The 72,089-nt window shown below is 42.4% G+C and overlaps 2 protein-coding genes across 7 annotated transcripts; one reads left to right on the top strand and one right to left on the bottom strand.

Moving 5' to 3' along the window:
- Positions 1 to 15,287: 15,287 nt before the first annotated feature.
- Positions 15,288 to 28,925, top strand: LOC134013059 (polycomb protein suz12-B-like). Of its 6 annotated transcripts, none has more exons than XM_062452842.1 (18): positions 15,288 to 15,361; positions 15,933 to 16,107; positions 16,756 to 16,802; positions 16,912 to 16,976; positions 17,337 to 17,405; positions 17,925 to 17,974; positions 18,072 to 18,157; positions 20,794 to 21,031; positions 21,145 to 21,280; positions 21,364 to 21,469; positions 21,995 to 22,181; positions 22,309 to 22,397; positions 23,080 to 23,223; positions 23,559 to 23,716; positions 23,862 to 24,060; positions 24,196 to 24,275; positions 26,051 to 28,098; positions 28,184 to 28,925. In XM_062452842.1, the coding sequence occupies exons 2-17, from the start codon at positions 16,035 to 16,037 to the stop codon at positions 26,502 to 26,504; spliced, it is 2,181 nt and encodes a 726-aa protein (XP_062308826.1). In that variant the 5' UTR covers positions 15,288 to 15,361; positions 15,933 to 16,034; the 3' UTR covers positions 26,505 to 28,098; positions 28,184 to 28,925. The 6 variants fall into 6 exon arrangements, with proteins under 6 accessions (XP_062308826.1, XP_062308809.1, XP_062308817.1 ...); XM_062452825.1 differs by having other exon boundaries at positions 15,299 to 15,439; XM_062452833.1 differs by lacking the exon at positions 15,288 to 15,361 and having other exon boundaries at positions 15,696 to 16,107; positions 21,145 to 21,247.
- Positions 28,926 to 30,565: 1,640 nt separating this feature from the next.
- On the bottom strand, positions 30,566 to 68,442 carry crlf3 (cytokine receptor-like factor 3). Its single transcript, XM_062452935.1, has 9 exons — positions 68,218 to 68,442; positions 60,033 to 60,160; positions 58,457 to 58,664; positions 57,294 to 57,381; positions 54,022 to 54,199; positions 34,868 to 35,090; positions 32,485 to 32,623; positions 32,075 to 32,187; positions 30,566 to 31,988 (listed from the first exon to the last, which is right to left on the bottom strand). Exons 2-9 carry the CDS (start codon positions 60,147 to 60,149, stop codon positions 31,723 to 31,725), a joined length of 1,332 nt encoding a protein of 443 aa, XP_062308919.1. The 5' UTR covers positions 60,150 to 60,160; positions 68,218 to 68,442; the 3' UTR covers positions 30,566 to 31,722.
- Between the last annotated feature and the right edge of the window lie 3,647 nt (positions 68,443 to 72,089).

The following is a 72,089-nucleotide window of genomic DNA, read 5'->3' as shown; positions in this document are numbered from 1 at the left end:
TATTGCATTTATTTGTGATTTTCTTTATATGTATTGCATTTAAACAACAGAGCTTGTTTATTGGAAAGTATGTTGTATTAGCTTACTCATATGTACTACTACTCACAGTGACAAAGAATAGTTCTAAACGATTGTTACTCTCCATTGGTAAACCATTTGATTACATTTGTCTGTAGAGACTTGTCTAGGTTAAGCGTCTTTCTGATGGTTAGGTTGGCAGACATCATAAGCAATCTTTTCTTTACCCCTGCCTACTACTGTTCTCCCCCCTAACTTACACCTCGGAAAATATAATGCGTCTCTGCCATTTGGGAGAGCTGCCATCCTTATCGTTGTCATCCGCTGTCTGGCTGGTCCTGTCCTCCTGGGCTCCTGACCTCTCCTAAACTCCCTAAGTCTTTATGAAAAAGAATCATTACATAAACGCTAAAATCAAACTCACTAAAATGAGCAAATCTGAAAATAAAGACCATTCAACCTGTGTCCATTTTTCACATGGTGCCAGACAGATGATTTTCATGGAACGTTCTGGTTGGCATGTTGGAAGACAAGCAACCATTGTCTATGCACTAAACTACCTTCCTCAATCCTATGTTTGCCTCTCACAACACCAGATACAATTGAATGTGTAATTTGGCTTGTGCTTAGCTTGATAACGACCCATTCATTTCAACTAAGGGGCCTGTTCCACAAAACTTGCTATGTGGAAGAGGGGTCAGGTGTTTTGGAAGAGGTACATCTAAAACACATACACTACTACGACCCACAATACCACGACTGACCTTCAAAGCCTTAGGCTATCAATGAACGCTAAAATGACCCATGTCCCATGCTTATTAGATTTCTTATTCCGAAGGCTGTAAATGTCCAACATTCAAACAGGTTGTTAGGATAATTTCTTTATCAAGTAATGCACAGAGTCGTTGGATTCAAACAATAGTTTAATGCTTTCCAGCAAGGAGACAAAGTCTGATCGCAATACAAAGTTTGTCTGGTTTACAAGTCTTCAGGTAAGACCATTTATTGGTGAGAAGCATCCTCCCCTGCATATCAGCTGTCAATATGATCGATCCCAGAGACAGAGTGCGCGTGCACGTGGAAACTTAGAGTTCTCCGACCCTAGGCTTGACCATATGATTCACTCAACACAGATAAGGTTTATTGCACCTCTAGTATGATAATGGTCATCCTAGGTCAGTTTGTTTACGTAAGCCTAGTGTCATCTATAGGTCATGTGGGGAGAGGGTTCTCTGCTGGCAAGGAATGCTAGCACCAGTATTTTCAGAATATAATGTTCCATTCTAAATTTCTCTGACACAGGTTGGCTAGTGATTACAACAAAAGTGGGATACAATGAGGATGGGGTACATATAAAGTTAGTTTTAGATATAGGCCTACAGTATGCCGACTATCGAGATGTAACATTACACTTTGTGGCGGGAATTTACCCAATTCGTGGTTCTATTGAAGGAAATATTGCACTAACCTGTCTACCAGTGTCGCAGAACTTGCAGGATTGTCACTGGCTTCTTCAGTTTGTCCAGAGTTATAACGACTAACAATGTTTGTAAATCAGTTTGCCAAAGCTTGTAGCCTTTGCTGTCGGTCCATTTTAAAAACGGTAGCCAAAACATGCTGGAGACGATGTGGTGATGTGTCACCAAATCATACACATATTTTTTGGAGCTGCAAGAAAATAGAACCTTTTTGGAGAGAGGTACATGAAGTTGTATGCCAGACCCTGGGATATCCAATTCCGTTTACATGTACAGTCTTATACCTAGGAAATTTAACAGAGTGTGTAGCTAGAGATGACCTATATCTGGTGAAAATTCTCCTTACAGCGAGCAGGAAGACAATCACAAAAAATTGGCTGAAAGCAGACATGCCACACTGTAAGCAATGGCTATCTATTGAAGGATTCAAAATCTTTGTGTCTATTCCAATATGTAATGATGGTATTCAATGACACAAATCTGTGTTCTAGAAAGAGTGGTTTGGAGTCGCAGGGGTCTGATAATATCAGCTTTAATGCAGCAGTTGGAAATCAACAAGTACAGAGCTCTGGGGTTGTCTGTTTCCCTACCCGCAACAGAGTTTGGGCTGGTTCACAAAGTCCAACTGGCTATCTTTCCCTGCCCCAGCATATCATATACAATGCAATTGAAACACAAGTATCAAAAAAGGGTTCAGCTTGTTCTCTTGTGCATCAGGGAGTTGTTCTTGCCTACGCGTCCCACCTGCTCGGGTGCCATCTCCACCCAGTTTCAAGGTTGTTTCTGAAAATGAGGAGATGGAGACACAAAGAACAGCCTGCTTCCCACACCCTGTGTGAGACACCACGTTTAAGCCTGAGCACACTTCTCAGATCATAAGACAGAACTTTAATAAGCACAATGCATAACTTTACTAAGCACAATATATTCTTGAATCCCTCTTTTGATCTCTGAAAACACCAGAGATCAATCAACATAGCCTGGACCAACCACCGCCTCCTCGTCCTGGTCAGCAAGCCCCAGCAACGGCATTTGTAACCCCGTCTTTGGGTTCTCCACAGCCGAGACAATGATCCGGTTGCACAGGGACCTGATACACGGGATACAGCAACAATCATGTTGATATTGATATAGCACACTCTTAAGTAAAATAGCGGAAACCTTCTTAGTCCAGTACAATTCTAGTGTGGTCAAGCAGTATCACTCTTGACCTAGTCGTAACCCTCTTTTCCGGACTCTCACATTCTTAGCAATAGAAAACGGTTCACTGGCCCTCCTGGCCCTTCTCCACCAACTCCTGCAACGTATGACTGGATTCTGGAGCAGCACAACACATGCTCCAGTGGTACCACGTACTTCCTTTCCCCAGCACCCTTAGGGCGTGCGAGGTTCTCTTACCTTGAATGGTCCTATCCTGGGGCAGGGTCTCCAAGGGGAGGGGGGGGGGGCAGACCACTCATAGGTCTGATGAGGCATAGGGGCAGATGGGGTAGGGTCTCCAAGGGGAAGGGGTAGATCATCCAGTGAGAAAGGGGGGGGACAGGGTCTCCAGGGGAATGGGGCCTTAGAACGGGTTGTATATCCAAAGGTAGTCAGACCCGCCGGTCTGACTCGTCCTGAAGCAGAAAAGAGTTACAGTCCCAGCATCACCTTATCTCCCATGATCAAGCAGTAACTGAGTCAAATGAGATGCGAAAAGTCGTACACCGATGATTAAACACAGATATTGAAATCAAGAACCCATTTGAGGATTTAAAGTGGATATTTTTAAAGTTCAAATAAATCCCTCCTTTCACACCCTTATAGGGTGACAACAAACACAAATTAAAAAATATATCCCATTACCGATTACACAATGTTGACATACAAATCAACAATAATGATGAGACTATGCAGCGTTATGGCCAAGTGGTGTGGACACACTGGACACAGTGGGAAAACCCTAATGATGTTATAGGGGAAAACCCACCGTCACTCCACAGAGTGGACATTCGACATCCATGTATCCACGGCAGACCTGGACATGCTCACAGGCCCCCTTCACCACATACATACAACTTCAGCCAAGCTTTTAGAATTGTAATAAAATAAACTAAATTCGAAACAAATAGAAAAACCAGAAATTAGACAGGATATTTTAAAGTTCTCATAAGATCCCTCCTTTCATTGATAACTTTAATCAATACCCAATCTCCTCGTTTGACTCCTCCACTATTTGGTTTACTGCTTGACCTGGAACAGAATTTAGCAGAAGACATCTCTTTTCTCGTGAGCATTAGGTTTAAGTTGTGGAATTATGATCTTCCATAATTCAATTCAATGTTGTTAATGCATCTGGTACAGGACTGGGAAATACTTCAATCCACTGTAAACATATCTATAATTACCAGGCAGTATTGACCCTTCAGTTTTCTTATTGTTGAGCAAACACATGTAACAGCATCTAATAAGACAATACATCATCATTTGATATTCAACTCCTATTAGTCATGCCTAGAAATGACAATCAGTTTCTTTGTTCCCTTCTTTAGAAAATCAACTGTTAGTCTAATTTCTTTCACTCCAAAAAACCTTTTCTGTCTTTTAAAACAGTTAAGTTTAAGACCAATATTGTTTTAGATTCTCTATTTTACCAAATCACACCTCTTTTTATCAAAGATATGATAAAAGCAATTTTCATTATGCCAAACCAGAATCCGTATGCTTCTTAAATGAAATAGAGACCAAATAATGTTCTTAATGTAGCTATTAACCAAACATTTTTCCCAACTATATTTTCTATAAAGGTCAGATAGGTAGAACTTCATAACCCGTTTTGCTGCAGTTCAAAACGAGCCAATTAGCTCAAACCATCATAACTACAATTTATCAGACTTGATGAGTCTTCCCAAATTATTTTCAGAACTGAATGTTATAATAACCCTCTTCATGCACTAATACCATTTATTAATACAACATTATCACAGCCTAACTGTTTATCCCAAACAGTATGCCAGGCTCTGATAAAACTCTCAAATAAAACTTAAAACCAAATTACAATTAAACTCCAAATAAATTTAGTTTTTTCTCTTGCTCATTTTTAACCAAATTACATCTAATACCTCTGGGATAACCTTTGTAAGATCTCAAGTAACGGGACTCTTTTAGCCCCCACCTTTCTCCAACTCTCCTCGGGATTTCTGTAACTTCTTGGTCAAAGAAAAGAAAACACACCACACTCCTCTCTATTTTTATTCAACACAAAACAAGTTCAGGGACTCTAACCCTTTTAGGACTTTAGAGGACACTTAACCTCAGGGACTCTAACCCTTTTTAGGACTTTAGAGGACACTTAACCTCAGGGACTCTAACCCTTTACACAAAACAAGTTCAGGGACTCTAACCCTTGGAGTGGATTTTACCCTCTCCTTTTTTATAAACACAAAACACAGGCCTACAGGGACTCTCACCCTTTTTGAAGAGGAATCTAACCTCTCCTTGACAAAGACAAACCACGTGTTAGGACTCTCACCCTTTTGAAGAGGACTCTAACCTCTCCTTGACAAAGACAAAACACGTATAGGGACTTCCACCCTTTTGGAGAGGACTCTAACCTCTCATTGACAAAGACAAACGTGTAGGGACTCTCACCATTTTGAAGAGGACTCTAACCTCTCCTTGACAAAGACAAGCCACGTGTTAGGACTCTCCCCCTTTTGAAGAGGACTCTAACCTCTCCTTGACAAAGACAAGCCACGTGTTAGGACTCTCACCCTTTTGAAGAGGACTCTAACCTCTCCTTGACAAAGACAAAACACGTATAGGGACTCTCACCGATTTGAAGAGGACTCTAACCTCTCCTTGACAAGGACAAAACACGTGTAGGGACTTCCACCCTTTTGAAGAGGACTCCAACCTCCCCTTGACAAAGACAAACGTGTAGGGACTTCCACCCTTTTGGAGAGGACTCTAACCTCTCCTTGACAAAGACAAACGTGTAGGGACTCTCACCCTTTTGGAGAGGACTCTAACCTCTCCTTGACAAAGACAAACGTGTAGGGACTCTCACCCTTTTGGAGAGGACTCTAACCTCCCCTTGACAAAGACAAAACACAAAAACGGTTGATTTCCCACCACTGTTGGTTTGACTAGGTACGATGAAACATAGTAATCGTCTAAATTTGGTTCTCGGAAAATGGATACAAAATGAAACATATATAGACATGACTGGATAATAAAATATGAACATTATTATAGAATTTTAAGAATTATATTATATATTAAAGGACTCATATATTCATAATATGGCTCCTGTGAAGTCTCCTCCTGTTAAAGGCCAGGTTCATCCTTGTATTTCTTTTAAATTATTTTATTTTTTAAAGTGAATTATTTCTGTTAACCTATTTTCCACTGTATGTTATTTCTGTTACTGTATGTACATTATGTTTGTGTCTTACTTCCAATAAAGACAAAGTAAAAAAAAAATAAAAAAAAATAAAAACGGTAGCCGAATCCTGCAGTTACCTGTGTGAGAGGCAGGTAGAAAGCATAATGTCAGAGCCATAGACTTATATATGGTCTGAGCGGAAGCAAATGACCTGTGACCCGCGACCCGGAGAGTCTTGCGGCACTGCGGAAAGTTGTAATGATTAGGCAATTGTTTTCTAAAATATATATATATATGGCCATTGTCTTCGTTTTCAGTGGTTGTCTATTTACTTTAGGTTATAATATTAAGAGGGAAGTTATGGGAGGATTATTTATGTAAACTGTAAAGCACTAGCCAAGATTTGGGATTTCAGGATTAAGGATTTCATTCACTGCCCTTTAATATACATTGTTATAATAATAATAATAATTAAGCCTCTATAGTGCGTAGGCTAATTAATTCCTAGTCAAGTCAATAGCGTATATTTTGCTGTAGCCTTATGTTTTGTGGTGTGTTCGGCCTCCGACAGTTTAGAAAAAAGCAGAGAACTGATGTTTAAATGTACAGTGCATTATGAACACTGCATAATATACTAACTCCCTTGGGTTAGAATATTAATCTAGGCCTACATAATCAAAATTGGCCAACTTTAGACATTTCATAAACAACGTGTTCAACTTTATGCATAAATATATGTGACTCTGTAGCCTACACATAGGCCTACAATTTGAGACAATTTAAGACAAGCATTTCATGACAAACTATTCAGTGTCATTCATTTTACGAAAATGATGCACCTCGACTGGGGAACAGGGATGAATGCAACCATAGCCTATAATGACTCCAAGCGCAGAGCATGCAAGGAGATTGTAAATAATTGATGAAAGGTCATATACACATTTATTAAAGATTCGTTTTGGCATGAAAAAGTATTATGCTGAAACTTTACAACCACCAAAGTGTGAGTGAAAAAAGAAATGTGTGCGCTATGCCCCATGTATGGTCAGAGGGGATTCAAACATTCAATAGCCTACCAAATAAGCAAAGGAATGCACCAGATATCTGGCCAAAGGTGCTGCTCAGACAATGCAACTAGCGGCATGGAGATTAAATCTGTTCACATTTGTTACATACTGTATTTGTTCTTACAGCCGATATGGCCCAGTTTCCCAGACATGGATTAAGCCTAGTCATTTTTCTCTTACTTTTGGACTAGGACTACAGGTTTAATCCATGTCTGTGAAACTGGGCCATTAATAATGTGCGCTCCTTGATCAGGTTTAATTAATGGCACTCTGTTCCTTGCTCCACTAATTTACAACTCCGTTCAAACATGCTCTGACTAATTCTGGGTACACACCACAAGATAATCGGGCAGATTTTGGGCCGATTTCCCCCTTCCGACAATCCTAGGTAATGTCCCGACAATCCTAGGTTATGTCCCGATTATCTACAGATTATTTTATCAGATTTTCCCTTGATGTGAGGTGTGTTAAGAGTGACCGAATTTGCTCGAAATCATGATGTGTGGGGGGAACCCCGAGGACAAACACCACACACTATAGGATCAAAAAGGTTAAATATAGGATTTTCTTGTCCTCATGTTTGTGGTCTCTCACATTAAAAAAATCTTATGATTAAAAAAATATTTGTGTGTGTACCCAGTTTAACACAGGTCTCTATCCTCTATAGACCTGTCTTGCATGTTTGAGATGTTTCCCTGCTCCAACACACCTGATTCAAATGAATGGGTCGTTAACCAGCTCTGCAGAAGCCTGCTTATAACAATTCATTTGAATCAGGTGTGTCGGAGCAGGGAAACATCTCAAACACGCAGGCCCTGATAGGCCGTAAGGTGAACCCTGTTATCGTTTCAACCCGCTCCACAGTCTGGCATCTACACAATCTTTAGCTCATAAAAAAGAATGAGTCCTGCTAAGCTACCAAAAAAAAGTTTGTCGCTGAAATTCCAGTCGATTGTCGATGTGTCTATGTTTTATGCAGAACTAGTTTCTTCAGAGCGTAATAGGATTTTGGTGGCACGGTTCGACACGTGATCCTTCTACACCAATAAGGTAGCTGCTTTTTGTCAACATGGATGGATATGGTTGTCAAGTAGAGGATGGGACCTTGCATGTTACAGTGTTTCCGATGTTTATTTTGCAGTGGCGGCCCGCCACGACTAAATTTCTGCCGCCATGGTATCAGAAATAGGGCTGTACAAAATTGTAGGACGTCTATGTGATTGTTAGAGTGCATGTCGGAGAATAGCATGGATACGCGCTTCACACTGCAGTTGGGATTGTGCGTCTTTGAGAAGTCGTATTGTTAACTTGTCAGTTAATTTAAGCATGTTATTGTATTAGTCTATATTCTTGCTAATTTAAATTAAGTTAACTGTTGATCTGTATTATTCCCCTGCTAGCTAAATTGCACATGTCTGTTGATTCGATAGCGATTGCTGCCTTTGCTTACGTTTGTATTTTCGGTGCATTACTATGCAGGGGGGTGTTCCATCAACGTCGCTAACGCAAGTCGCGCTAACACAAATAAGTCTCACTTGGGTAAACGTCAATTTAGACTTAAGCCTCAAGCCGTTCCACTAACGTTCCGTTCCACTAACAGGCAACGCTAATTCAAGCTAGACCTCAATAAGCTTAGACTGTGCAGCCCAGATCAGGCGATCGTCGAAAAGAGGAGTTATGTCGCAAAAAGTATAGCGTAAAGCAGCAGAGGGGTGTTGTTTCAGCAGCGTAAATTGATTGTAAATTGAAATTGAATGTTGCCGCAATTAACATGGCAAGGGAGACAACTTGTCAAACCATTACGACCGTTAAAATGCGTAAATTGTAGACCTACCAAATCTACTTAACATATATATGTGCATTTAGGCCTACTGATAATTAGCGTAATTTGATGAGCTGTCTGAAACCGTTCTGACAGTAGGCTAGCCTGTGGCCGATATTCTCAACAGGAGATTGAGAATAATAGCCCAAAAAAGAACGTGGCAGCAATTGAAAATTGTAGGATAAAATTCAAAACACTGAAGAAGGCCATGGTTAATTGCACTTGATGTGGGCTAATAATGTTTTTGTCTTCACATCTTGAACAAAATCAAAAATTACTTCAAAATAACTTTGCCACACACATTTATTAACTGATAGGCTAAATGCTGAGCTTTAAGATACAAGGGAAAGATAACCATGACTTAAATGGGGATTCACTGAAATGACTAGTATTGCACAGATCCAGCACTGACTTTTTAGATCAGAAGGTGACCCAAACTGCACACTTTGTTTGACAGAACAGTCATTTAAAATTGCTCAGCATGACTATCATTATTATATTACGAGTATTTCCAATTAACATAGTCTGCCTCCACAGATCCAGAGGGGGCTTGGACAGTGACAGACTGTGGCTGTGCCAAGTGTTGTCACAGCCTCACTTTGGAAAAGCATGCCCTACTGGGAACATTAGGGGAGACTGTTGGGCACAGAATCTAATTGTCTTCTTTGGAAAGGGCAACATTTGGGACACTGTCATGTAGGGGCAGCATAAAGGGCACTTCATAACAGCACCTTTTTCCATTTGAAGTAAGGGCATGGGAATAGTCCAATTTAGGCAAGGGCCTAAAGGGCACCTTATAGGGTACTGCATCACATTTTCTCTACTATAAAGGAACTCATAAAGACATGTTTTTACACTTATAGAGGGCACACTGTCTTTTATTGCATGGGGCATCCTGTGCACTCAAGCATATTTCACAATGTGAATGGCAGACAGTAGGGCACTTGGTCTAATTGTTGCCACTCTAGAGGGCATTTTAGAAACACTTTCAACCATGGGGGCACCAGGCAGTCACCCCCTGAGTCTTCCAATGGGCCTGGATACACCCATGGGGACAGTATATCGCACCTATAATATTGGGGAAGCCAGAGGAGAGGTAATATAGAGGCTTGTCAACATATATGCTACTTTAAACAATGAAAATACTTTATGCAATTGAATACAAAGTCTCCTTGATACTTTGTGTTTCAAGATTACCTGAAAAACTGATGATAATATTCAGGTACTGCTTTGTAGCAAGGTATACCCTTCATATTTCCTGGCATAGTTGCCCGTTCAAGAATGTCCCACATGCAAAAGACAGACAGATGCAGACAGACTGAACAGTGTCAAGGCTTGGCTACAGTGGGTTTGCTTCCTTGTGTGTGATTCCAGCAGACTACATAGTCTAGGCCTACCTACATAGACTGCAGTCTACTACCCTCCTTTCTACTATTATAGTCTACTCTCCTTTCTATTACTTTCTACAAAGGATGGTAGGCTGCTCTTATGTGTTCATTGCCATCCTTAAGAGTTGCTAAAGTGTTATTTCATATATATATATATTTATGTTTTTTTTTTTTAAGAATGACAATTAAATTTATCTAGATAAACTATGCTGGGCCTGCTGAACCTATACTTCTTCCACAGATACTGGTCAGGGAAGCATTACTTCTGTCTCTGAAGACCCTTGGGGCTGGTGGGATAAACGCTCTTTGTATAATCTGAGCACCTTCATCCACCACAGGGTTGTCAAAGAACGGATACGCCATAATTGATTGTAACTTGTCTAGACACTCTGCTTAGTTTCTAAGTCCTTATTTTATGTCAATTAACCAATGGCTTTTGAAAACAGTTAAAGTGACATTATTTCTTAACTTGTTTATTTAAATTAATATATTTTTTGGAGATGAAGTAAACATGTAGCTAAATCTAATGTCTGCACTTCAAAAAGTCTGAATTTACGTTTCCGAACACGGACTAAAGTGGTTTGCGCGCAGGAATTTACTCGACGGAACTGTCTGTTGAGATTCTGTTTCAGCCTGTTTTAAATTATTTGCAACACATTTTAGTTTAGCTTGACTTTTAGCCTGACACGGATCAGGCTAGTTCCGAAGTATAAGTTACCTTGGTTACATAGCTAGAACTAAAATAAGCCACCTTATTGAAACAGAACTCTTGCTAAAGTAAGTGAGACTTGGCGAAATACGTCTCGCTTTTCCTTAATCGACGTTGATGGAACACCCCCCAGAAGTAGTTTTAATTAATAAATAGTGGGTTTATTGTTATTTGCTACAGAATGCTTAGCCTATCAAGCTCAAATGAAACAGACAGTGTACATGCTTTCGAGTACCTTAATCGATAGGCTAGGCTACTGACCAACGTCAATTATTAATACGTCAATTAATAATTGGCAGCATTTATTCCATTTAGAACATACTTTATGAGTGGAAGGTCTCTAAGTAGCCTAACCTTATTGCTTTAGGGGAAATAGTACGAAAATATGTGCAATATTACATTAGTTATTAAACTAGGCTATTACATTAACCTGGGGGGGGGACAGACAGACAGACTTATGTCGTTGTTGTAACATTCATTCATTCATTCTTCATTCATACCTCAAAACACTGATCAACCATAAAAACAATCGTAATGAAAAATATGAAATATGATATATAAAACTGTACAAAACAGGATAAGGAATAATAGATTAAGGACACTCAGTCCTCACTGTCAGTTATCTTCCAGTTCCTCAGTTTCTTTTGTGGCGGCACAATTACAACAACGACATAAGTCTGTGCAACACAGTCCTGCAGAAAAACATGAACATCTGCCTGTCTCACACGCACTTTTGCAGCCGCAGTGTATCACATGCAAAACACTGTCAGGGGCCGAATTTCTGTTACGTGCAAGGTCCCATCCTCTATTTGCCAAACATATCCATTAGTGATGTGTCGTTCGTGAACGATTCGTTCATTTTGAACGAATCCTTACAAGGACTCAGGAGTAACGAGTCCTCTCCAAGAGTGATTCGTTCATTTTCTCGTGGCCGCGCATCGGGACTGTTGCATAGGCTCGTCCAAGTGAACAGAAATGATTCGTTCATTTCCCGACTCGGTCTTCAGGTACGAGTCTTTGGATCATTTTTCACGTGACCTGCATAGGCTCTGTAGTGGTAGCTAGAGGAAACACTAGAGGGAACGATTTGTTCATTTCCCGACTCGGTCTTTCTACGAGTCTTTGGATAATTTTTCACGTGACCTGCAGAAGCTCTGTAGTGGTAGCTGGAGGAAACGAATGATTTGTTCATTTCCTGACTCGGTCTTTCTACGAGTCTTTGGATAATTTTTCACGTGACCTTCATAGGCTCTGTAGTGGTAGCTAGAGGAAACGAACGATTCGTTCACATGATACGTGTTTGCAGTGGACGGATAGACCCCCCCCCCCCGTTGAAATGAACGAATGACTCGAAAAAAGATTCGTTCATTTTACTGAACGAGATTCAAAGAACCGAATCAGTAAAATGATCCGAACTTCCCATCACTAATATCCATCCATGTTGACAAAAAGCAGCTACCTTATTGGTGTAGAACGATCACGTGTCGAACCGTGCCACCAAAATCCTATTACGCTCTGAAGAAACTAGTTCTGCATAAAACATAGACGCAACGATAATCGACTGGAATTTCAGCGCCAAACTTTTTTTTGGTAGCTTAGCACGAATCTTTTTTTATGAGCTAAAGATTGTGTAGATGCCAGACTGTGGAGCGGGAATCATTTTCTAAAAGACTTTTCGTGGTTCACCTTGCAGAATAGAGGCAAGTAGGGTGAAGTGCCTTTCCCAAGGACACAATGTCATTTTGCATGACCGGGAATCGAACCAAAAACCTTCTGATTAATAGCCTGACTCCCTAACCGCTCAGCCATCTGACCCCCGGACTGAGAACAGGCAGAAGAAACTCAGTCAGTCAGTATAACCATGGGTATTGCAGAGCTTCACTTTCCATAATCTGTTTGGAAATTGGCACAATGGTTCTCTGTACAGGATTCTGGGTTCACTCAACGCTTCACTTAAAAGTCCTCTAGCGGCACAACACTGAAATTATTTATTGTTTTTAATTGATTTGTATTGAAATCATGAATTTAGTGCATGACATATTTCCCGCAAAATCCCTTCAACACTAAGTACCCCTTGGTCAGAGTTGCCAGGTCCAGCCCAAAAAATTGGGTTGTACAACCGAGGAGTTAAAGGTCCCATGACATGAAATGTTCACTTTAGGAGGTTATTTAACAATAATATGAGTTCCCCTAGCCTGCCTTTGGTCCCCCAATGGCTAGACATTTTTGAGAAAATGAAAGCTGAAACGGTTGTTTTTGAAAATGTCCCTATTGTGACGTCACAATAGGGAAGGTTACCTCCCCTTTCTCTGCTTAGCCCGCACAGAGAATTTGGCCCACCAATGAGAAAATGAGCTACGACTGTGCGAGCGCGATATCAGAGCCTGTTTAAGGAGAGCCTGTCCACTCCCTATTAAGTAGCCTGGCTCTGCCCTCCTACGTACTTTTGCTCAATTTGGATTTTGCTTTTGTACTAGGTCTGGGATTTCAGTGCATCAGTCGGTTTTCAGAAAAAAAAAATTGTAGGTACAATCAGCGAACAGAGGGAGTGGCTGAGAACGATGACGTTGATGCCCTCCTCCCCACGGGGTTCAGGAAAAGTTGGATTTTACAGCTACGGCAGCTAGCTCCTTGGTGAAGGAGTTGGCTAAGGCGAACGTTAGCGATTGGTTATGGCAGATCAGAGTGGCTCTGGGCAGATCCAATAGTTTTAAACTTCAACAGAGTACCCGCCTTCAAGGAAGTTAACGCTTGTCAATGGAGCGATCCCAGACCCTCTGTACAAATGAAATGTACGAGGGTCTGGTTAGGACCAGGCTACCTATTTAGCCCCATTGTACTGAATATTTTTGCAGTTCCACTAGAGTTCCACTGGGGGTGATCGCAAGCCAGTGCAAAATGAATGGGAGTCTATGGAGCTAAACGGCTAAATTTGTCTTTTTCGCCTGATTGTCGTGGAGAAATCTCAGATTTGATTGTAGTTTTTGCATGTTCAACATGGATTATAGGTCGAACGTTGAATTAACGACTACTTATGTCCTTTTGATTTCTTACAGGGTGAGTCGTTGTTGTCCATAACACGCTAGCATTCTGCTAATGAATGCTGATTGGTTACTGAAGGACTGACTACGACCAGAGATCCCGCTTGATGGCATCCAAAGCGGAATCAGAATGTCAAAGCATTAGCAACATTAGCAACAACATTAGCAAGCCAAAACTCTTTTTCGCATGTGTATTGACAGGGAGAGCCTAACCTGTCAGCTGTGTTGTGATGTCTCGAGAGAAAAAAGGAAGCGACCAGAGCTTGCCGTAAAGCAGTATCTCTGGTTGTACGATGTGTATGACGTCATTGACATTTTAAAAGGCTTTTTAGAACAGAAAAGCGACTTTAAAAAAATCTAACACCCAGCAGTGTGTAATTGTTTTGCCTCCCATTCCAAATTCAGAATTCAAATTACTAGACAAAATATTATATCCCGAGAAAAGTGGATTTTGAGGGGTATAGCTCCATAGACCTCCATTCATTCTGCACTCGTTTGTTAGTGCCCTCATATGGAAATAGAGTGGAACTGCAAGCAGTTCAGAACCGGAAGTTTCCCGAGAGTGGCAGTTCTCCCTATATTAGACATTCTCTGGTGATATTGGTTTTTCCTCGAGACATCATGGCTTGCAAACGACTGAAGCATGGCAGTTAGCCCCGCCTCTTTCTTCCTCATAGCATTTAAAGCTACATACACAGAAACGGCACGTCCTGAGGAAAGCTCACTGTGGGACTGCTCGTAGTGGCTGTAATTCTGCACCAAGGCTGGATTTCGGGAAAGAGACTTCAGATACAGTATTAGGGGACCACTAAGGCCTATATAAAAGCATGCAAAAACAGCATGTCATGGGATCTTTAACACATGTATCCAATAGATGCCTCCATAGTTAAAATATGAAAATGACTGGTGGATTAATATTTTCCTTGTTTTCTGATATTTTCAGGTTTCATGGTTCATTACAACAAATTATTTAATCATGCCGCTTCCTATCACCACCGAACAGAGACACAGAGCAACAATTACTTTATGAAAGGAGTCAGTTTAGTAAAGGAAGTGTGTGTAGGTTATGAACTCTGAACTCTCCCCACACACTTTCCCCATCCGTGCTGTTTACCTCTCTACCAGCGCAGGCCACCACGGGGCAGAAATGCGGCGGCCGCAGTGAGATTTAGAAGTGGCCCAAAAACCCGCCACCCGCGACCAATACATTTTCGCCCGCTACACTGTTTTCAAAGTAGCCCAATTTGGCTAGAAACCCGCGGATATGGCAACCCTGCCCTCGGTTCATGTATCTCTACCAAACCTTCTTGCATTAGAACGACGATGATTCGTACCAATGAGAACTCTCAATTTCCCCAACAAGGCCTTTGATTTGACGAGCACCCGTTAAGGCGGGTTCTTTAGACACAAATCATGGAGGTTTTGGAGTTTTATATTATCTGCATGTTATTTTTATATTGTAATTTAACAAGGTTGGTTCATTTCACTTATTGCATTTTTAGAATGATCACTGTCTTCTGCCTGGACACGCGAACTATACGATGTCGCCGGTACATTGTGTTGCAACAATCCGCCACCTGAGCGGCTAAACAGCAGATAGCCTCGTTAGATGTTCTTTTCATGGATTTCCCCTAGCTACTCGGCTGCTGGAGCAGTGAATAGGCATCTCCAGTTAGCAACGCTAAGCTAGCTACAGAATCCGGTTAGCTTTAGTGAGCTTCTTATCTTTGATGTTCAGTCTCAAGGAAGTGTTTTGAGAAAACATTTTGCGCATTTCCATGTGACGTCTCGAGTTCCTGCCTCGGGAAAACTTGGCGTTTTCTTGTCAAAACATCCACATTTAGTCAGCTGATAAAGCCATCAAAACTGACAACTACTGTGTTTATAGCTAGCTGCAACATTTCACACGAACAGAGATACAGTTAGGTTAGCTGGCGAACGTTAGTTTATCGAGTCCTTTGTTTTGACAAAGAACTAGCGTTTTCTCCCTTGACATATTGGAAACGCGCGTGACACTTTGTTTTTTGTGAAATGGCTCCCCAGAAGCATGGGTCTTCTGGAGGAGGTCACATTGGTTCGGGCCAAAGTTATGGCACCAATACCGGAAAAGCCAATGGCAGTGTGTACCACTCCTCTGCTGTGGTGATGGCCGCAGCCAAGAAGCCCAAGATGGAACACGTTCAAGCCGACCATGAGCTCTTCTTGCAGGCCTTCGAAAGTGAGTTGCTTGTCATCACTAGTTATGCTATTGAGAGTGTCCTGCATGCAATAAAACATTCTAACCTAAGTGCTTTAAGTGGATATAAAAATGTGTGCTCGGTTTGATACAAGTTTGTGACACTTGACAGAATAACCAGAAAATAGGATTTGGAAAGCAGGACAAACAAATAATAAGTATGAACAAATATTACCAGGTTTCAGAATCAAATTATTGATTTGACGTGTTAGATTATGAGCTGTAAATAATACGCTACCATTTTCTGCCGAAAGTTAATACAGGTGGAAATACTTGTATATATTACAGTTTCCGTTCGCAATATGAGGGGAAGAATAGCTTATATTATTCTTTAAACCCCACACGTTTATTTATTCTGAACATAATGCTGAGCCACGTGCAGCCAGCTCCGAAGATGGCATGTGCTGCCTTGGAGATGTGTATTCCACTGATAACATTACTGTAGCGACGCCTGCGTCCTAAATCATGCACGTCAGCATTAAACAATGTTTAATATTAGATCAGAGCTGTTTACACGGAAGTTAGTTATGTCCTAGTTATAGGTAAAAAAAAAAATTGACCTCCGAAAGTCATCATTACCGACAAAAAAAATACTATGTGACATGACGGATATAATTTGTCTATTTTCAGAGCCAACTCAAATCTACAGGTTTCTTAGAACCAGGAACTTGATAGCAGTGAGTCTTCAAGTCTTACGCATTTGCAACATTCACAACTGCCTCAAGTCACTGACAACCATAGCATATGTTACCTTTGAGTAATATTGTTATTTGTGTTGCTTTTCAGCCCATATTCTTGCACAGAACTCTCACTTACATGTCCCATAGACACTCAAGAACAAATGCCAAGAGGTAAGGTTCATTGAAGCTATTGGGTTTCCAAAGGGTAATGTTTATTATTCCAGCTGAGAAGTTTCTTGTTAACTATTATCACTATACCAAATGTACAGTCCCCTCAATTGTCTTGATGCACATTTATTGGGTCACGGTGTGGTCCTCCATTTGCCCGCCCTGCCCCTTCACCCAACTGCCCTACCAATCATGTTTCGAGAATTGGACTACAGCTAGGGATTACCACCAGTCTCTATAAGAAAGCAGCGTGAATTATGTGTATGAACTGTGTATGATCACCTCTGCATCTGTATTATATAGCCTTCTATATACAGTTGATGTTCCTGTGTGCTGGTTTTGTTAATGTATTTCTGGGTACAGGAATTGCTCCAAAGTGGATGACCTGCTGTTCAAAGTGGAGAAGATGAGGGGCGAGCAGGAGACGCACAGGTGAACAACTCAGACCCCATCCTGGGCACTCTTAACATAGTCTAACGCAGTCTTCCTGATGTAGGTTAACATTTCAAAAACAGACCTTGCCTCTTTAAAAAAAGAAATCATCATTGAAAACATCCCAATCACTGAACTTTGGCGACTTATTTTTATTAGATATTTGGTAGCCCTTCACCTGTTTGTAATCATTGTGTCGTGGATATGTAGTTCAGACTTTAAATAGTACCACATCTTACCTGAGATGAAGGTCATGCTTGACCCACCTGGCATTACAGTACATTTACATTTAGTTATTTAGCAGACGCTCTTATCCAGAGCGACTTACAGTAAGTACAGGGACATTCTCCCCGAGGCAAGTAGGGTGAAGTGCCTTTCCCAAGGACACAATGTCATTTGGCATGGCCGGGAATTGAACCAACAACCTTCTGATTAATAGCCTGACTCCTTAACCGCTCAGCCATCTGACCCCCACTATAATGAGAATGGCATTCAACAGTTCTGTGTTCATCTCCTCAGCTTGGCCTCTCACCTGCAACTCACCTTCACCGGCTTCTTCCACGAACTTGGTACGTCTTGAATCAAGTATATACTTCTTCTTGGATGACTCACAATAACTCTGCTTCTAGGATTTTTCTCAAACTCTGCTTTGTGACCCCTTCCCAGAAAAGCCATCGCAGGACTCTGAGAATGAGCAGAACTCTGTGTCTTTAGAGGTGCTACTGGTTAAAGTCTGCCACAAGAAGAGAAAGGTGTGTGTACCTTTTATTTGTTTGATGGGACTTGTTTTAGAGTAGGATCTTACAGACTGTATACTGTATAGACAAGTTTACGCGCCAAATCCCAGGGGGCCGCCATAACTCTACACAAATGCACTTCATTTCCACCGGAAGTGGTTTGCAACGCGTCTGCCGGTGTAAACACAGCGATGTCGATGCTAGCTTGGGATCACGGTTCTACTACTTTGACATACTTGTCGTTTGACATTTACTACTGGATAAGTTGCCAACGTCGTCGCCATACTTTTAAGTACATTTTAGAGTAGATTTATAGTTATAAAGCTTTTGCCAGTCCATCATTTTGGAGCTTTTAACATGGAGCAAAGGCAATGTCAGAAGATGACTTTAGTCGGTGATTCATTAGAACATTTGTTGTCTAGCTCTTCAATCTCTCAGCAAAATGTAGGCTAATTATTTGGCTAAAGGATGCCACACGTATCAGACAGAAGTTGTTCTATAAATTCGTAGCCCGACATTAAAAACATTTATAGTCGGTAGACTGATCGCGTTGTTGTACCCAGTCAAAGGAATAAACACACAGGAACATCATGAACATTCAATGGTCTTGCCAGTTATCCTGGCAAAACATGTAGCATAATGTTCTTTATTTATTGCCAGGACACGGTCCAAGTAGCCTAGGCATACATAACATTGAAAGCTAATTTGTTTGGAATTTCTAGGCTATTTATGTTACATGTTGATGTTCAGCCTATTCAATTTAACAACTTCAGAAGGACAAGACAGGCAGTACACTGTTATCCTTATTTAAGTGGCTTGTCACTGCCTGAAGTGCCTACTTATCTATCTATTCTTCCTATGAACCCGGTTATGACTGCTTTAAACTGCTTTAAAGCACCGGTTGGCTACACACCTCATGCCGGGCTTATACAGATGTGTGTATTGGCACTTTGAAAGGTTTGAATTATTATATCCACATATCAATGTAGAATTATTAAATCCACTGCAACAATAGGACAAAGGAACACCAACAAAATGTGAATAGCCTACAAACAATAAGCATACTACTGTAGTATGACTGTAACAGGCTAGAGGCGATTCTAGGTTTTAAAACTGGTGGTCGTAGCACTCTATCTAACCACTCGTTCAGGTGCTTTCTCGAGTGTTTGCAACCAACTACCGCACACGTCGTTCCCGAACCACTTTTCTTCATGTTGTAAATTGTATATCCTCTTTGTCACTGCGATATCAGTGCTTTGTCGGCACAACGGAGCTAGCTAGCAAAACAAACCCAGCCCGCCAGAACGGAAGTGGATTGCATCGAAGGGAGGAGTTTAGGAAGTAGAGCGGAAACGGCTCAAAAACTTGTCTATAGGGCTGAACGATTTAGGAAAATAAGCTAATTGCGATTATTTTGACTAATATTGCAATTGCGATTTAATATAGGATTATTATATGATTTATTATTAAGAAATATAGATTGGTTATATACTACTGATCTCCAGTCAGCAACATAACACACAAAGTTCAGAAAAATTAAGGAAAACATACCGCCTGTACCCCTTCGAAAATATTTTGGTAAATCAAAGCTAAACTTGGGCTAATAACATGTGGGTTGCACTTTCTTAACTAGCTAGCTACCGTTTTGGAGAGAAAAAAAACTTGCGCTGTGGGAACCGTCAGAAATATTTAGAACTCGCGCATCTAAAGGTTAAATCTTAAAAGAAAAAGAAACGTCTGAACATTTCTGGTCCAGTCAGTAGCCTAACAGAAACATAATGGCACTGACAGCCATAGTGATCCTACTGTATGTGTATCACCGAGGTGCATCATATCTTTCGTGATGAACGCTGTTACTGCTTGAGTAATTTTGTACATGAATATGGAGTTAGGCTTTGAAACATTTTGATCAGTGATACTGTCGGGTGTTATTTGGCTTATTTGACACACTGGTGTTCAGCATTTTAGCTATGCATCGTACATGGCTTAGTGGTGTTTTTTAGGGCTGAATTAGGTTGGTGGTGTTGCCCCGTGAGGTAGCAACGTTAGCCAGGCAGGTTTTGCACAATACTTGACACTGCGCAGCATCTTTTTTAAAGGCAAAATTGGCAAAATGTCTGTAGTGTCAGGTTCTGTCGAGCCTGAGGCCATCGTACAGGTCAAGGTAAAGTGTAACGTGCACCAAAGTAAAATCGCAGCCTTTGCGGTTACAAAATCTTGTTTTGTCACATCGCGATATTATCGCAAATGCAATTAATCGTTCAGCCTTAATACTGTATATTCTTTCTTTCTTTTTCTTGCTTTCTTTCTCTCCCCCCTCCGCACATCTCACTACCCTGTTGTCTCCCAGTGAGGACGTGGATACGTCTCATATGCTACATCAACCTCAGAGGAGGGTCAGTTAACAAGACTGCCTCACTGTACCTCTCTGCGCCAGTCTCCTCCTCCTTCTCCCCACAAGCTTGCCTCCATGTCACCCGTGTGTGTGTGTGTGTGTGTGTGTTGAGCGTGAATTTGAACATCCCTCCTCTACACACTTGTTTGACCTGGTGTGTTGCATATGAAGCATATGCCAGAGATGTTGAAGGGGTGGGGGCGATGAAACGACAAAAGGACTTGAGACACTCTCCTCCGCCCCTCTCCCCACCCAGGATGTGAGCTGCCCAGTGAAGCAGGTCCCCACGGGGCAGAAGCAGGTCCCACTAAACCCGGACCCCAGCAAGCCGGCCAGCTGCCCCTCTCTGATGGTCTCAAGCAGCGAGTTTGAGGCCAGCAACAGCCACATGATCAAGTCTTATTCCCTGCTGTTCAGGGTGTCGCGGCCGGGCTCCACCCACCGCGGCCAGCTCAACGGACTGGGCCGTGCCGAGGGCACTAACGAAAACATAGGTGAGTCGGTGAGGGAGGGAGTGGGTGAAATTAATTAATTCAACATGTTTTTGCATAATAACTTAAAGGTTTGCATATACTTATTTGAAACGTATAGTGTGTGTGTGTGTTAGACTTTACAGAGGAGCTGCCAAACAGGAAGAAAAGAATGTCTTCTCTCAGGGACGAGGGAGAGATGACATTTGTGGCTCAGATGACTGTGTTTGATAAGAACAGGTGTGATGCTGAATTCCACACACGTCCCAGACGGTAATCTTCCTGAAAAACTGAATGTCTTCTGTAAAGAATGTTGACGTTCTAATCCTCGTGTTTGCACATACTCGCGTGTGCAGGCGTCTGCAGCTGCTGGATGGGGAGTATGAGGTGTCTATGCAGGAGATGGAAGTGTGTCCTGTTAACAAGAAGAGGGCTACCTGGGAGACCATCCTTGATGGAAAGGTGTGTGTGTGGGGTGGGGGTGGGGAGGCATGACAAAATAGATAACATACAACCACAAAACAGACTACAAGACAGCCGTAAAAGTGAGACATATAAAAAGCAGACCCATCTACAGTGAGTTATAGGGACAGTTCACCCAAAAATACACAATACATGCTCAAAGCTCCCAAAAATAAATTTGAAAAACTCAACAGCAATGTCTCTTTCCAGCAATCATGACCTGGTTACTCAAGATGAACCCCAGACCTTATTGTTAGCGGTTCATGTTGGAACAATTTTCTTTTTCTACTGAACTTTCTACATGAAACTGCTTTTCAAATGTATTTTGAGCACCACAATCGTAAGTGCCATCTAGCCTCATTATTTCGAGAGAAAGCAGACATTTCTACGGCCGATATCTCCAAAACTCGGCAACTCACACAAAAAAAATCTAGATAGACAAATAGGTAAGTGGAAAAATATTTTTGGGTGAACCATCCCTTTAACTATAATCTCTGGTCTGTAATCTTTGCTGCTCTACCCCAGTGCCTGCCTCCGTTCGAGACCTTTTCCCAAGGTCCCACGCTGCAGTTCACGCTGCGCTGGACTGGCGAGGCAAGAGGCCGCTCCACGGCGCCCGTGGCCAAGCCCCTCGCTACACGCAACTCAGACTGTGCCAGCGCTGCCGCCAGTGAGCCCAGACCGGGAACTGTCAGACCGTCCCACATGCTAGGTGAGATGGCCGGGAGGGGGTTAAATGGGGTTTCCATAACTTGTTCTTAGTCTGTGAGTTTGTGGATGGCCAGCCAATCTGCCTGCTGCGCTTCCTGACTCACTCGCAGCCCTGTCCTCTCATGTAGTACTGAAGGAGCCTCTGAGTAGCGACGTACAGACCAGGAGAGAGAACATCTCAATGGAGACTCAGCAGAAGCTGCGCATATTCTACCAGGTGAGACACTCATCACACACTAGAATAGATGTGGAGGTTGAACAAGTACTAAGAATTTCATTTGTGATCTGAGAAATATAGGTACCAAAACCACTGAAGAAATGTCATCACCAGCTGCATCACTATCTATAATTCTAGAAATATGTGTGTCACCAACATCATCGCGGGCACTGTGCCCAATCAATAATTCCAGGAATCTGTGTGTGCCACCAATTTGATCTTGGGCACTATGCACTAGTATAGCCTAATTCTAGATATTGTTTCATTCTTTTAGCGGGGGGGAGGTCATTTTGGCGGGGCGGGCTGCCCCTCCAAAACAATGGTAGGGGTAGGATTCATAGCAGGGGGCCAAAATCATTTTTGGTGGCTATTACCTTTTTCTCTGTTATTGATTGATTGGTGTGGCATTTACATTTAGTCATTTAGCAGACGCTCTTATCCAGAGCGACTTACAGTAAGTACAGGGACATTCCCCAGAGGCAAGTAGGGTGAAGTGCCTTGCCCAAGGACACAACGTCAGTTGGCATGACCGGGAATCGAACTGGCAACCTTCGGATTACTAGCCCGATTCCCTCACCGCTCAGCCACCTGACTACATCTGTTCATTGTTTATGCCCCCCCCCCCTCCATTTGACTGTACCTACCTTATACCACTGCCATTCTTTTAAACTCCACCTCTTAGTTCCTGTACAATAACAACACGAGGCAGCAGACTGAGGCCAGGGATGACCTCCACTGTCCCTGGTGCACCCTAAACTGCAGGAAGCTCTACAGCCTGCTGAAGCACCTCAAACTCTCGCACAGCCGCTTCATCTTCAACTATGTGGTGAGGGACTCTGTGTGTGTGTGTGTGTGTGTGTGTGTGTGTGTGTGTGTGTGTGTGTGTGTGTGTGTGTGTGTGTGTGTGTGTGTGTGTGTGTGTGTGTGTGTGTGTGTGTGTGTGTGTGTGTGTGTGAGCAAAAGACTATGAATGAGGCAACAATCAGGAAATGGATCTCCAGTTACAGAACTGCCTTAGTGCTTGAGTAGATTTCGGCTCTTCTTCCTAACTCCAACCTCTCCCTGCTTCTCTTCTCCCCTTCCCTTTTTTTCTCCTGTTCCTTATCCTCTCAATCGCCTGTCTCTTTCCTTTCCTACTCATCCACCTCCTTCACCCCCCAGCCCCATCCAAAGGGCGCCCGGGTAGACGTGTCCATCAACGAGTGCTACGACGGTTCGTACGTGGGCAACCCCCAGGACGTCCACAGCCAGCCTGGCTTCGCCTTCAGCAGAAATGGGCCCGTCAAGAGGACCGCCGTCACACATGTCTTCGTCTGCAGGTAACACACCCACAACACTTTGATCACACATGGACACGGAAAACGGAACCAATTTATTTTACAAAAATTGCATCTGAATCAAACATTGTATAGAGACACCCACTCAGCGGGTCAGTCACACCCTGCCTCTACTCCCCACTCTCAGGCCCAGGCGGGTGCGCCCCAGCCTGATCGAGTTCCTGGAGCCCGAGGACGGCGAGGCAGAGCAGCAGAGGACCTACGTGAGCGGACACAACCGTCTGTACTTCCGCAGCGACAGCTGCGTGCCCCGCTGGCCCCAGGAGATGGAGGTGGACAGCGAGGACGAACGGGACCCCGCCTGGCTGCGGGAGAAGACGGCCACGGTGGGACACTGGCGCACGAACGCACACACGCCATCCTACATGCGCAAGCACAGAAACTCCACACATCCGATAAGCAGACTCAAACACATGGAAAGGCCCATGATGGTGACGTTGATCTGACTGTCTCGTTTGCAGCAAATTGAGGAGTTTACAGACGTGAACGAGGGGGAGAAGGAGATCATGAAGCTGTGGAACCTACACATCATGAAGCATGGGTATGATGGCTAGGGATGCGTACCAAAACCCAGTATTAAATTGGCCCCGGTGCTAAATTATGAAAGACTGTAGTATCGATAAGCTTTGACACTATCGGTTCTGCTTTCAGTACTGGAGAAATTACGAAAATATATTGCCTATTTATTATTGTTAAAGATGGTATAGGCAATGTTGTTCGGAAGCACTTTTTGTCGTATTTGCCTAAATAAACTTCACATCTTGATAGCAACCAATACATATAAAGGTTTGACGGTAACATTAAATCATTCTGACATCTGTGGGCGTTGCACGACTGTAATAAACACAACCAATCATTAAGCCGGGCTCGGACTAATGGTTGGACGGGCTATCTGTCTACCTGCTTGCACTCTGCCCCTCCAATCAATGTGCGTTACTGTAGTTCTCAATCAGGCAGAGGTATTGTTAACAACTGAGCAAGAGGCACAAGAATTGTGGAGGAACAGCAGGCAACAAATCCAGTTAAATCCAATCTCAGTTAAAAGACGAAAGATAAATCAAACATTAGTTGAAATAAATATGAATTAGCAATAAGTAAAACCACATCAATGGTCAAGTCAATATTGTTGTTGCTTTTCCACACCAACGTTACTGCAGCCAGCTGTTGATAGCTCACCAGCAATAAGTTAAAACTATTAGCCTATAGAATTTCCCAATACTAACATGCTAGCTTGAAAGTAGTGAATACTACATTTAGTAGACACTCTTATCCAGAGCGACTTACAGTAAGTACAGGGACATTCCCCCCGAGGCAAGTAGTGTGAAGTGCCTTGTCCAAGGACACACCGTCATTTTGCACGAACCGGCAACCTTCTGATTAATAGCCCGATTCCCTAATCGCTCAACCATCTGACATACCGGTTACGATACGACCCCTCAAGTTTTGCTTGGATAATACTGTCACCTCAAATACTTTTGAGATCTAACAACCCAGTCACTGTCCCTTCACTGACTGCCTTCCAGCTCACTTCCATGTATGTATTCACCAAATCCCGCCAGCGCAGTGACGAATGTTGATCTAGGGTGACGTAAAATAAGTGATTTAACTGTTCAGACTGAGGTTGCATTGCCAAATATCAGACCTGTATCCAATTTAAAACCACATATGAAAGTGTCCCAAATCTGATTTGAAAATGGCAGATTCAATGCCCTTTGTGCTGTTCACACTGTCATCCAAGTAACAGACCTGTGATTTGGGCCACATTCAGCTGCAGTGTGAGCGTAGCCTTAGTTTGTTTGGGGCATGTCCCAATTCCTAGTCACTGAGGACTCGCTCCTTATCCAGAGTTGGTGACAAATACAGGTATAAATGAGAATATCTGAAGTAGAGGGTAATTCCAGGGTTGGGTGATATCATGACAAGTACATCAGCAATGACTGTTGGCTGAATCCATCGGTGGTTGGTTTTCTGCCGGTATTTTGTACTTGTATTTAAGTGCTTTCGTTTTTGTTATTTAAAATGGAATCACCCTATTTGGCAAATATGTTATTTAGCTAAATATGGCTAGGTAACAATTGGCCTCTTGCAGTTGGTGTGGCTGCTGCTGTTGATGCTACAGTAGCGTGTTCAGCCGGATGGTGCACCCGCAAATAGTGGTGCAATGGTTCACAAAACTCGGTTTGGATCACGGTTTTTAGTCACTCATCTGATCTTTTTTGGGATAATCAAAAAAAGAGACAACATTTTACTTGAATGCCCATTTATTTGAATCTTATCATTAATAATCTGTCTTATCTTCACCCTCCCTTCCGACAGTTATATAGCGGACAACCAGATGAAGCAAGCGTGCCTGCAGTTTGTGGAATGCTACGGCCCCTACCTGACCCATAGGAGCCTGTGCGGTAACTTTCTGCTCCACCTGGTGAGCATGCACGACTTCAACCTGGTCAGCACAGCCACCATCGACCAGGCCATGGCCCGCCTGAGGCAGATCCAGGCCCAGCAGGAGAGGGATGGAGACGGGGAGGGCGACGGTTCAGCTGGGGAGGGGGCAGAGGAGGAAGAGAAGGAGGGCGGAGACATAGAGGAATGGGAGACAGCGGTCGAGGACATCGATTCGCAGCCTGAGTCGGCGGAGTACGCCAGCTGCAGTGACGACAAGGGCAGCAGCGGGTGCTTGGTGGCCGGCCGGAATGGTGGTGGCGCAGAGGACAATCCTGGAACTGTCACCGCTGACACAGAGTGGCAGAGCAAAAGGCTGACTCTTTGAGGCCCCCCCCATAGGAGGAACTGTAGTGGTAGCTGATTGGTTGGGGGATGGAGGGAAGAGTGGACAAGTGGGGAGAGAGGATAGTTCCAAAAAGCCGCACTGAGACATAGTTGACAGGCCAGAACTTGGAATGTTAAGTACACACACACTGGTTACAACAGGGTTATGTCAGGATAAATAAAAAATATATATATATATATACATATACATATGGCCACATATCACATCATAAGTCCCCTAGTTTCTGCCCTTGGCTAAACTTTAGTTGTCCTTTAATCAACATCATTCAGCACTTTCTCAGGTGCCTGTTTTGGATTTGATACTGCAGTTAATTTAATATAGAGTTTGGATGTAAAAGGCATTTATCATGATTGTTTTGTAAGGGGAGTCTTTGAGGGGTTCTTACAACTCGGAAGACTTGTTTAAAAGTATTTCTGTCTAGTTTTGTTGGCCATTTTGGCCCCCAAAATGATTTTGTACTGACATCTAGCTCTTGGGAAGTGTTGTTCTCATGAAGGTCATTGGCTCTTTGATGAGTTTGCAAGCCTCGTTCAGAGTATCCAAACACTTTACTGGTCAGCCTGCTGTGCTCCTCCCACACCCCAAGGCTAGCCTATCCGGCAGGTACAACTAGTCAGAAGAAGCGTCTCTCATTTCAGTCAGTTGTCTGCATAGATACATTAAATATGATCGCATATCAGTTTAGGTGGAGCACCAATTGTCAGAAACAGAGCTAGTGGATCAGCATCAGGTCATTGGATCCAAGTTCTGATCTCCACCATCAAATGGTTGAATGACTGACCTGAGGTCAACCGCTAGGGAGGACTGTCTTGGCCTACCAGTACAGCCTGTCTATCTACACCCCCCACCCCCACTAACCCCAGTGAGGTGTATACAGTCATCCACCACTCACGGACTGGGACTGGGCCATTATCTGGGGGTCAGTGACATAGGGGTCTGGGTTTTTCCTACTACAGATCAAACTGGTACTAGATCCAGACTCTCCAGCAAACACTGAAGGCAAGTCAAGAGGTCTCACCAGAAACCTGGTCAACATTGCATGAACTTATGTTTTCTTAAATTAAATTTTTTTGAATAACATTTTCTTTTTGTAGTTTTTTTTGTCATGTCATTCCTTTGACCCCTGATCTGAAAATTTGAATTTAAGGATGGATTGGAGTAGGGCTGCAACAACGAATCGATTAAAATCGATTATTAAAAGCGTTGGCAACGAATTTCATTATTGATTCGTTGTGTCGCGCGATTATTACGCCATTCAATATGTCGCGGAGATGTTTGAGTATTAAAAAAAAAAAGTTTAGTTGAGCGCGGAGCGGAGGTAGAGGAAAGGCCATCGGAGAGACGTTGTTGAGTAACGTTGTTCTGAAACACATGGCGGAGGCAGAGAAATCAGTACGACCCAAGTCATCCAAAGTGTGGGAGCATTTCACACTAAATTCATCGAAACAGTGTGTTAATTGACCGAGGTGAAGTTAGTTTCATATTCGACATTCGTCTCACATTCGGAAGACGCTACTTTGCAGCATCGCGTTAGGGACCGGGTGAAAACAACCCATACCATTTTGAAAAATGAGTATGAGTAGACTTTTATAATATTTTTTGGAATATAAAACCTCAGACCCCAGAGTATCTTAACAATGTCTGGTATACTTCCACAGCCTTTACTTTTTCAATTAGGTTTAAAATAAAATGATAGAAAATCACTAATCTTTGAAAATAGCTTAATCCTCGCAAATCGGATTTTTTTTCAAAATTGTGTCAAAAAATCTTAAATATACACCAGATTATTCTAATAAAGTCTGGCCTACTTCCACAACCTTTCAATTTTCATTAAAGTTTTCAAGTTCATCTTGAAAATAGCATTAAATCCACGCTAATATTAATAACTTTTTCAAAATTTTGTGCCTGTTTGTGCACATTCTGAAGATTTTTTGCACTCTGAATTTGCACTGTCAGTTCAGTTTTTGAATAAAGGGTTGGAAATTAATGCTTTTTTGTTTTTGTTTTTTGATCCGATTAATCGGAAAAAGAATCGACAGATTAATCGATTATTAAAATAATCGTTAGTTGCAGCCCTAGATTGGAGTGTTCGTGAAGATGAGCCACTTGTTATAATGTTAGTTTACAGATCAAAGGGGATGAATTTTCTGCCGTTATCTTTTTCTTTCTTGTTGGTGACAAAGATCTGGTTTTGAATACGATGTACACCAGTATTCATTTGATGTTTGTCTGATGCTGTCAAAATGTATCAGGTTTAGTTCCTGTGAACACCAAGACATTTCCTGCTTTAACTGACTCCAGGCGAGAACATAATTTGCTTTTGTCTCTGTGGGATTAAGAAGGGTTTTCAGAGCCAAGTTTAGTTTGTCTGACCATTTTATTAATAATAAAAAATGAGCCACTAAAAGGCTAAAAGGCTTCAACATTAGATAAAAACCAGCTTGAGGTTGTGAATTTTGTAATAAAGGAGTCATAGAAAATGGTTGTTTTCTTTTTTTAATTAAAGATTTGTTACTATTTCCAACTCAGTTGCAGAATACTTTGTGTGAATATATTGTCTATTTAAAATAGGTTGTCAAGTGTTAAGTCTTCAGCACATAGACTGTAAAAAGAATGGACAACGTGTCTCTGCTTCCTCCCACTGTACAAAAATTAAGCCAAAATATCCAGAATACGGGTGCTGCCATCTTGTGCTGGTGATGTCATTAGGAGCCAGAGTCTGCACAGTAGTGAACGGGTAGTGGAGCCGCGGTATCGAGGTCCCACCCATACACTCGCCCAACCCGATCGCGAGTACACACTAACCTCTTTTTATATATGACTCATTAAAAACAAACTGATCAGAAAAATGAGCACTTGAGCAGACTGGTGTGATAAGAACTACCTAAAATGACAGAAACCATCTTTGGAAAACATTTTTTTGACGTACACTTAGATTGTTTGGTTTGGCTCATGTCCCATCTGCTAACATGGAGGGAGTGTGACTTATGACCTATACTGCAGCCAGCCACCAGGGGGAGATCAAGATGTTTTGGCTTCACTTTCCTGAGCTGTTATACCGTCAATTATTTTTAGTCTATGCAAGCGCCATAGTCTTGGGTAATAGTGGTCTTTAAAGTGAGGGGATCTAATTCATGCCTGCAGATGTAGATAAGGAATTTGATTTGACGTTATATAGCTATGTATATAAATATTCACAATAAATTACAAACTATTTTATTACCAAGGACTTCATTGAACTACTTTCATGGCATTCAGATCCAACTGGATAGAGGTACAAAAGCAAATGGTAAACATATACATATTTGGCCCCTTTCACCCGTTTATAAGTGAATAGCATTCAGAATTAGCTACAGGCACTAGTCAAAAGCTGTCATCAGTCGTTAACAGACATGAAGAACTGATTCACGGTCAGCATTTAAATAGATAAAAGTATGTCTATATGTCCCATGTGAAAAAAACTGATATACATTTATGAAAATACAAAACCATTTCTGGCATATTTCTAATTGCATTATCCATTTGCAACTATTCATACAATTTGATAGATTTGGAAAAGAAGAGTGTCATTACGGTGCTACAGAACCAGGGAACACAATGGAACCTGGCTTACGTGTGAAGCACAATGCAATGAGAAGGCCTGGTACTAACAGCCCTTCTATGTCCTAATCCTTTACATAGAGAGTCCAGAATAGTGTAGTTTCTAAATATGTGAAAATGAAATACTTACCAGAGTTAATTAATTTCCCACCCGCTCCCCCCCTCCCCAATGTCTGCTGGTCAGAATTCAGTTTCTCATTTAAAAAACAACACTTTCAACTCGTTCTTCTACATTCCTCTACAGCCTTAAGCAGTCATGATTAGTTGGGCATTAAGAACTTCTCCATAAGAACTGAACAGGATTTCTCATACTTGACCACTGGTATCTTAGCTTCGAGACCAACACATCCAGGAATGATCGACAGTATACACCCTGATCTGACATGGTCACCTTTGTGTAAGCCACATAGTGGAAACTTACTTTGACCTACTGAACTATGTTAAGATCATTGATTTATTTTTTATTTAAAGGACACGCTTTGAATTGAGTCACATCAGTCGTAAATTGCATACTCTTATGACATTAATATCTTACTCTCATTCGTTCCATCGTTCCGTTTCACCTATTAGACAGCAAGTTTGACATTCACCAATCACAGGCTCCTTCCATCCTAGGTTCACAGAAAACCAACAACCAACAAAAACACAACTCCTACAAGAAAATACAATGATTACAAGTTACTTTAAAATACTGTTTTGTAAATTGGCCAAAAAAGGGAAATGTGGAAAAAGTAAAAGGAGGACAGAACTACAGAATTAAATTAATTCACTCAATTAAAAAAGAAAATGTGTCACAAAATCTACAACAGTCTACACTTGCATCACTAAAAGGAGAATAAGAAGTTTCACAATGGCTGTGCTGGAGCCAGACCAGGATGCTTTGCAGTCCAGCCCTTTGATGTCCGACAGTGTAAAGGTACGTCTCTTCCTGTTATCTATCTACCCACCACTGAGACTGAGACCACACAATCCTCCTTACAGATGGGTTACTGCTGCCACATCCGCCATTTTGTGCCCCCAAGGATTGTTATTGTGTGGGCTTTACCACAGGCATTGTTCAATACCACAACTGTCAAATGTCCTTGGTGATATAACCACAGTAATGACTCTCATTATTGAGGACATGGCCAGATGGGCTATCATCAGCAAAAAAGGTGTAAGCTGTAAACAACGCTCTTGTTTTTTATGCAAGCCTGGTCCAAATAAAAAACACAGAATTGTGTGTTGAAAAACAAACATAATTTGGTACCTACACCCAAAACCAAATGGTTCCTTGAAAACATGAAACAAGCCAGATAGATGGATCTCTCTATCTGATCTATCAAACATCATACATGTTTGCATTTTGGTGGAGGCCAATGTAGCCCTTTAGTCGTTTTATGAGGACACCAACTGACTTTGACACATCCACCTCATCCATCAGATTTACAAGGCAGCATCAGTGAGTATCTGGAAGAAAGGGAAGGAAAAATATCTGGGGGTAGGAGTTAAAACATTGGTTTGGGACTGGGCCAAAAAAGCAGGTTGAGAAGTCCAGCAATCAGGATTGTCATGTTGCCAGTGCCCCCTTGACAGCCCTCCTGTCCAATGAGAGGCCTCAAAACACCAACACCTTCCAACCAGTATGGGTAAAGGAGCAGCCAAAGAATAAGCAGTCCACCCCTTGATCCAGCAGCCAATCAAAGACCACTTCCCTGTTCCCTGTGCCAATTGTCACCCTTAGCTTGAAGTTGCCCCCATCACTCAAGTTGTTGTTGCTGACAGGAAGTAGATTGACAACTTCCATTTCAAAGGTCACAGCAGAGCCCAAGGTGATATCCGGAAGCTGATTGGTCATTTCTTTTCCATTGACAAACACTGTACCTGAGGAGAAGAGAGTGACGTAAATACTGTTAGGTCTACATTAAGTAGTGCTAGGAGTGGATATGGAATGAGACACAAGTGCTTACCATTGGTCGAGATGCAGACAGCCTGGTTTCTCTGGAGAGACTCCGCCCCACTCTCACAATCCACACACACTCCAATGCTGTCCTGCTTGTCCACCAGACCCACGGCTGAGATCCTGTACACACACACACAAAATTACAGACTCACACACATGAAAGGTTGGTGGAGAGCGGTTAAAGAATCGGGATAGTAATCAGAAGGTCGCTGGTTCGATTCCCAGCCGTGCCAAATGACGTTGTGTCCTTGGGCAAGGCACTTCACCCTACTTGCCTCGGGGGAATGTCCCTGTACTTACTGTAAGTTGCTCTGGATAAGAGCGTCTGCTAAATGACTAAATGTAAATGTAAATGAAAGAATGAACTAACAGTAGTGAACGTGTGTTAAGAGTGTGTGTGTGTGTGTGTGCACTCACTTGAAGGTGAGAGTTTGTCCACAGAAGTAGGTTGGAGCATTGGAGTAGAGGACCGGGGTTCTGGAAGAGGATGAGTCACTGCGCATGGCGATGTTCCGTCTACTGCTGAGGATGTAGCCCTCACTGCCTGGGCACCAATCTGATGGAGCAGACACACATTATACATAATGTACATGTGTCTGTATGTGCACACTGTCATAAGGGCAATTGTAGTAAGTGTGTAACATATAGTATAGTGTATTTCTGTATGGGCATACAGTACCTGTATACAGATCTGTCGCAAGGGCTTTGCCAACTGTGTGACCGCACAGGACATTGAGCCTGTAAAGGGCCTCGCTTCTGGCTTTTTTACAAATAATTGTTTAGCACTGTTTTGACCCAACATGCTTCTAAAATGAAATACCTTATGCATAGTCTAGGTCCCAGGATGTATTTTATTTTTGTTATTGATTTGTCAATGATTTGATTTTGCGTCAGTATGTAATGCGTGCTCGCTTCATCTCCCTTCTCACTCACAGCGATGAAGGAGAAAAATATTGATTGCATGTGTCAAAGGATCCTCAAGGCTCCTTTGTTTGAATGCACCTTGGAGAAATAATGAATAGAAATGCTTACTAGATAATTGGTGTATTTGCATAGGATGTGTTAGAACTTGCTTCCATATGTGTATTGAGACGGGATGGATTAGCAAAAGCTTGCAAATGTTTTAGAACTCTTTTCCATTTTGTTATGAATTAGCAACTTCTTGCTGATGTGCATCTAAGATAAGATGTGTTAAACCGTCTTGCGGAAAGTTTCAGATAGGAGGCCTCTGTATGACAGCTAGACACTGTTTGCGTATGATTTCTTAGAAACTGCCTGCATAGGATGTGGTTAGAGAACTTTCATAGAGGAAGCCACACTTTACCTTTTAGAGAGTGCAGGTTACTTGGAAACATGCACGATACCTGGATACGTGCGTCATAGCACAGTCAAAAGTTACATTTGTCATCAGTTTTGAAGCATATAAAATGATTTGTATGTCTATGTGTGACGGAGAACACGAGACTTCAGAGACAAGAGCAAGAGAAGAGAGCACCTCGAGTGCTGCCCCATCTGGGGCAGCGGGCTCACAGAAGAAGTCAGTGCGATAGACAGGATATAGCTGTTGAAGTCTTACTCTGTTAACAGTTTTAGTCAATTATTTTCATATATCCTGAAAATAATAAAAAATAAAATACAAAATATGTAAAAGACAAGTCGTTCTCCGTCCTCCCTTGTGCGCCACTCGCCGGACCCGGGAGGTTCGCAAAGCGCCACACGCCTGGAACTGTGGTGAGTCCCCGGGAAGTGTTCAGCTGTTCAGGCTCACTCTCTCTCAAAAAACAATAGGTGCGGTGTTGTGTCCTAGAGACAACGAGTGGAATAAGAGCGAGAAGAGAGCTCTTGATCGTTTTGTCTGTAAGGAACTGTTAACTGGGAGAGAAATATAACAAAGGAATAAGTGATCGACAAAGAGTGATGTTTGCCAGGGAAGGCCAAAAACATTTGCTGTAATAAAGATCTCTTGATTTTGTATTCAAAGCCCAGCGCAACGCCGTGGTAGGTTGGGTGCAGGGATTCTCGAAAGGGAGCCTCTGACCAACTCAGAACCAAACGTGCGTTCTCCACGCACGCAGCCTATGTAAATTCGAGAGACCCCGAGCGCCGAGTGCGTAGGGTCACGCGCGAGATATGTGAGGGCGTCGGAAGGGCGCCGTGCATGCATGCTCGCAGTGAGCCCGGCCTCGTTCCTTCGACACATGAGAGCGGGACTGATTTCGCAGGCACGAGTCGGATGTTGAGAATGTATTTTTTTTTAACTTTTTTTTTTATGAAGGTAAAATTTAAGAAGTCACTGCGAGGATTGCTGGATAAATTTGTCAACACTTGCAGAGAACATGTGGTAGGCTCAATGTGGTGATGATGTAAAGCCAGTGGTTTTAAATAATTTTTGTTGTTGTTTATCTAAAAGAGTCTAATTGCAAAAATACAGGAGAGAGAAAAAGTCATAGCTGGGACTATGTGTATGATGGTGCTGTATTATTCTGCTTGTTAAAAATGTATTGCACAGATTTGTGTAAAAGGGTAGTTTCGCTGCTTGCCAGTCTCTCTGTTCCGAGCTTTACCCACACCAAGCTACAAATTCGAGACCTCCAATCCCAGTTACGCCACCTGGCGTGGGACTATTTATGTTGAGGAGTGAGTTAACCAATGCTTCGTATGTGGCCCTAATTCATCTGCATGTGTGTCAATGAGCAGGGTTTTGCACATCAATTTCGCACAGGGCCTCGCAACCCCTTGCGACGGGCCTGCCTGTATATTTACTGTTTATGTAAAAATGTCTATATGTGTGCGTGTTTACCATGCGGCGCCATGGTGGTATATCCGGCTTGGGGGACGCTCCAGGGGCTCCACTCCGTGCGGCCCTCACCGCGGGCACTCACTCTGAACAGGTGCTCGGTGTGTGTGTCCAGGTGGAGCACCAGGAACTCGCAGTCACGGCCGATGTAGGCATCCTTGTACTGGCCCGATGCACTCCGTCGGTACTGCAGACGGTAGTCCTGCGCTGCAAAGTCATCGTCCACCTATACACACACACACGTGAGCATGTAGACACAGAAGCATACACGTGTTGAGGGAGGGAAAACACAGGAACCTCTTTATATACACTAACTACTTTTTTCTTTGAAGTGTCTTTACTATTGATGCTTGAACTCAGAAGGGCTGAAAAAGGTGACACATTTTATACAGCCGAGAAGCTAGCTTTTCATTATAACGTCAAACATGTCAGCAACAACGTTCTCCATAAACGGGAATCCAGGGAAAGCTGCAGCCAGGGCCTTTGCAAAGAAGACGCTACCGTTATCTTGATTGTGATTGGCCAAATGACTCGCGTTACGTATCACCAAAGATGTTTTATTGTGAAGACGACCGCAATAGGTTTTTGAAATTCCCCTTTATGGGAAATTGACGATTTTGTCCGAAAAGCAACAAGTTTGCAGGTATGTATCTGCATTTGTGTGTACTGTGTCAATGTCTGCCTGTCTCCCTCTCTCTGTGTCAGCGCGTGTGTAAGAGTGATTGAGACTGTTTGTTTATGTATACTTATGCAAAGTGCCCATGAAGCAGTCGGTGATGTCGGTGAGACACACACACAGATTCTTGGAACTATAGATTGATAGTGCACAATGCCCGTGATGAAGTAGGTGACACACAGATTCCTGAAATTATATATAGGGCACAGTGCCGTGATGCAGTCTGCAAGTAAGATGTCAGTTACGCACAAAGATTTCTGTAATAATAGATGTGCAGTGCATGTGATGCAGCTGGTGAGGACAGTTTTTCCTAAGTGGCTTTGGTACCTACATTTCTATCATTGGTGGCCAAGCAGCAAAGGCACCTTAAGTGTTTCTACCTTTTATTATTATTATTATTAGGGTTCCTCCGGTAGGAGGAACGTATTGGTATTGTTAGGGTTCCTCCGGTAGGAGGACCCTATTGTTATTGGTGGTATTATTCTAGTGTAATGGGAGTCAATGGCAGCCCCTAGACTAGTACTGTAAAAAGTTGTGAAATTTGGCATGTTGAAACTGCAGAGCAGTAACTACCATACCAAACATGGGCCACATGAGACAATAGGTGGTGCTACAGGCCACGCCCCAATTTGCCAATTTTGTGATGCCATTTGCATCCCATTTGTCGCAAAATTCATTACATGTGCCTTATTTCTCATGAGGAATAAAAAAGCCTCAAGAACCTAAAACGGCCGCCATATAGGATTTTTTTGTACAATAAAGATTTGTCAAAAATTCTTCTCATGATTCGTAACTCCGATTGACTCGATTCTGAGCCCTACGTGTGTAGGATACATGTGTTTCTATAGTTTGGAAAGCAATAAGGAATATTTTACAGAATTGGCAAATTATTAACATTGACTAAAACTGTACACCTGTTGCACATATTTCATGTGTCCATAAATATGTGCCACATTGCCCTAGGGACTTGATCTGTTCCACACATGAGGAAGACACTACACCATGTTACCATGGAACTTAATATCTCAAAAAATTATACAATTTAAGGAGATCAAATTTTCCAATGCTAAAATAATGCTTTACACATCCGCCGGTCAAAAACTGATACTCTGATTCAATCACAAGTTCATATGAAGACTCTTGACAATGTTTAGTACACAAGTCTGAGAAATAGTAGAATGTAAGATGAAAAGTAGATTTATTGTGAATATTTGAAATATGCATGCTTGGCTAATTGCTAGGGCTTCTTCCAATGAACTGTCTCCCTTGCTCCACAGTGCGTGCGCTCCAAATTCTCACAGACACATCCTGGTCCTTGACACACACACAAGCTTAGGGAGATGCACATACATCCTCCTCCTTGGTAAAAAGTTGTCCAAGTTCTGAAACATTGAAAGTATAGGCCATGAGTAACTACCACACCACAAATGGCCCACCATTGCCCATAGGTCACGCCCTAATTGTCAATTTTCAAAATGATGGCATTTCCACCCCATCATTCTAAAATGTCTAAAACTGGCTATACAGTTTGCCTTATTTCTGAAGAACAGAACAGCCATTGGTCACCCATACAGTCCGCCATGTACGGTGAACATTTAGAAAAACTTACAAATATCTCTTATGAACCATGACTCCAATTTATTTTAAATTATATATGTATGTGTAGGACACATATGTAGTTATGTTAGTTTGAGACCACAATAGCTATGGAAATAAGAGTGAATGCAATTAGGAGGGCGGCTTTGTCCACATAAAATTTTTCTTGTTGTTTTGTTTATAATTAAAAATTACACGTAATTAAAGCAGTCCAAAATTAACAAAGAACATACGCCAATTAAACAGCCGAAGCCAAAGAAACATAGCCTGACGTTGTCATACTCATAATTCTAGTCAGAATATGAGTCTGATACCGCTCCGTTGGGATGTAAGTATGGGGCGTTTCAACCGAACCCGGACAAAAAATGCCTCTTCGCTCAATTGGATAGACCTACAACCAATCAGAGCAACGTAGTATGTTGTTTGTTGAAAACAAATTCAACCCAAGCGCTCTTTGGTGATGTGGTTGATTACGTTACTGTTGATCATCTGTCCTTCCTCGTATAAAGCCCACCCTGACAATTTGATTGGTCCGAACAGCTCTTGTTCGGACATAGTTTTTCCCCAACCGAGCGACCCCAGACCCAACTTCCCGACCAAATTTTTTTGTGGGTGGGCTAAGTTCGGCTTAGCCTGGCTCTGCCCTCCTACGTACTTCCGTTCAATTTTATTTTTGCTTCTGTACATAGGTCTGGCCATGAGGTACGTAAGTCAGATTTTTCAGGTTGATTTTCTACCGGCGAATCAGCAAACAGAGGGAGTGGCTGAGAACGATGACGTTGATGTCGTGCGCTAGTTTGTGTTGTAGTTCCGTAATGGCGGCGGAGAAAGATGCGAACAAAGCCATTCGGTCCGTTGTGGCAACGCTGCCTAATATCCAACAGCTAAAGCCGGAGCAAGAACAAGTTTTGCTGAGTTTTGTTGGTGGCCATGATGTTGCGGCCCTCCTCCCCACAGGGTTCGGGAACAGTTTGATTTTCCTGCTACGGCAGCTAGCTCTGTTACAGTAGTGGTGAAGGAATTGGCTAAGGCGAACGCTAGGGATTGGTTATGGCAGATCAGAGTGGCTCTGGGCAGATCCAATAGTTTTAAACTTCAACAGAGTACCCTACAAGGAAGTCAACGCTTGTCAATGGAGCGAGGCCAGACTCTCTGTACAAATGCAATGTACGAGAGTCTGGTTAGGACCAGGCTAAGTTCGGCTGGCACCCAGGCTAAAAGAAACAGAGACACCAAGATGGAATTGAGGACGCGAATAATGGCGCTGCAATTCTACAAGCAATACAAGCTCTGACCAGTAAAATGGACGAGCAGACGGAACTTTTGAAAAGTTTCGACAGACGTATTGAAGCTAACACAACAGCAATCAAGGAAAACCGGGAAGAAATCTGCGTGCTTCAGAAAAGAAAAGGAGGCCTTCAGAGAGAAAACAACCTGTTGAAGGAAACATGTGCAGAGTAAACCCGGTACAAAAGAAGGTGGAATCTGAGGATGATTGGTCTCCCTGAAAAGGATGGAGAGGACACGAGAGAAGTTGTCATCGGGATACTGACAAGGGTTGTTCAAATGTCTGTGGAGAGGCTGCGAGACACCGTAGACACCGTTCACCGGCTGCGAAGGAAAGGCCATGCCACTATCTCAAATAAGACACCGAGAGCAATCATCATTCAGTTCGGGATGAGAACTGTGCGGGATGATGTTTGGAAGAAGTCGAAGGATGCGAGAGTGTGTAGGGACATGCACATACGTTTCAAAGAAGACCTCTCGAAAGAAGACCGGGAGGCGCGTGCAAAGCTATGGCCTCTGGTCCAAGAAGCCAGAAAGACAGTTAAAAGGGCATTCTTGAAAGAAGGATACACTCTGATCGATAACCGGAGAGTGGACCCTGACTGAACACTTGTTTTGCTATCTTTGAATGGCTGTTAGAAATCCAGCCTGCACTCACGTTTGAATGAGGAGCTATTTTGTTGTTTGGTTGACATTTAAACGCTCCGATACCACTTTCCCGCACTTTGTTTTTTATCGTATCACTGAACATCCGAGGTTAAATGACCAGATGTTGGGGTTTAAGCATGGTTGGTTGCATTGATGACTGAAATGTTTTGTGCGCGCCAGCATGTGGCTGATGCTGGATGTTGATTTCATATTTGGATGGACCTTTGCTACAATGGCTGTTCGGTTTGTAGTTTTTCTTTTTCACCGTCTACGGTGTATGGAGGGTTGGTTGTACTCTACGTGTGGATTGTGGACTATTTGTTCTTTCCTGCGCATCGTTACACTCTTTTGGGCTTTGTTTATAGAATATATTTATCACCTAAATGTCCTTTATTTCTTTAAAACTAGGGGGTTGAAAGATAATGTAAAACGTAAGGCTATTTTTTTTTCTGTAAGGAGCAAAGGGCTAATTGTGTTTTTTTGCAAGAAACCCACTCAGCTGAGGCTGACACGAAATTTTGGAAATTGCAATGGGGATACTCTATCTTTTTCAGTCATGGAACGTCACATTCGGCAGGAGTTATGGTTTTATGAAACAGATTTCCTGGGAAAATTATTAACCATAAAAGTGACTCTAACGGCTATTGGTTAATGGTTGCAACAGAAATGAATGGTAAAACTACATTTTGTTATGTGTGTATGGTTATAACAATAGAGCACAGAACAAGAATCTTTTCTCATCCTTAAGTGAGTGCTTAGCTGAATGGAAAATGCTTTTTTCAACAGAGTAATAATAGGGGGGGGATTTTAATCTGGCCCCTGATCTTTGGTTAGACCGCCTACCTTCAAAGAGGCATTGCCACACATTTGACGAAACAATAGTTGAATTGATCACAAAGGCCAATCTAATAGATTATTGGAGAATGAAAAACCCAACCAGAATTCAGTTTACCTGGTTCAACTCATCTCACAATGGCCAGTGCTCAAGATTGGATTATTGGTTGATCTCAGACAATTTAGTTAATGAGGTAAATGGATGTGAAATTTCAGCATCACCCCTGACTGATCATTGTGTAATATCTTTGACACTTTCTCCGGGTGGAAGAGAGAATAACATAAACTCCATATGGAAATTTAACAATACCCTTTTGGAAGATGCTGAGTTTTGTACTGTAGTTAAACAACTGGTTACAGAAGTAGGTGAATTTTCTGAGTAAATGGGAATGGGTCAAGTTCAAAATTAAACAAATAGCTATTAGGATAAGTAAAAAATTATCAACACTTAAAAAGATAAGACAAAGAGACGTAATTAGTCACATTAATACGCTGTGCTGTAAAGATGATTTGACACTGGAAGAGCAGACTGAATTAAACAATCTACAGTCCAATCTTGACAATATATATATATCTGGAAAAGGCCAAGGGGGCTTTTATTCGTTCAAGGGCTCGTTGGATTGAAGAAGGGGAAAAAAAACTGTTCTTATTTCTTTAGTCTGGAAAAACAGAGACAGACGAAGAATAGTATTCGGAAGTTAAATATCAATGATATATTTTTAATGCTATTTAAAACACGCAGCGTATTTGTTCAGCTGCATTTCCTTTCCCTGCTCTCCCTCCGTCTCTCTGCCACTCATGCGTCTCTCTCACATACACACACACACACGGTCACAACGTCAGCACACGTTAGCAATGACGTAGATCCACCGTTCTAGTAAGACAGACAGCGATAACAGCGAGCCTTCAGCATTAGTAACGTAGCTAAAAGTCTAGCAAAGTTGAGGCTACTCTTCGCTAGGTACCTATGAACATGTCTTAATCTGCTAGACAAGTGGGTTCCCCTTCGTTCTTTTGGTGAGCAGTCTCACAAGCCCTACTTACGCGCCGTCATGGAGCTGACCAGCTAAATAGTTATTTAGCACTAGCGTTGCTACCTGCATATATGCAGAAATTGTTTACAATATTTTCAGGCATCAACCAGTGCTGCTCAAGCAGAAAGAGGGAGAGAAAGAGAGATTCATTAGGCATTGAAGAAAGAGTAGGAGAGGAGGAAGGACAGCATCCAACATGCTGCTGTGAGAGAGGTGAGGTGGACAAACAGATGTAGAAACAGGCAGGTAAGAAAGCAGGTCTCAGGACAAGGGAACTAATTTCTATCCTTTGGTTTCTGGCGATAGAACTTGAATGGGGTGTGAATTTTGTATAGGGTGTTAAATGGCTTAGCCATTATACTTAGCATGGTTGGCCTGAGCATAGGCCTTAGACAGACAGTCATGCAGAGTCTGGACAAAATCACTGTATTCACTTAGCTCATTATTTGTAGGGAGACCAAAAACAGGGAAGGGTTAGGAAGCCTGGGGTGTCTACCAAACATGAGATAGTATGGTGTGTACCCAGTCGAATCATGGCATGTGCTGTTGTATGTATGTCATGGCATCCACATACTCATGCCAGCGGAGCTTCAAGTGTGGCTCTAGTGTCCCCAGCATGTTCAAAAGTTTCCTGTTAAACCTCTCAGTGGTCCCATTTCCCTGGGCGTGGTATGGGGTTGTGTGGGTCTTAGTGATGCCAGTGCACTTACATAACTCCTTTACAATAGCACATTTTCGAAATTGCGCCCTTGGTCTGCATGCAATTTTGCAGGGACACCAAACCGGCAGAAGACACACAGCACAGTTTCTCCAAAGCACCTTAGCCACCGTCTTGGCCTTTGTGGGGTAGGCCTGTGCATAGCGAGAGAAGTGGTCGGTAACAATGAGCACATTTTCTATACCCCCTTTGGATTTTTCCAGGGTCAAAAAGTCCACACATATAAGCTCCATGGGTGCGCTGCTGTGGATGCTGACCAGAGGAGCCCTGAGGCTTGCAGTAGGGGTCTTTCTGAGGCAGCAACTTTTACACTGCTCACACAAAGCTTTGATTTCCTGGAACATTCTTGGCCAGTAAAATCTCTCTTGTCATCTGCAATGTACTCTCAAATCCCAAGTGCCCTGAGTCATCATGGAGAGCGGTTTAGACTGATGTGTGTAGCCTCTCCGGCAGTACTATCTGCTCCACTGCACCTCTCTGATGGTCTTGAATGCTACGATACATGATACCATCTCTTATCACTAACCTCCTCCACTCCTTTAAGGCTCACTTGCCCTCCACCTCCGACCCTATCACTGTGGCTTGGTTTCTGGTTCCGGCTCCTAAAGTGCAAGACTGGACCAATGAAAGGATCTTCCTTCTGCCCTGCACAAATCTCCTGTTTTGTCATGGCAGGGAGTGACTCTGTCCCTACATTCCTATAAGGCTCACTAGACTCCTGGGCTGGACAAAGTTCGGGACCCTCGGGGGCAGCCACGCTCACACCTGGAGGGATTTCTGGCTCTGGAGTGGTCTGTGTTTCCTCATGCTTTGGGCCAAGGACCCTCACCCGCTGAGGACAGGATGGTAAGACCTCTGTGACTTCCTGGTAGGACAAGCGGGAGAGGGCATCAGCATTTGAGTTGCTCTGGCCCCTTTTATACTGGATGTCGAAATCAAATACAGACAGACAAGACACCCACCTCTGACCCGTCGCATCCAGCCTTGCTGAAGTTATCACATACTTGAGAGGGCTGTTGTCTGTCTGGACAGAAAATGTGCGCCCATAGAGATGGTCATAGAATTGATCTGTCACGGCCCACTTCAGGGCGAGGAACTCAAGTTTATGGGCAGGATACTTTGTCTCTGCTGGGCTCAAGCCTCGGCTGGCGTAGGCTCCATCCTGCATTTGTGCCAAGACAGCACCAAGCCCCCTTCCAGAGGTGTCTGTCTGCAGGACAAAAGGTATGTTGTAATCTGGATAGCCTAACACCAGAGCAGTCATCAGACTTTCTTTCAGGGTCTTAAATGCCTCCTCACACTCATTAGTCCACAAGAAAGGCGGGTCAGGAGCGGCACCTTTCTTTCCCCCTTTCTTTTCCCGTCTTGGGTCACCAGTGGTGAGGCAATATAAGGGAGCAGCTAGGGTGGAGTATCCCAGCACATATCGCCTGTAGTACCCAGCAAATCCCAAGAACTGCAGCACTTCTTTACGATTTGTGGGCCTTGGCCAGTCCTTGACTCTGCTGATCTTCTCTGGGTCTGACCCAATTCCCTCAGCAGACAGCAAGTGACCCAAATACTGCACCTCCTTTCTCACAAGCTGGCCCATCGAAGGCCTCAACTTCAAGCCATGCTCCTGGAGCCGATCACACATCATCTGTAGCCTCTGTAGATGCTCATCAAATGATTTTGAGAAAATTATGAGGTCTTCCAGATAAATCAGGAGGTGGGTAAAGTTGAGATTGCCAAAGCAGCAGGTCATGAGTCTCTGAGAAGTGGACGGAACTCGAACTTGTTGGAGTTGTATGGAGAAGTACTTTGCTTGTCCCAGAGCTTCCAGTGCCTCTTCTATCCTAGGCAGAGGGAAAGCATCTCTTGCAGGAGTTGAGCTTCCTATAGTCGATGCATAGCCTTAGTGACCCATCCTTCTTGGTCACGATCACTACAGGTGCCGCATATGGGCTCCTGCTAGGCCGGATAACTTCCACCGTCTCCACCTCCTTTAGCAACAGTCTGACGTCCTGCCACAGAGGGGGGGGGGGATCTTGCGATATGGGAGTCGAAATGGCTTGGAGTCTACCAGAGGGATTTAGTGCTGCACTGTTTGTGCGGCCATAGTCCATGGGATGCTTGAGAAAACGCCTGCATTCTTTTCCACAAGCTCTTGAAGGAGAGAGTGTTGTTGCTCATTTTCCATCGTTGCTCCACTAATGTCCACACCCCAGCCTGTCACCACTTGATCACAGCTCAGGCATGCATTGTTGTCCCCATCACTATTACCTCCCTCCTTCGTTTTGTCAGCAAACTCCACAACACTGTCCACAAGAAAAGCATTGACTGACAGGGGCCGAACCTCTCTTAACATCAACAAGAACTTTGGCAAGAGGCTTTGAGGAAGTCGGGGGGGGGGGGGGGGGGGTTGGAGAGAAACGCTTTTTGTCTTCTGCTAGTTTTCTACACAGGGTGAACAGTGGCTAATAAATTGTGTTCCGCAATAAATGTGCACAAACGTATTTCTAAGTCGCAGACACGGTCAGTCATAGACAACGGTGTGTCAGCTGTAACAGTAGCTCCCGGCAACGTTGTGGTAAGTTTGAGTGCATGGGCAGTGGCTCTGACATGACAAGCAAGCACTTTCTTACCGCTGTTGGTGTATAGTAACTTCCTCGAGCAACATGTGCAGAAACAAGCACCAGGCTCTCTCAGGTTCTTGCAGCAACTGCCATAAGGCTTGCCGTCTGTACCTTCTTCTATCCACGCCCAGCGCCATTTATTTTTTACTAATTTATCTATGGGTAGGACATCATCCCCAGGCTTCATGAATTTGCGCTCACCATGCTTTCACCGACAACGCTAACGTGACGTATGGATCTCATTCACACTGTGTTGCCAGGACCCGCCCTGCTCTGCTTCTGATAGGCTTGTAACGTTAGTTATAGCTGCGTTCCTCTCACATGATTGGTAGGGGAAATCAATTGACTCGAAAATATTAAACCGCATGCAAGTTCCCCCAAAAGAATTCTCAGGGCCGCACGCCGGACATCCGGCATGATGACGAAATACTTTAAGCCCTGGGGAGTTGTAGGGAGGGGTGACCTTCAATCAGGGCTGTGTATGTCTTTCTCTGTGGGCCGACGGTAATGTTACACAATAAGTCAATTTCCTTTGCTGCAGGGATGCGAATCTTACGGCCAGTATACACAGCAGTGCCCAACATGTCATCTGTGTCACTTTGATCAGTGTCTACAACCTCCTGCAGAGCCGCATACCATTTTGGATGGCTTTCTTTGATCTGATGGAGAAACTGTTGGCAAAAGGACGCTTGGAGGTAGATTCTGGAGGCATGAATGACATTGGTACCTACAAGCAGAGGGACGGAGGAGCGATATTCAGAATCAGGAACAACAAAAGCTGGTACATCCTTGAACTCTTTTCCCAGTGCTTTCAGTCGGATGCGAAGGACACCACAGTGGGGCACCCTTTGACTTCCAGGGTATTTTGGAGGGCTGTAGCTTTTGCTGTTTAAGGGTGGGGTGGTTCCGCCAGTATCTATGGGTAATACTGGTTACTTGAGAGCCAGAGTCAATGAGCGCCCTGCACTTCATTCCGTTGACTTCCACCTCCCCCTCATTCCTGGGACCCACTAAGGGAGGCTCCTCTGGCTGCTGGCCTTTTCATCCTCCACTGGGGGACCTTGCTGCATGCCCATGGTTGCCCTGGTAACCATGGGCTCTAGGCGTTTAAATGGGATTGGGATGACTGAGGCGTGCTTCCCTCCACAGGGGTCACCGTCTGGGTCTGCAGGTTGGGATTTGGAAACGCTGCTCTGCAGACCCGGGCAATATGTCCTTGCTTCCCACATCTTAAGCATGTGACATAAGCAGTCTGAACGACATTTCCTGCAGATGGATGAGTTCTTAGTGGGGGGGCAAGGGGGTGGAGCAGAGATCCTTGATTCTAGTCCACACAACTTGGCCATGTGTTCCTCTTGGATAAAGGCTAGCCTCTTGACCATCTCAGTCAACTCTGTTAACTCTGATGCATGTTTTGTTCTATCTGCCTTCCCATTTGCACTAGGCTCTGGTGTAACATGTACCTGTCTTCTTTGACTTATGTTGTGACTGGAATTTTTTCCCTTGAGAAATTTTGTACCTCAACCTGCAGCTCTCTGAAGCTTAAGAGGGCTTCATCTGTTAAATTCTTGCATACACCTCCTCGTAAATGGACTGCATTTATATAGCGCTTTTCTACCTTAGCGGCACTCATTGCCTCTCATTCACATTGGCGGAACCAGACTTTTATATATGGGGTGGCCAAGAGGTGGCCAGGGCTACTTCAGGGGGTCCACAGAACAAGACTGAAAATGTGTGTGTAACCTTGGGCCCCGTTTACACGGAGGAAAAACGCATATATTTTCATGCGGTTTGGCCTTTCATTTACACGAAAACAGAGATTTTATCACGGAAACGATCATTTCTAAAAAATCCGGCCAAAGTGGAGATTTCTGAAAACTCTGTTTTTGTGTTTGCGTTTGCACTAGGTTAAACTGAGTTTTAGGTTCTCAAACGTCACAGTATGCGACTAAAAATGCATCACGTCATGTGAGCGTCCTATGTTTACAGTTAGTTTGCTTACTGATCATGGATGCTGTTACGGTAGTGCTCATTTATGCGTTAATGCAAACCCTTTTGGCCTGTTTGTATTTACAAACACAACTGATTTTTATATCGACGAGCAAAGGCGAAGATTTTTAGAATTCTGATTGGTTTGCATGGCTTTATCCTTCTCGTTACACTGCCGCCTACAGGTTTGGCATAGTTATGATGGCGCTCGGGTGCGTATTTATGCGGGTTCATGTAAACAGAAACATTTTTGAAAACGATCTTGTGTGTACGACGTTATTTTTGAAAACGGAGGAAATATTTGTTTCTGTAAATACCCGGCTATGTGTAAACGTGGCCTAAGCCTAGCATCTAAGCAGTGTAAATTATTAATACGATTGCTGATGAGAAATAGAAATTTCAATTGACTTAAGCCTGAGTTCTTCAGTGTGACCTAGTATGGTCCACTCGGCTTACTTTAATCAAATTCTACATTTACTATGAATAGATTGTGTCTGTATATCTGAATTACAACTCATTTCTTTCTTACACACACTGTACTGTAGGCTACTCACAAACTGGAGACTTTGGTCACTCTGTTTTCATGAATATATAATCTGGGTCTAACCAGGTTAGAGGTTAGATCCTTCTTTTACATTAAAACATAACTATTAGTGTATACTCACACAAAAAATGCCACAGCCATCAAAACAAGAACACTCATGAATCAAAAACCAACATTTTAAAGTGAGGCTTAATCGGAAAAAAACTTTTTTGTAGGCTTACATGTGTGGCCTACAAACACAAGCTAAACTTGGCATGTGACTGACTGCCTAGTATGCTCTGACTTGGTGCCTGTAGCCTTGGGGAGGGAATCATCTCTGAGGTCTTGGGGTGATGCAAGGACTGGGATCCATTTCCACCTGATCCCGTTTGCTCAGCTTTTTGAAGAAGTCTGCTATGTTACCCTTTCTTTAAATGTTTGAAGTGAACCCTAAGAAAAAATAACATGTAGGCCTACAAATCCAATTACCCACATTTGAGTCCAATCTCGATCTTAAACATATCCCCATTATTATCAACTACCAGCCTTTAAGTTACTAGATCATAGCTAGCCCTACTCTGAAATCCGTATTTCAAACAGGCATTATACAATAGCAAACAGGGTAGCTATCTGACTGCAGTGTTAATCTTTTGTAACGTTAATAGATTGATAAGGCATCTCATCAAGGAATCTTAGCCGTTAAAGTACAAAAATAGTGTAGCGACCCACACCGAAAGACGTGCATTATATGTTAGGTTGTTAGTTCGTTGTTTACCAGTAGTGTTCGCGGGGTCCGACATGCCAATCAACCTGCTGTCTGCTAATCACGGGAATGCCCAGAATGTTCGGATTCCGGGTATCCTGGTGGTTGGCGAAGGGGCATGGAGGGGGGTTGGGGGGAAGGGGTGGAGCGTTCGAAGTTAAGACCAGGGGCCTCATGTATAAAGGATTGCGCAGCTTTCATACCAGAAGATGGCGTACGGCCAAAACTCGAAAAGTACCTACGCACAGAAATATTCACATGTATAAAACCGGTCGTACGCCAGGTCCTGCGCACCTTTCCTTTATAAATCACAATCAACGTGAGATTGACCGCACGTGAACGAGCCACTGACCCCGCCTTGCCTCCTCCCATAAATGAATATGCAGATGACCTATAAATGCGCTCCTGAGGTCATTTCTTTGTCTGAAATAAAATGTCTAAACACAAAATAACAATTTCACAGACTGTGAGATCGAGGTTCTAACCATAGCAGGGGGAGGCGAGAAAATGTGTCCTGTTTGTCGGTGTGTCATCAGGCATTAGCAACATAAGAAAGTCGGCGGAGTAAACTGTCAGGCGCATGCACCCTTTCTTTTTTTTTTTACCTGTAGCACTTTGAGATTTAGCTAAATATAAAGTGCATTACAAATACAATTATTATTATTATTAAAGGACCGTAAATGCTGTGGGTTCGGAGAACTGGACCATGGCAGAAATTAAGAAGAAATGTTCCGATGTAAAACTCGAAGAAACGAGTGGTGGCGCATCGTAACAGCATGATTTCCTGAGTGAATTTGTCGTTCGTTTGACACCCTCAAATTTGGTGCCGGATTAAACAGTAGCCTATATAGAGCTAGCATTTCCCGTTTGGGTTTTGGCATTTTGATGTGATCATCCACATTAATGAAAAAAAAAAAAGAAGAAAAAAAAAAATGAAAATGTGATTTGAATAGTCAACGTCATAGACGTATGACAGTAAGTGGAAACTTTATTTTGTAATGTTAGGTGAGTTTCGGCACTTTTCAGTTAGAATTCGCCATGTTACAGAGCCAGACAAGACTTTGCGGGCGGTCCGCACTCTCACGTCTGCTCAAAAGTTTCTGTGACGGCCAGCACATTCTCGCGTCAAGTAAATCTTTATACATCACACCGTGTGCGTGAAAACCAGCGTACGCAAGCTTTTTGTGCGTACGCAACGTTTATACATGAGGCCCCAGGTTCAGCGTCTGTTCTTTCTGTTACGTCTGGGTTTCACAAGAGGCGGTCACTATTGTTTTGTGGGCTACCTTTCTTTTATTTAGCGTGGGCTAAGGCCAAACAGCTGTTTGGCTTACTAGTAGCCTGTGTACCGTGTGGTTAATAAGCGTCAATTAGGGAACTTCATCTTATGCCTGGACGATTGTTCCTTTCTGACCTAGTCAGGTCCTTACAATAGATTTCAAATGGCTAAATGATACTGTTGTTGTTTTAAAAGTGTGCTATATAAATGAAAATGAAAAAAACGAAATTGAATCAACTACACCACAGTACAACTACGCTGTTAGCTACTAAGGTAGTGCTAAGTGCTAAACAAAAACAGACATATTTCTCTTATCTGAATCTGTTATGGAACCAAATTGCCAATATGGCCCAGCAACTCAACTTTCATAACATTTTGTTCAGGAAGCCTCAACCCCAATGCTAAACCTTAAAACGATAACTGTAAAATGATGCTCTTGTCTTCCGTCGCTGGCGCTGTATCAGACGCTGGTGTAGTGATTTGTGACTGACTGGTGAACTGTGGAAATATCCTTGATTGAAAAAATGCGCTGCCAGATGTCAAAAGAAACACTTCTTTTAACAAGATAAATTAAATGTCAATTGCCAGGGATAGCGAATGACATTTTGGGGTGGCACCTGGGGTGGCCAGTCCGATATCAGGGGGGTCCAGTGCCACCCCGGCCACCCCTCTGGCTCCGCGACTGGTGTTGTGTCTAATGATTGCTCCATAGTGTTCATATTAGGGGTGGGGGAAAAAAATCGATTCACATTTGAATCGCGATTCAGTCTACTAGCGATTCACAAATGTCAAAAATCCTAAAAAATACATTTTAAAATGATTAAAAATCGAATCAAACCCGGAATCGATTCGAATTGTGAGGTACCAAAAGATTCCCACCCCTAGTTTATATATTGATTTGCTGTGTTTATGATCTGAAAGCATTGTTTTATTTTGAGCACAGGTTAAATGGTGTGTTTGATTTTGCCAGAAGAGTCAAAGGTTTTGGAAAAGTAGTTTGGAAGATGTGGTTTGGTGTTTACAGTTTTGAGAAAATGGGTGACCGTTTCAAGAAATTTGTTTTAGCTATTGTGAAAAACTGAAATACCAAAGTCTGGTGAAAATGTCATGTGAATAGCCTCATTGGAAATATATTTACAGAATTTTAAGTGTTCAATACTTATTTCCCCCACTGTATAACAAACCTCAAGGATGTCTGGGGCCTGTACTACGAATCAAAATCAACATGCTCTGGATTACTTTCAGTTACCCGGCTACACGAAGCCTAACAATCGCAATCACGATAAGCGGTATCACAACGGCAGTTATCAACTCTTTAACTCAACCCAGATCTTTCCAATCTAGAGACGTGCGCGTTCACATAAAGGGGCGGTGTTTGCACCGTATGTCCAATCGCAATGGACAAAACAATAGCCGCATATTTCACGCAGGAGGAGCAGACATTAATCTTACAAACTTTGTCTACTCCTCCTGCGTGAAATAGCCTAATACAAACATATCAGGAATACAGACATTTAATACAGCCAAAACCCAAATCCACAAATTCGCTGCTGCCAAGCTGGCAGAAAATAGCAGACGCTGTAAATGCGTAAGCTACATGACTTATTGATATCACTGCCCCAGGCACAAGATGTGACCATAATTACACTTGTGCATTCCATAACGTTAAACTTTTGTTGCTGTATTATTTTAGTTGCAACCCTGGCAGTGGCAAACGATCGTGGGAGCAAATAAAAAATAAATATAAAAACATAATTCAAAACGGTAAGTAGCCGTAGGCAATACTTGCACATATTTTAAGGCCAACAAGTACAATAATGAATTGCCTGAGTCAGTCCCTTTTGTAGGATATTGGTATACAAAGGGCCTATAGAACAATGAAATTGCTTGGAGCCAACAGGAAGAAAAATGAGGCAAAGAAAACTGGAGGGAGCCCTCCTCCACAGGACTTCACTCCTGCTGAGGAGCTGGTCCTCTCCAGCTATCAGGGTCGCCCCATGATGGAAGGAGTGGAAGGGGGCATTTCTTCAGACCCTGGTGGCAGCAGCTCGGAAACCCAAGCATATGTATGTTTCAAGTAATCTATATGACCATTTTAATTCAACAATTATTTATGAATATTGTAGGAGTGAAATGTATTACTGTTCTCTGCAGTGACAGGAAATACAGTGGTGTTGCTGCCACCACCCACTGTCGTCCCACTGTGCCATACAGAGGTAACAGTGAAACTAATAGTCATACGCCAGTATGTATGCCATATGTGGTTGCTGAATATTGATCAAATATGCCATTTACTTTCTCAAGTGGAGGTCCTAGATGATCAGGAAACTGTCTGCCTGCTCAGAGAGCATTTTGGGGGTACACTTTTGAGTTATTTTTACCACTTGCAACACAGGTGGTGAGAGTGTGTGAACGTGCTAATGGTGGTGGTCTGAACATGAGACACAAGGCCTCAAAGTGCTCATTTAAATTATGACTCAATTGATTAAATTGCTATGGTGTTAAACTCAGCAGGAAGAGGAACTTCTTCCTCCCCCTGAGCCTAGGGCCTCCACTTCAAGGCCAAGACAAAGACACAAGGTATAAGCAATGAACCTTGAAACACAGTAGTCAAATGGACACCTTCAACTTTCTCCAAGTGTGCCTTGCAAAGGGACAATGTTCTTTATTTGTTTCAGGTTGGAGCAGATAATGTGAGGGCCCTGTATAAAAAGAACCCTGGAGCTCGATATAGAGTATAAAAGGCTCGACAGAGTATAAGAGGCTTTTAATAAAAAAAACAAGGCTGGAGATAGAAAAAATTGAATATGAGAAGAAGGTAGTCCATGACTAAATGAATGACACTAAACTTAGTTACACTAAGTTATATATAATAGTTACACTATTACTTCAGTACAAGCTCTCCCAGCTGAACGTGCCTGATTCCACCTGCAGGTGGATCACAGACTTCCTGTCTGACAGGAAGCAGTGCGTTGAGCTGGGAACACAAGTCTCTGACTCCCGGTCCATCAGCACCGGTTCACCTCAGGGCTGCGTCCTTTCTCCTCTGCTCTTCTCCCTGTACACCAACAGCTGCACCTCCAGTCATCCGTCCGTCAAACTCCTGAAGTTTGCGGACGACACCACCCTTATTGGGCTCATCTCTGGTGGAGACGAGTCTGATTATAGGTGGGAAGCGGCCAACCTGGTGACCTGGTGCAGCCAGAACAACTTAGAGCTCAATGCTCTTAAGACAGTGGAGATGGTTGTGGACTTCAGGGAGAACACAGCCCCACTCACCCCCATCACCCTGTGTGACTCCCCAGTCAACACTGTGGAGTCCTTCCGCTTCCTGGGCACTATCCTCTCCCAGGACCTCAAGTGGGAACTGAACATCAGCTCCCTCATCAAGAAGGCACAACAGAGGATGTACTTCCTTCGGCAGCTGAAGAAGTTCAACCTGCCAAAGACAATGATGGTGCACTTCTACTCAGCCATCATTGAGTCCATCCTCACCTCCTCCATCACCGTCTTGTACACTGCTGCCACTGCCAAGGACAAGAGCAGGCTGCAGCGTATCATCCGCACTGCTGAGAAGGTGATTGGCTGCAATCTGCCTACCCTCGAGGACCTGCACACCTCGAGGACCCTGAGGCGAGCGAGGAAGATTATGGCCGACTCCTCCCACCCTGGACACTCCCTGTTTCAGTCACTCCCCTCCGGCAGAAGGCTGCGGACCATCAGGACCAATACCTCACGCCCCCAAAACCGTTTCTTCCCTTCCGCTGTTGGCCTCTTCAACAAGGCCAAGGGACCACACTGACTCTAATGACTTCCTACTTAAAACACACTGCTTTTTGCACTGCATTACAAAATTGTATCTTGTACATTTGTATTTTTTGTAATATTTGTATTTTTATATTGTAAATTACGGCAACTTATATTTTATTGTATATTTTATTTAATTCTAATTCCACTTAGTACTACTAGTTTATGTCCTGCCAAAGCAAATTCCTTGTCTGTGCAAACTTTCATGGCGAATAAATCCCATTCTGATTCTAACATTCTTTTTCTGCGTTCCTAGGAAAGAGAGAACACATGAGGATGTATTTGTTCAACTTTTTTCTACGTTTTGGTCTTTGTATACCTTTTTGTGGCTTGTCCCAAATAATTTTTGGTTGTGCCTTTGAGTCTTGTGAGGGTTTTCACAATTTCTTTCAATGTCCTATTTATTGTTTTTGAAAAATGCTATAAAAGTGAATGAAACATCCAAATTCAATGAAAGTAGGGAAATTATCATTTATTTAACTTGTGAAGAGCATTGTACGGTACCATACACGTTGTTCTTTTTGGTTTGAAATGTTTTGGTTGAAGGAAACCCACATTTCTGATATGAAAATTATTAGAAAATGGGTAAAAGCAACCCAAGGACAACAGAAGGGGTTAAGGGGAGACACCCCAGTGAATAGGGATAAAATATCAACATTAGGGAGTCAGGTGGCTGAGCGGTTAGGGAATCGGGCTAGTAATCTGAAGGTTGCCAGTTCGATTTCTGGCCGTGTCAAATGACGTTGTGTCCTTGGACAAGGCACTTCACCCTACTTGCCTCGGGGGGAATGTCCCTGTACTTACTGTAAGTCGCTCTGGATAAGAGCGTCTGCTAAATGACTAAATGTAAATGTAAAACATGACACTACATAAAAGTACCTGTAGGGAAATAACACAACGCTATGCATACAGTCTGTGGGACTGTGAGCACATGGCTTCGATGAGTCGCATTGGCAACATACGGCTCAAGAAGCTGGCAAAGACACGCAATTCCCTCAGCTTAGAATCTATATCTTTTATAAAGATATTCATCAGGGAATGTCAAAGGGTCTCGAAATGTTCTGGCTCTTCTGAGCACACCTCTCACTATCTGCGCACCAAGCGCCATAGGATCTTCTGAGAACGGTGACGCCATTATCATCAAGAATGAATGGGTCAGTGGGCGGTGCTTTACCGGTTGATCTCTGATCTCAAACTTAACCTGCTCTCGATTAGGTTAGGTGTTCAGTATGAGTTACCATGGCGATTCACCCCGGTTACAAGTGATCCACTGTCGTGATACAGAAAACCCTGGGTTGAACCTGAAGTTACCTCGTTAACGCCAAATCTTGATTCGTAGTACAGGCCCCAGGTCGTTATGTGTGTGTGTTGTGCTTTGCCATTCATACCTTGCACCAGCGCACCAGCACACTCCCAGGCCTTTCCTGCAGCTCCTCTATCTGGACCGGGGGGTGCGAAGATACAGAGCCGTGCTTGGCCACGCGCTCCCTCACCGCGTACAGAAGTGAATCGTCCAGCTGGGCTGAAACACATGGCACATCCACCAGGGCAGGCACCTCCGGGAGGCTGCCACCGTGCAGGCCGCACGCACACACATTTGGTGAATATTTCAAATGAGCCGTACGCCCATGCACTGCAAAAATGCCCTTTCAGGTTTAAGTGCAAAAATATTAGTTATGAACTTGCTTGAAAACAAGTACATTTGGCTGCCAGGCCCTTACAAAAAATAAGTATATTAAAAGTATACTATAAGTTTACTAAAATATGGATAGTACACTTTTAGTTCACTTTTGATATACTTTTAAGAAGTATACTTAGAAACAGAAAATGGTATACATTTCTTCTGGAGTAGGATGTACGTTTTCTATTATTATACAGCAAAAACAGTCAAAATAATTTGTAAGTACATTACAGGTTACATTTTTTAGATCCATCTCATTCTAATTATTCATGTCTAGGAAAATCTATTATGCATTGCACATTGAAGCTTTTTTGGTACTGAAGCTGTAACCTTAATTACTGCCAAAACATTTTGAAGCCCTATACTCTTATACTAATAATTATCAATTGGAGTATTAATGGAAAAAACTAAAAAGCTACTTGAGAAAGAAGCAGAAAGAAGGGTTGCATTATGCATTTAAAAGTTATACTGTCAAACTGACTGAAGAACGAAATAACGACGTGAAAAAATGAAGATAGCGTGGCTCATTGGCTGGTCAATTCCCATGATGCAAGGCGGTAAATAGTGTTAAAATGTGCTGATAAGTTTGCCGTTTGTTTGAAATACAAATGTAACTTCATGAATTTCGTTTCTTAAATGTGTCTGCTTAGAATGTAGTGTTTTGTTGCGTGGTAATTGTCATTGTTGTGCTGGATTACCATTGTAATCAGGAGATAAATGACGTATGTTTCATAAGAAAAGCTGTATTACTACAACGTTTGTGCATACGCAGTAAATAGCTTCTTTCAGCTAATAATCTGCAGTGTCACTTGGCGAGGGCCCCCGTTTTCGCCAAGTGATGCAAGATCAGCGGCGTTTGAGGGGCCCCTAAACATTTAAATATAATAGTAAATCATAGTAAATTTATATTTATTAAGTTTACTTCTTGAAGTACTTAAATTAATTGAAAGTGCACTTGAAAGTATTGCAAAGTATACTTTGAAGTACTTTAGGAAGTATGCTTTATGAACTGAAAGTGCACTACACAGGCTCCTTTACAGTATTCAAAAGTAAACCTCAAATACACTATAAGTGTACTTTAAAGTGTACTAAATTACCTAAAAAGTGGGCCAATTCAGTTTACTTAGTACAAAAATAGTATATAAATAAGTACACTGCTAGTATACTTTAAGTACCATGATAATAGTATACTTTTTATACTAAGTATACTTACAAAATAAACTTGAAGTATATTTCTTTTTTGTAAGGGGGGCAGAAAGATATTTTCACTTCATAATATTTCTTACAATAGTCATCTCTCTAATAATGACAGAAATCTGTGTGTGTGTGTGCAAATTAGAATGTATTTAGTTGCCCATGCTCAACTGTAGAACCGGACACTCTGCAAAGTTAATATTTTGCAGGTGTCCTGTAGTAGGCTACCGCGATTGAACTAATGCAAAAGGCAGTCCCAATGAAATCAAACTAAGCGTAGTAAGGAAAACGGGGACTTTCTGTTTCGTCATTTAGAAGCAAATTCGCCTTTACAACCGATAATCAGCTGCTTTCAAAGGGGCTGGCTAGCGAACAGAACAACAATATAAAGTGTATATACAGTGGCGGTCCTAGCACCCCCCCCCCACCGGGACGAAGAAATCCAGTGCCGCCTCTACCCTGCCGGCTGCACCAACAAAGTACACGGAATGAATGTCACAAACACAATACTTTTTTTTGGGCCAGCAGAGGGCACCAAACACAAATTGCGGAAACGCGGCCCCTCTCTGCCTGCCCGGTCCGGCTGCCCGGTCCGGCTGCCCGGTCCGGCTGCCCGGTACGGCTGCCCGGTCGGCCCTGTGTATATACTTTCAGTAACAGTGAATCTTGTTACATAACTGTGTTTACTGATGTCGAAACAGCATAAGTAGCCTACCACGATTTAACTAATGCAATTAACAAAGGCATACAGTAAGCTAAATAAAATGTATTATTGAGCTTTAAGTAGCCTATCAGAATGGAATGCTTGGAATGTTGGATAAAAGGAACCGTTGAGACCAAATGCATTGATTCACTACGCGATCGATCATTAGGGGGGATGAGATTGCATCTTTCAAACAGCCTGGAAGATGCAATCACGGGTTACCAGCTCAAAAAACAAAAAAAGAGATCCTGTGCTCAATGCAGTAGCCTATCCAAGATTAGCCTATTTATTCTATTTAGTCCGTAGATGTAAAGAGAACAAAACTTAGGCTATTCGAAATTATCTGTCAGGCTAGTTGTAGTAGATAGGCCGCTTACTTGATTTATCAAATGCTAATTTTGTTTTACATGCGCTACTGCCCTTACGTAACCCGTCATTTCCAATTGAAACTGGAGTCCCAATGTTACAGTAATACAATTGCCTACATAAAACCAAAATACACATTCTCAACCAGTTTGATATTATTTCGGACATATTACCCATTGTATCTTGTCATTCCGAAAGTTATTCAATTGAATAGGCTAACATCAACAGGCTAACATCAAGTAAGCCCTATAGCCTAGAATTTCCAATCAATTATACGTCGCTCTCATTTTTGCAATACTTGGACTGTGTTCTGACAATAAATGAAAAACATTAGGCCTACATTTTTGCCAGTATAACTGGATCTAATTAGATAGGGTGACCAGACGTCATCATTAAGGTCGGACCGGCACTAATGATTGGACGGCATTCAGAACAAATGCAATGATTAGACAGGCTACTTGTCTGTCTGTCTACCTACCGGCAGTAGTCAGGCAGCGCATTCATGTGTTTGGGGAGAGTGGCTTTGAAGGGAGGGGTGGGATATTTTTGAATCATTTCAAACTCAAGTTAAATTGTTAAGATTCGAAAAAAAGTTGCCTATCCTGCCTTTAAATTAAGTCACTAAATGTATGCAATTTATCCTAGTAACAAACTAGATTTAAAATCCCCCACCCCCCAGTCTTTCTCTCTCCACCCCCCATACCCCTCTCCGTTACCTGTCTAGTTGGATCTGTAGAGCTTTCTTGGTGAAGCTTCCAAGCTTGTCTTCCTTCTCAGCCAGCCCACAGCGGATAGCTACCTCGCCTGGAGATTAGACCACATCATATTAAATTGAGAGAGAAAAGGAATGAGAGAAAAAAAGAGATTCTCCCCTGCACCGAATTACAATCTAATCAAATGTAAATAAATTACTTGGCATAAGAGATTGTTATCACCCTTATGTTTGATAAGAGTGTGATAAGATAAAACAAAATTCATAAAGTCAGGGTCAAGCATGACAACAATAAAACACAGTACAGATCAACTAACAAATGGTCTCACACAAATACACACTACAAAGCATGTGTGAAAGTGTCAGTGACAACCATGGTGTCATTCACCGGGAAAAGGATTATCAACAGAACAACCAATCAGAATTCTAAAATGCATTGTGGGGTTGGACATTGATGAAGAAAGTGTTTTGTCCGTCTCTTCATAAACGGAGTGACTAAGTCCAGTTGAGTTCTGGATTTTAATACGTATTTATCAATCTGCAGATTGGGAGAGAAAACCAGACCTCTGACAATAAATGACAACACAACACCAGGCTTAGGTCTCAATCATGTCTCTCTCCGTTGGGAAAGCCGGAGGACCATCTTTTATAGGGCACAAAAATGTAAACATAGATAGTGACAGTCAGGCAGTAATGATGTTACAACAGTCTCAGAGAAAGAGATTCACTGCTCCCAACACATGACAACTCTCAGACTAGAGAGTTCATAGTTGGAGCTCTCCTTGTAGTCATGACAAGGGACGTTTAGCCAGTACTTTCTCCTGACCCCGAATATCTATTAACCTGACACAGACACAATATATTCTTATTAATAGCAAGCTTACATGAGAACGTACTAACTAGTATCCAATGACTAGTTCTATTGATTAGTGAATAATGTAAGGACACAGGAAATCCCAATTTCTTCCACAATGTCTAGAGGAGATCTTATTTCCCCCCTACCTTATTTAATCACTTAACTGATCTAATTAGTTTAGATTAATCCACAATAAACCTTCTGTTCACAGTCAGGTGAATGGATAATGATCGAGAGCCAACGCTAGAAATGTGTAACATTACATCCACTTTTTCCACACCCCAGTGTGCACGTGCCACACTCAAACCCACCCTCGCGGAGCAGCTCGTCAGCAGCGCCAACTCCCTGCTCAATCAGCTTCTGGCAGTCGTCCAGCGGCTGCACACTGTCATGCTCGATGGCGTCCACCTCAGCAAGGAGGGAGGCCAGCCGCTCGGCAAGCAGGCGCGCCGCTGCCATTTGCAGCTCGGAGAAGTGGCGCTTCAGGGCCTCGCGGGCTTGGCTGGAGCTACCCCGCACCTGGGGGGAAGGAGGGGGGATATTTCCATTTAAACTTATAATTTATGCTTGTTGGTGCATAAACACATTTGGACTGTAGGGATATCCTAGACCTCTTGATGTGGTGGTAATGTTTCCTGTTGAAACAAATTATTAGCATTAATTGAGCAGGGATGTCTTTTTTTCGGGTTGTTTAAGTACATTAACAATATTTTTTAATCGTCAATCTTTTTTAATCATTAAGAAACAATGGACAGTCCTCGTCTTGTCTGCGTTATTGTAGTTTAGTCTGGATTTTGGTTTTAACATCCATGTACAGCCTACACTCACTAAATAAAAATCTTAACAATCACTTATTGCAGGAAAAAGTTATTTAATATTTTTTGTGCCATGTTTTCCAGTGTATGTCACATTCTGTGGGGGAGGACTGAGAAGGTACACTTCTGCTTGAGAAATAAGTGTGTGTGTGTGTGTGTAACTGGCACCCATAGAGACAGGAAGTTCAGTGGTTTGCTGCTGTCTTCGGGTCTCAGTTCCTCATAATAGACCAACCAAACTCACCTCTATGCCACTGACACACATACAAGCAGAATCGCTTTATAAAATAGAATTACTTGTTTTTTGTCATATATCACAGAACCCCTGAGAGAAATTGACAGTCTCTTATTAATAAAGCGTGAGACGGGTGAGAAAGAGAGAGGGTGGGGGAGAGCGAGAAGCTGACAGACGGAGAACAGGAAACGGAAGGAGGAACAGCAACTGATAAACAGAGCATAGATCAGGAGGGAAAAACATTCAGGCACTTTAAAGACAAAAGACACAATGTTTGTGTGTCCAGTTTAGTCCAGATAAGAATCATCAATATTTTGAGCTGACAAAGAATCGCCTTGCAAAACATTAAAACAGTCTGACACAATGCATTATGTGATTGTAAAAAGTGAGGATGACTTTTGTGTGTGATCTAGCTGACTAGCTTCCACGGTTCATCTCCGATTACGGTCCTCTAGTGATTCACACCCGAGGGAGTAAGGGATTATGGGAAAAGGCCAAACATTAGGCATAAACAGCTGGGAAAGAAGAGAGCCAAAGAGGAGAGGACTCGGCTACATGCAATTGTTCTAGTTTACACGTAGTTGTACACCAGGTTTGTTTGAATATTGGAAACAGACTATTCTTTCCTTTTATCCTCTCTATCTATCCGTCTCTGGTTTGGAATCACATAAGAGGAAAAACAGCATTGTTTACTGTCTGCTGGAGGGGGGTAAGGGCAGACATGGACAGCCAGGGAGCCAGAGAGGAAATGACAATACCAAAGTTGTCTCCAATGCATGTGTCTGTGCGGTCTACATTAATATGCAGATCTGTATAGCAGCAGATGGGCCTCAGTACCTGTTTGCGTGCCTGGCTGAGCCCATGCAGGCGTTGCTGGAGCTCACTTCTGTAGTTTTGGGCCGCCTCAATGCTTTCCTTTGCCTCCTGCAGCAACACTTCAGCTTCAATAGACATCCTCCTGCCTACTGACACACACACACACACACAGCCTGCTTTATGTTTCGTTTTCGGTTGACGAATCCCATTTCTCTCACACAGCCCTCTTTGTGATTCTCCATCCTGCTCTCACAGTCATATTGAGCAAATATGTACACAAAACATATTCCATGTTCCACACAGTGAAAAATGAAATCACTTAAATCCTGATAGGAATTATTTCGATTTTCTACATGCATATTGTCAGAAAAGTTAAAGATGTAAGTCTTTATCCTGTATAAGAATGATACTGTGTTTAGCTTTGTGTGCAAGGAAGGGCTACCCCTGAATTAACTCTCGGCTTATGTAAACATACCGGGCCCTTATCTTGACCTGGGGGAAGGGTGAGCATTTGTTACAGACGAAGGCTGAGAGGATGTTTGGGGGGTTGAGCTTTTACGACACCAGAACCAGAGATTCAACTAGGGTTGATGATGCAAACGCGCACGCACACATACCAGGTCTATGCAAGAGAGCCAATGAAAGAAGAGCCATGGGACATTTGCATGCCTTTGTTTTAACCAATGACTGTCAAGAGCGGTTCTGTTTAAATAGGTAGCTAGCACAACATGCTAGCGGACAAACTTTCTATTGCGATCAGATTTTGTTTCTTGCCGGCAAGCATTAAACTATTGTACTTTCTTTGAATCCGATGACTCTGTGCATTACTTGATAAAGAAATTATCCTAACACATATCTCAAGGAGTGTGCACACACACATACCAAGGGCATAACTATGTTTTCAAATGGTGGTGGGACAGCTTCTTTTAGTTCTTTATTTTTTATAACCTAGGATTACCATTAAATATAATATTCTTAAATACAGCTGCAAGCATCAATGGAGGATTTCTCCTTAAAAATGGCAAAATGTTGTAAAATTGACATAATAGATAGTTACACTGGGATTAACCAGAAGACTTGAAACTGTAATTTCTGTAATAATAATTTAAAAAAAATGTTTATACCTCTGACTGGATTAGAATCCACCACCCATCGCACATCAGCACTGCGTCTCATCCTACTAAGCCATTCGCAGACTTAGACATTTGATTGTTCAGTTTTTGTATCAGAAAATAAGACGTTTCTTCAATGGCAAGCATTATCAGATTTGGTTAAAGTTCAAACAGCTGTAATTTAGTCCTATTTGAATATGGGACATAAAATGGGACAACGGGATGACTGGGTTGCTGCTGTAAAGAATAGCTTACTCATAGTGCTTTAAAAAGGTTGTTTGGCGTGCCATAACTTGTCATGGAAGGGAATTTCAAATCATGCCTAGCATTAGTGGCGATTTGTCCTGGCTTAGGTTACTGAAATGAATTTGTGCAACAGGCAAGGGATCCACCTGAATAATCAATATACTTCATTAAAGCTAACTCGGTTGTGAATCTGACACTACCATGCATAGACTCCAAGTAGCTAGCTACTGTGGTAAACCTGTCTTGTTTTGCAGTGGTTTACACAGTCTCGCTAAACAGATAATCGGAGTGTTGTTATGGGCTCAAATAATAGCTAATTGCTATGTTTTACAACCGGAGGATTGACCGGAAGACTAGAAACCGTTCTGTCCAAAAAAATTATAATTGCCTTTGACTGGTTTTGAACCTACAACCCTACGTTTACCAGCAGAACATCTCATCCAATTGAGCCATTCCCAGATCTGGACTTTGCCATCTTCAGTAACTGGATAATAGGGAGTCAGGTGGCTGAGCGGTTAGGGAATCGGGCTAGTAATCACAAGGTTGCTGGTTCGATTCCCCGGCAGTGAAAAAAAAATGACGTTGTGTCCTTGGGCAAGGCACTTCACCCTACTTGCCTACTTGCCTCGGGAGACTGTCCCTGTACTTACTGTAAGTCGCTCTGGATAAGAGCATCTGCTAAATGATTAAATGTAAATGTAAATAATAAAATAAGGCAAGCATTGTCAGATTTGGTCCAAGCTCAAACAGCTGTAATTCAGCTGTTTGACTTTGCAGGGTACTTCAGGGGGGTGTCACCTTAAAGCCTATTAGGTTTGAAAAACCATAATTCAAAATTACATTTGATTTGGTGACACAAACATATTGAGGCAATGTGGATATTTACATTAATACACCCCTTTCAGCCATTTTGAATTTGATTCAACTGTCTTAAGTAAAGTTTTTAAATACATCAATGATACATATCTGTACAAATTCCCGAGTCAATTAGATCTTTGGTTCAAGAGAAGAGGAATTCTTAAGGTTTTCCAAAATTATCACTGTACAGGAAATTCCATCATGGCGGACCTTATGGGTCCTCTCAAGGACCCATAAGGACCCATAAGGTCCTCCTGACGGAGGAATCCTAATAATACCAACAATTAAAATAGGGTTCCTCCTGACGGAGGAATCCTAAGTATAGTTGCAAGCAGCGATGCGGGTTCCTCCGCAAAATATCAAAATATTATAAAAATGTACATTGTAGAAAGTCAAGAGTTGGACAACAAGAGAGCAAAACTACTTCATGTTTGGCCAACAACAATAGGCTGAATGGGGATTCAAACTCATGAGCATAAAGTTACAAGTCAGTCTCTCTATCCGCTCTGCTACACACCAACTGCTGAGGTCGTATGAATAGAAAGGGCAGAGTATTAGCTTTGGTCAGCTTTGGGACAAATGTTAAAAAACGGTTGATATTTCAAGGTGAAATTGTGCATGGTATTTCAGAATGATGTCATCCTGTTTAACTAAACAGATAATCAAAATCATGACAAGATTGTGGCTGGATTTGAACCTACAACCTTATACTTTGCAGGTCGCCATCCCAGCCCATTGAGCTATTCTCAGTTATAAATAGTGTCATGTTCAGTTACTGTATAAAAAAGTAAGCTTTTTCTCCTGTGGCAAGCGTTGTTAGATTCAGCCAAAGTTGAAACTGCTCTAATTCAATCATATTTTGACATACCAATGTGAAATTGTTTATGGTACTGCAGAGTGATGTCATCTTGAACCCTATTAGGTTTTTAAAAACCATCAGTCAAAAGTATATTAGATTTATTGACACAAAGAAATTGAGGCAATGTGTACATTTACATAAATACACCTCTTTCAGACATTTTGTATTTGATTCAACTGTCTTAAGTAACCTTTTTAAATACATCAATGATACATATCTGTACAAAATGACAAGTCAATTTGACCTGTTTTTTAAGAGGAGATCGATTTTAAAGGTTTTTGCAAAATGTCGCTGTACAGGAAATCTTCAGGCATTTTGGTGTAATGGGGCGCTGGGGATATCACGTAGACTTTGGGCGTGGCTTATAGCGCCACCTATGGACGAACATGGGCCACTAGCCGTGTGGGAGTAGTCAGTGACCTGTTGTATCATTGGGCCAAATTTGAAAAAATCGGGTCGAGGACTTTTTGAGCTATTGAGCCTCCTGACGGAGGAATCCTAATAAAAGGAGAGGGGACAGATTTGCTGTTTAAAATAGTGAAACCTATGCCCCGACACACACACAAACACACCCACGTGGACATATCAGAGGATGTTTGCAACTATGTGGCCTCAGATTGTCTCTGTCTCTCTCTCTGACGTGTGTGTGTCCCAGTCCCAGAGAACCATTATTGATGTGTGTATGTGTTTCAGTCCATGAAAACAAAAACCACTGTCATTCATCATGCTAGAACATTGATTCCCTCATTGCACACCACAAACTAAGATGAAGCCAATGCAGAAATGCTTCTTCTTTTCTCCCAGCAGATGTAATTTTTCTCCCTGCACAGCAAAAACGCCAGAGGATGTCCCACAATGGCAAAATCACTTCCTCAAGGCTAGCAACTAACCTTAAGCTAGCTAGGTGGCTAACACAGGTACATCTTGTACTATGATTACAGGTCCACTAAGTCTATTTTGTTATACACCAGGGGTGGGCAATTAATTTTCCTGAAGGGCCACATGAGAAATTGGGACCGTTGTGGCGGGCCAAACCAATAGGCTGAACTTAATTCTGCTCAATATTAATGTTATTACTTTATTAAAAAAACATTTAATTATATGGTTTTGAGCTGCTACTGGTAATATATGTTACAATAAGGCTATGAAAATATGTCAAAAGTGTAATTAGATTTTTTTTACATACCTTTACATACCTTTAAACCTCCGAATTTACCTTGTCACAGTTGAATAACGACAGTTCAGTGGGTAAAATGGACATACAGTGAACCCCAAAGTCCATTGACACCTCTTTCCTATGCAAATCTCACAATTAAAATGTTTTGCTGTAAAACGGTAGGTTTTGAAAAAGACACCGAACTGACGTCAGTTCGGTGGCTCCACCTTTTTGGCTCTGGTCTGTACCTTTGTCACGCCCCAAAATTTGCTGCGCGCTGCTCTGTGTACTTCCACGGAATTACAAAGAATAAAGTTTTCCAAGGATATTGAAAATGGACTACGGTGGTAAATGCAGTGTTCCAGCCTGTACAGGGAATGCTGACACTTTTCAGAGTCTTCCCAAGGAACCAAACACTCGACGGGCTGTGATGTTTGTCTATGAGAAGATCCCTGTGCAGTTCGACCCTCAATTATACATTTGCTCGAACCATTTCATCCAGGACAGTTTTAAAAACCTGGGACAATGTAAAGCAGGATTTGCTGTGAAGCTGTTGCTGAAAAGAGGTGCTGTTCCAACTTGATGTTCATCACAACGATGTTGTTGCTAACAGTTATTAGCAATGCTATTGTATCCTGCCTGTATCTAGCATCGGTAGAATGTGTGATGATTTAGTTTATTGGCAATGGGGCTAACGTTATTTCTTGTTCCTGACTGTGTTTCATTCAAATAAATAACCTGTGTTGTCATGTAAATCTACAATTCAAGATGCATGTTTGTCCAGATCTATTTTTCAGCAAGATAGCTAGAGCTAACTGAAGCTGAGTTGAATCACAATAGTTTGTTTGCTAAGCTGTAGTGCTAACGTTACCCACCTAAGTCGATTGTAAACAACAAACGTAATTATTTCAAATGATATCTAGTCCATCTGTTGAAAACAGTGTTAGATTTTTGTACGTTTTTATTTCAAGTCTCCACCTTCATTGTTTCAGCGAGTGCTGTTGGCCGTGTTGCGTCTTTGCTCCGCAGCTTCACTCGTTGTAAACCAACCAATCAGCGCGCAGCTCATCTATATATTCATGAGCATACCTTAACCCTTGTGCTGCCTTCGGGTCACATGACCCAAAGGTTCACAACGAACCATCGTTGTGTTTACCCAATTTTACCCAATACAAAAACAAATAAAAAGCATTTTCTTTTAACCTTTGCAATGTGGGGGGTCTGAGACAGCCCGACGGTTAAAAGAAAATGCTTCACTTTGTTTTTGTATGTGGTAAAGTTGTCGCAATACGACGGTGGGTCACAATGACTGATGGGTCAGAATGACCCGAAGATAACACAAAGGTTAAAAGGAGAAAACCTAGCGTTTTTTCCCGGGGAAAATTCTCTGGAAGCATCAGGGGGCATAGAACAGCACCCGGGACATTTTCAGCCCAACCAATTTTACATACCCTATTCGGAGACCTTAAAGAACAGTGTGAAATACCCCAAAAACCCAGTCAATCACCCCTTTAAAGACCAGCAATTGATACAAAAGCAATAAGTGATGTTTTGTTGATCCAGTTCAGTTCAGTTTTTCTTACTCAGTGAAAAAAATCCAGTCTGTCTTGGGCTTGAACAAGTGCATAGAAGTCTGGTTTAATGTCTGAGGTTGATATGCGAAGGACAGCTGATCATCAGGGTGTGCAGCTTAACTAGCAAACCATCAGCGGCCGCGCCTACTCTGCGTCAGTCAAGTTCTTTTATTTGCGTGTTTCGTCCGGTAGTGCCGATTCAAATTGTAATCCTTCAACAAAGCGGCCTGTTCTCCACAAACTAAGCACACAGCTTTGCCTTTGACTTCAGTAAACAGATACTTAGAAGTCCATGTCTTGTTAAAAACATTCTGTACTATCAACCTTTCGTTTTTTACCGTGAGCAGACATTTTCAAGGGCTAACAAACTCAATGTCTCATGTCGGTGAGGCTGCGTAAGTGCACACACTTATTTTGTTATTTTATTATTTACCTCACGCGGGCTGTAAATTGCCCAGGTCTGTACAAGGGCTGGGCGATATATATAAAAAATGGATATCTCGATATTGTCAAAATGTTTGCATTTAAATAATAAAAAACATGATTTTCTTTTGCCTGCATGCACCCAGTGGGATCATCCTAAATGTGTTCCTTTCAGCCTGCAAAAGGAAAAAAAAACGTGGTCCACCCCACAAAAAAATGGACAGTTGACAATTTCCACAAACATGTTTACAGTATAGCTGGTTTAACCAAACACAGATGAGCAACTAAAAAGAATACCCATCTGAAACATAATCTAACATATTTAAATACTCAGAAACGTAATCAAACCACCTAAAATATGACGCTTTAATAAAACACCTGTATACAGCTGTCATCTTCACAAAATATCCCTATTTTGAAAAAGAGAAATTGTACAATTGCGTTTCTCTCTGTAATCCCATATTTTATCCACCCAAGAGAATATAATCCCTTTAAGGTTTCAAAAATGTCATTGAGAAAGGGACTGATTAAATCAACCTTTCCTGTGCTTCAAGCAGCAGTCAGATCTGATCAATTCCATTCTTGTCAATTAGAAATATCATGTGTTAGTTAGCAGACATACAGCTATGCATCTATCTGTATTTTAGAACAGTTGAATACAATTAGGGGAGGTTTGCAGCTAGCAGTATCTTATTACACAAGCATATGATATAGGGCAGGGTGGTTGGCTGTAGTTGCATAGAGGTATTTGACAAAAGCAGGGTGGCTACTGGCTAGCTGTAGTTTAGCATAGAAGCATATTATAAAGAGCATGGTGGTTGGCTGTAGTTTAGCATAGAGGCATATGACATAGGGCAGGGTAGCTAGCTGTAGTTTAGCATAGAGGCATATGACATAGGGCAAGCTGGCTTTCAGGGTGCACTGACCTAGATTCACAAGGCAACAACAGGCCTCCTGCCAAAGCGTTCTTTTAACTGTAAATACACATATGTTAACATGTGTCTGTGAAAATATATATAGAGAGAGTGAGAGAGAGAGTAAGAGTGAGAGAGTGTGTTTGTGTTTGAATGTCCCACTTTTCAGACCAGACCCATGCTTGTCTCACACACACAAAGAACTGTGATTTTAATAATCCTAGAGCAACCAAAGATTCAACCCAGAGAGGGAGGGTTATCCAGTTCAGAGAGAAGAGCAGAGGGGGTGAGGAGGGATGTCTATTGTTGAGATGCTGTCACTGAAACCAATCCATAGTTTTCTGTAAAACAACAGCTCTTTGCAACACTAATGGAATTCCCATTTCTTTCATTGATTACAGCCTATAGGCTTGATAATTATTTCATAATATGTTAAGATTGTTTATGATATAATTTAAATATTATGTACGCCTAGTAACTTAATTATATTTAAAGTACTAATGTAAATATAAAAGTATATATATTGTCCTGTGTGTGGTATTTAACCTATGAAAAAACGATCTACAGACCAGTCACATAAAAATTCGGCCACGTACAAAAACAGCCTTACTGGCCTAATTGACACTTCAAACCAACCCTAATGTTACGACAAAAACTTTTCAGCTACGACTTGAGACCACACTGCATCTACTATCATCACTTAAGTGACAAGACCACAGCAACAGCTTTTCGCAACATGACATGTCCATGCTCGCTCTAAAATGTATTCCGTAATCCACAACATTTGATCAGGTAACCACCCTACATCAATTCTTATTGTTTTAACAACATATTTCTGCCCATTCAGATAGTCCTTTGACCACATATATCCTGAGAAATTGTGGATAGTTAATTATTGTATTGCAAAGGTTGGGCCACTTGCTCTTTGTAGTGAGACAATGGCCCACAACTAAAAACATGCGTGACAAAAACGGACTAAGAAAAAATAAGTTCCTTAAAGAATAAATTAAGAAAAGGGTTGTTGGATCGTGGGTAAATAATGGGGTACACAGAAATAATCTTACCTAGTTCAGGGCTCTTTTGCAGTCATGTCTCAAACTTCTGACTCATTTCCCGTCGTCTGTTGTGTTGAACTTTTTGCAAGACCCAAATACAACGCCTCTCCGCCGGCATCCAATCGAGATAAGAAGCCTTTTGAAGGTTAGTGATAGACTGCATGTGCAGCCAATTGAATTCTGCTATGCCAAGATCCTACTCTTTATGCGTCCGCCTTCTTTTAAGATAAATATTCTTCAAGTTGCTATTTTTATGCAGATTCCGTGTCTCTTATTTGCCAGATCAAATGATTATGGGCTATAAGCATCAATCGATAAGCACATCAAGGATTGCAACCTTATGGCAAGCCATATTAACATTTAATCAATGCATTTTTTATATCAACAATTCGAATTATTTATATCTAAAAGCAATTCTTGAAATCAACAATTCGAATTCTTGATATCAAAAATGCAATTCACCTTTCGCGTAAGCCACGCCCACCTTAGTTAACCGTTGTTTAGTCCGTCATGCGTTTCTTCGTTGTATTGTATGGAAGGCCAACTGTATGGAACGCCAACTGTGCCAAAATGTCTGAATTCTCGTTCGTGTACAGACGTCACATTTTAACGTCTGTACACGTTTTGACGTCTGTACATATGGAAGGCCAAAAGGACAAGTATTAGGACGTCTCCGTGTGTCAACCACGCGTAATTGACGCCGACTTCGCATGCAAAGACGGCGTCCATTACGCCGACTTCCATACAAAGTCGGCGTCTTTTTCGCCTCAAATTGAACCGTGTCACGTGACACGTTCAAAGCACGCGTTTATTTAGACGCGTGCTTTGAACGTGTCACAAAGCACGCGTCTAAATAAACGCGTGCTTTTTTGAGACGTGTCTATCAAACCACACGAAATTAACGCCTGGTTTGGCTCAATCAGCGTCTGGTTTTCCGAAATTAAAGTCTGCTTGCTTGAATCTCCGATGGGAAATTACGGCAACAATTGTAACATCTAATACGTAAGTAAAGTAGGTCTTAGAATGCTCGTGCGAGCTAGGCTACTATCAAATACAATGCTAGTTAGCTATTAGTATGAAGTTGGTGGTCACAATTGCAATACTCTATGATATAACAATTGGTGCAGAGACAAATAAATGCAGTAATATCAGGCTGGCTGGCTGTCTGTCTGGCTTGGAGCTTTGTGAACTTCCCTTGCACTGCGATTGCGTTGCCTCAGTATTGTGCGCAAATGCGCAAACTTAGTTGGTGGCAATATACAACTGTTGTTAGGCTAATCTTCAAGTCAAGTGTATTTTATTGTCATTTTCAATTGCATATGGTTGTACATAATAAAAACGAAACAGAGTTTCAAGTTCAAGTCTTTTAATGTCAGATGCACAGACCAACACAGGGTCAGACTGTGCACTGAAATTCTTAGGACAAGACAACGCAAAGCAACCTGGCATAACATGACATATAAGTACTCAGAACAAGTGTACACCTATGACAAGCTAACATATAATAAACCTCCTAAATAAATTCAAAATAAACACTAAACCTATTCCCCCAGGACCATGATGCCATATAAAACAACATATAACAGTAATTGGTGCCAGTGCAAACGTATGTAGCCTACAGTTACAGGACAGTATGTTCAGTGACAGGACAATATTTACATTACATTTACATTTAGTCATTTAGCAGACGCTCTTATCCAGAGCGATTTACAGTAAGTACAGGGACATTCCCCCCGAGGAAAGTAGGGTGAAGTGCCTTGCCCAAGGACACAACGTCATTTTGCACGGCCGGGAATCGAACTGGCAACCTTCAGATTACTAGCCCGACTCCCTCACCGCTCAGCCACCTGACTCAATATGTACAGTGATTGGAGGTAGCAGTTATGAAGTGATAGGTTCTCGTGCCAATATATTGTGATGCCAATTTGTTGACTGTCATCTTCCTTGTATAGACCTAGAAAAGTGAAATACACAGCCAAGGTGACAGAAATAAAGGTTCATCGGCTGTCCTTCACATTCATACACTGTTGTCTTTATACTTAACAGATCATCTATGATGTCCCAAAGGCCCAACTCCTTCTCAGGTCACCTTCTGGCAGCAACCATGCAGCTGGATTTCACTGTGCAACCAGGCCTACCCAAGCTGCTGCTGCTGGGCCCAGGGTTGATTGTAATGGCACACTGGGACTTGCAGATGACCTGAAATACATATTTTTCTTTCTGCTGTGTAAGATGTAGGCCTATTGCTTTTAACTTGAGTCGAACGCTATTAAACCCTCCCATGGTCAGCAAACACTAGCCATTGCTCTACTTCAGAAAGGATACTGTTCACTGCTGTATGAGTCAATAGGACATTACCTGAATGACTTGTAGTGATCGGGAGGTTATGCCTGTGCTGATGATGGTATAAACCATGTTAGATTGTTGGCTCTGTGCATTGTTTGAGTCTCCTCTCTCTGTGTTCTGCTTCTGTGTCTTTGGTTCTGTTGCAGGATGGCAGGCAGGTCGAGGAGCTGTGATTGCTGCAAGGGCACACCTGTGACCTGTGCCTTGGTCCTTAATAAGCGAGCGTTCGCTGGAGCAGAGGTCGATTGCTTCAATCTGAAGTGGTTGATGAAATGCTTTTGCTCATTAGCGAGTTAATTCGGGAAGCCAACGATCAGCAACAACAACCTGGTAATGTACTTGTCATATTTCAACATGATCTGAAGAAGCAAGATTCAAAACACGATGCCTAACATTTTTCTCTTGAACTGCAGTTGCTCCTGGTTTCACCGTACCTCGAATGGGAGGACAGAGGACAGACTGGATCCAGTCTGTATCCAGCAACTGCAGCACGCAATCAAGACTTGCATGTACAGTAAGTAATGTCACATTAAAGAATGTATGTAAAGTTTAAACTCAAGCTTGTGTGGTGCGTCGCTGGCTTCAGTGCCACAGCCTAAACTTTATGTCAAAACAAACGTTCTCATTTCCGGCGCTTTCAAACAATCCCCTCACTCAAGTTTGGCTAGCCACCGCAACTAGCTTGCTCGTAGCAAACTTCTTTTGAATTAGCCATTTCTCCCTAAATAGATGTAAAGCTTATTTACGTTGTTGGGGGCATATTTTCAGTTAGCAGATGGTACTGTTTGAATCGCGATTCCATCTGAAATACTGCCAGTGACAACGTTGTTACGTTAGCAACGACGCATGGATACAACGTGCATAGATATGCTGTTGCACAGCGAGTATCGTATCGTGCCGTGGTGTACTAGCAGCATCATACATGTACATTTAAGCAAATCAAGACTTGCATGTACAGTAAGTAATGTCACATTAAAGAATGTATTTAAACTCAAGCTTGTGTGGTGCGTCGCTGGCTTCAGTGCCACAGCCTAAACTTTGTGTCAAAAGAAACATTCTAATTTCCGGCGCTTAAAAACAATCCCCTCACTCAGTGAAGTTTGGCTAGCCTTCTTTTGAATTAGCCATTTCTCCCTAAATAGATGTAAAGCTTATTTACGTTTTTGGGGGCATATTTTCAGTTAGCAGATGGTACTGTTTGAATCACGATTCCATCTGAAATACTGCCGGTGACAACGTTGTTACAGTAGCTTGTTTCAAAGTGGGTTCGCTTGTTTCAAAGCGGGTTCGCTTGTTTCAAAGCGGGTTCTTGAGTAGGCTAAATGCTTGAAAATATCACTAGATGGGAAAAAACTTAAGGAGACGGACCCAGCTGCAAGCGAGTACACCCTACAATTTCCCCAGAAATGGTAACTTCTCTAGTTATTATTATTTATTTTCCCACCCCTAAGGATCTGTCAATATTTGGACTACATAGACAACGTTGATGTCAAGTTTCGTCTTGCTAGCGAGTGAGTTGCTTGTATTTTTATTTA

This window comes from Osmerus eperlanus, chromosome 2, assembly GCF_963692335.1.
Source record: "Osmerus eperlanus chromosome 2, fOsmEpe2.1, whole genome shotgun sequence".
NCBI lineage: Eukaryota > Metazoa > Chordata > Actinopteri > Osmeriformes > Osmeridae > Osmerus > Osmerus eperlanus.
This window is presented reverse-complemented; position numbering and strand designations above follow the sequence as displayed.

Bases quoted from the DNA above. Each gene is read 5' to 3' on its own strand.
- LOC134013059 (XM_062452808.1), top strand. From the start codon at position 15,921: ATGGCTCCCCAGAAGCATGGGTCTTCTGGAGGAGGTCACATTGGTTCG. The intron at 16,108-16,755 runs GTGAGTTGCTTG...GTCTATTTTCAG, and splicing joins CTTCTTGCAGGCCTTCGAAA to AGCCAACTCAAATCTACAGG. The intron at 17,406-17,924 runs GTGAACAACTCA...TCATCTCCTCAG, and splicing joins GGCGAGCAGGAGACGCACAG to CTTGGCCTCTCACCTGCAAC.
- crlf3 (XM_062452935.1), bottom strand. From the start codon at position 60,149: ATGTCTATTGAAGCTGAAGTGTTGCTGCAGGAGGCAAAGGAAAGCATT. The intron at 35,091-54,021 runs GTATGAATGGCA...GTGTGTGTATAG, and splicing joins TGCTGGTGCGCTGGTGCAAG to GTGGACGATGACTTTGCAGC. The intron at 32,188-32,484 runs GTGAGTGCACAC...GTGTGTGTACAG, and splicing joins GGACAAACTCTCACCTTCAA to GATCTCAGCCGTGGGTCTGG.